The following is a 65232-nucleotide window of genomic DNA, read 5'->3' on the forward strand; positions in this document are numbered from 1 at the left end:
GTTGCCTGCCAGGAGTGCTTTGCCTTTGTTAGGCACATAACCTTTGATGTAGGCGAGAAGCTGCGAAGCAGCTATCTCTGCAGTCGTTGTCGAAGCTATGCACTGATCTACTAGCCCGGATGCTGTGTGCGTATTGATACACCACTCGTTCATACTCGCCAGAACACTTGCGGAAGGATGGATGACAGCTTCGAATCCGCCCTCGTCAAGTGGGTCCAAAGAAGCATTGGTGATGAAGCACGCTATTGATAGTATGGTATCTTTTGTGGGATCAAGGCCCGTCATCTGTGGTGGTACAGCAAGTTAGTATTTGGCGGTAGCGTCCACAAACAAGCCCAGGTCCAGATTTGGAGAGACTTCACCCACCTCGCAGTCGATCCACACCAAGGGATCCTCGGACCTTGTAAGTGACATCGTGCCTGGGTGATTCCAGCTTGTGGAGCGTATAAGTTGAGTTTCTGGGTGGCTGTAGACTCATGGCATCGAGCCGCACACCATAGGTACATGGCAATCACAACGGCTTATAACCGCGATCTCATATGGGCGGCGTCCTGGTGAGACAGGTCGTGACGGTTGACCGTCGGGTCTTTTGTGACCAAGAGACGTTATGACGCGCCGCGCAAACTATGTCCGGCCAATCAGATAGGCGCGATGATGTTGTCAGGTGTACACCAGATCATCCTCGGGGGACTTCTAAATTGGCTGTGGATCTCGGCGAGAAATACCCATCGGAACCTGGAGCGACCTACAGGGGCTGCAGAGGACGGGCTGGACGGAAAAGAGAGGCGGCTCAGGAATGCCAAGGAGAAAAGGGCAAAAGGCGTCAGCAGGCAACCGAACGCCCTTTTGGGTCACGACGGCGATTCTTATTTGAAACTAGCAGCTGGGCTGGAACATAGCATGAATACTGGAGGCTATATCGTGGTTTTGGAGCTCTCTGAACCATCGTTTCAAAAGCCACTCGTTCTTTCGAGCTCGAGCACTTCTGAAAATATTCGTTGATAGCTAGTCGACCAATCTCAAGCATATCTTCTCCGATCAGTCCGTGTTACAAAAGAAGTCAAGTGCTGGTAATGGCGACCTCATCCAGCCCCTGCTATTCCAGAGCTCGCATCTAATGTCGACGGTCGATAATCCCATAATCTTGTGGTGTTCACCATGTCCATGCCCGACCCTCATCAAGATTTTGTCCTTCGAATCGTATGGTATCGTCCAACACCGGAAGTACTCCTGTCATGCCAACTCTTGAGGCTGACGGTCATGCACAGTTGTCGTCATAGAAGAGAAATAAAACGTCGTTACAGCTCCTCGTCGTTATCGTCAGCGGGTTTCTTGCCCAATGCTCCACCAAACTGTAGGCCCGTCTTGGAGGCAGGACTATCGGCTGCGGCACCAGATCCAAGTACATCGCCGATGGCTTGAGCCGCCAGACCTCGCTGTAGCCGCCTCTTGAAGTCGTCGTCAAAGTCGGCCATAGACGAGCGCTGCTTTTTTAACGGGCTGCCAACCATAAAGTCGTCTTCCTTCTTGACTTCACCGAGCTGGCCCTGAGCAGGCGAAGTACCAAACTCATCCCCAAGCAGCTTGGGCGTTGATGAAGCTGAGGGAGACCCAGAGCCAGACTTGGAGCTTTTTCGTGCGTCCGCTACGCCATTGCTGTTGAGGGGCTCCGCAGAATGTTGTCGCTTCAACTGATAATACCTTAGCCCATGTCGAATTTTTAAAGGCGATGGATCACGTACCTTGATTTTGCGGATGCCTTCAGCCACAGCTCCAGTCCGCTCGGCGTCTTCGGGCGATAGCATATTCGAATTTTTGATGTCATCTTCGTTGATATCGTCCATCTTGCCAATAATGTCGCCTCCCTCGTTGTCGCTGTCACTGTCCATATCATCGCCATCCCGCTTGCCCTTCCGGCCTGAACGGTCTCGAAATTGAGAAAAGCCAGCGGTACCCTCCTTCTTGAGCGGACCGAGCTTGGGGATCTCACCAATCAGGCTTCTGCGCTTAGCAGCAGGGACTGCCTTGTCACCCTTGGGACCACCCAGTATGCCCATCTTCTGAAGTTGGCGTTCGCCGCGGTAGAAGAACGTAAAGACAGCATAGGGCTTGTCGGTGGGATCGATCCCAGTGACTGTCTGTGTTGAAATAGTTTTAGGATCAAGAGTCTTGGGTTTTGCAAAGCTGGTAGTATGATCGACATCCGCCTTGTTGTGCCCGTTGGTCTTGTTGCCATCCGAGTCCTCATCGTCGTCGTGAGCGTCAAACTGCGGCGAGTACTCTCCGCGCTTGACTTCGCCGCTGGCAAGAACACGAAACAGAGCGATCTTGATTTGACCTGCAGCTTCCGGGATTGGATCATCGTCATCTTCGTCGGATGTGTTGGAGTCGTCCATAGAATCATCGTCGGACACGTTCTCAAGCTGTCCATCTGCACCGTATCGAAGAGTGCTCTTTCTCGGCTCCGACTTGGTCAGGCCGTTCGACTCGTCGTCTGATCCCACGGCTTCCTTTCTCTTCCTTCGTCGCTTTTCTAGCTTCTGTCTTCGCTTCTCGATGGTAGCGGCGGCATCCTTGCCCTCCAAGTCCAGACCGTTGAGCCACCGCTCTAGACCGACTTCTCGGAACAAGAATTCGCGCTCGGCAAGACCACCACCTTCGCTGTCGGGAACGCTAACCCATCTACTGTTGACCCAGGTCTCCTCACCTTTTCTCAGCAGTGTCGCTACCTCTTCCTTCGCGCGACCATCAAAATAGATGTAGGCTGCGATCGTCTCGTTTGGAGAGGTAGTGAGTGGCACATAGGGCCCGATTCCGCCAATGTATTTGCCCCGCTCATCGCCATGACCCGGGAGACCTCCTACAACGCGCGGCTTGGGATTCGGAGTCTGTCCAGAGGGTTTCGGAGTCGAGTACGGCACATCTTGGCCAGGAGTGAGGAGAGTGATGGAGATAGCGAATGAGGATGGTTCGGGCTTGTTGGATGAGCCGTCGGTGGGAATCTTGGGAGGAGGGACGGGAATATATGTACTGATTCTGGACAGGCGCGATTGCTTCTGAACAGAGTATTCCGAGAGAGGACCGTTAGGAGTGTGGATGCTGACCGCAAGACCCTTGAAGCAAGGCATTTTGCGCTTGCGTCGGGATCGAGCTGGTCAGTCTGATGAAATGGTTCTGATCCGCCGATGCGGTGGAAACTCAGCAGTGCGACCTCGAGCCTCTGTGGGTTCGGCGCTTGTGAGTGTTCGACGCTGCTTTGCGGGAGTGTGCAGGAGAAGGAAATGGGGGTTTCGTCGAAGACTTGACGTCCTGTCAAAAAGGTCGAGGAGCGAAGTGGGGATTGAACTCTGCTCGGTCGGTGAGCGGAACGGCCACGGCACACGCGCGGGCGTGGAGACAACTCGGTGGGAGCTGGAGAAGTCAAGGCTGCGCCTAAGAATCACCTCGCGGGTGCTGATTGGCTTGGAATCAAGCCAGGTCTGCCAACGGACCACACTGCCGCTGTGCAAGGCTTCAGAACAAGTGATTATCTGACAGCAGAGGAATTCAAATCAAGGTAAGGACGAGTGGTAGAGAGAGAGCGATGGTGAAGATGCATTCACATTCACGGTTATCCGCAAGCCCAAAGAGAAGCAGAGCGCCCACGCCTTGCCAAGCCCGGGGCGAGGCTGGTAGGCAACTGGCAAACCGCCCAAACCGCCCAAAGTCTTGGAATGAGGGATCACACGGTTTGACCGCTGCTACATTGCACTTACGGTGCAGCTTGGGACTATATAAGTACTGATAAGCTTGTCAAACCCCTTTGTTATGCCTGTGCCATCAAAACTTGTTGGCTAGATTGGCAAGGCTCATCTTTCGGGGCGGTGCCATCCCGCTTGCCCGGCTCTCACGTCGAATTTGTTCGACAAACTCAGCATCAGTGTCGACATGACCTTCGAAAGTGTACAACGGCGGGCAAACTGCACCCTTTTTGCGCAGAACATAGCGCTTGAACCACCAAGGAAGGACAGTGGAAACTTGATATCGCATGTGAGTACGAGTTGGCACCGCAAAAATGTAGTCCAACTCTTCCAATGTTCGCTGCTTGGTCTCTGGCACCCAGAGGAAGATCATCACGAATGCCGTAACGTTCAAAGCAGCATAGAAGCCAAAGGCACCTACACAAGTCAGTTTCATCTCTTGGTCATGTAGCGATGAACTCACCTTGAGGCGTCATAGCCGCCAGCATTCGAGGGAAGGTGATCGAGAGTACTGCAGCCCAGAAAAGGCAAGTTGCCACCGCCCACGCCATGCCAACCTCTGTCTCCATGTTAGCTCAACTCGATAAAAACCGACGACAGGTTTACCTCTGTGCGACAATGGGAACACCTCAGCCGAATAGGTAAACGGCACGGGTCCTTCGCCGGGAGAATAGAACGCAGCGAACAGGAAAATGAACAACGCGATCAATCCCAAGTGAGCTGTATTCGACTCGGGAATGAAGAAACACATGCCCGCGGCCAACAACGTCCAGGCCATCTGTGGGAACGTGAACAGCAACAGCGAACGCCGGCCAAAGGTATCGATCGTCCAGATAGCCGGCCAGGCGAACAAGAAGTTGACGAGCCCAAAGCCCCAACTCGCGAGCAATGCTCCTGTCGTGGACGCACCCGCTTGGGCAAAGACGGTCGATGAATAGAAGGCGATGATGTTGATACCACACATTTGTTGAGCGATCATCACTGTGAACGACGCTAGAGTTGCTCGTCGAACTCGTGGAATCGTGAAGAGTTGAATGAATCGAGTGACATAGTTCGACTTGTGGACCAAGAGGTTCTCCATCTGGATCTGGGCAAAGATGTAGTAAAGATCGCGGGCAGCTTGCAGCTCCGTGTTCCGCAAACGTCTCAAAGACTGGAAGGCTTTCTGGTATTTGCCCTTCTTGATGTACCAACGAGGACTCTCGGGGCAGAAGTACACGCCGACCCACAGAGGCACAGCCGGGATGAATGCGGATCCCAGCTGAAGTCTCCAGGATATATCACCAGTATCTTTGACCGCCAGATTGGCACAGAAACCTAGGAAGATACCAAAAGCCCTAAAGAGGGTCAGCTTGGATAGGGCAAGGGATGGAAGCACTCACGTCCACATTTGCCAGCACATCACCAGACCACCACGAACAGCTGCCGGGGCGTTCTCTGCGCAGAAGATGGGCACGGTTGACGCTTTACTGCCCATGCCGATTCCGAGCAAGATCCGAGTGATGAATAGTTCCCACCAGTTCTGGGTCACAGCAGATCCTATCACGCTCAGACAGCAGAATGCAGCCGAAAAGAAAATGGTCCCACGACGGCCAAAGTAATTGTTGAGAGGATCCGACATCCAGCATCCCAAGAACGCCGAGGCAATGTATGGTGCAGCGTTGATCAAGCCCACAAGCCACAGATTCTTCTCGTAGTGGGGGTTCGGTGTGACGCCGTCTTCCAGTGTCTTGGAGTCAGAGATACCGAATGCGACCGGGAAAGAAAGGTTGGCGCCATTGGATCCCGTCTGGTCCCAGCCTCTGCGCCTTGTTAGCCGATGAACTTGGGATGGAAAAGCTAGCTTACTGCACGGCAGCGCCAACGGAGCAGAGAATAATGGTGAAATATAAAGCCTTGGGCTGGCGCCATTTGTGCAGCACTTCATTGCGAATGGCCTCCTTCTCACCATCGGTGAGACCCTCGACAGATTCGAAAGCGGGAGGGTCTTTTGCAACCAACGCGCCCTTGATCAAGCTGGGGGTCAGATCGACCATGTCATGGTCCTTGGCGAATTTCTCGACGTCGCGAACCACCTGCTCGGCCGAAAGACTTGCGAGGGGATTCTTGATCCTGATCGGTTGTCAGTGACTGCGCTGAGTCCAATCCAATTCAACGCTACGTACTTTGCAGACAAGTTGTGCTGAAGGTTGACGGCCTCACCATCAAAGCCATCTTCGGCGTGGGCGTGCTTCTCATAGATTTTCTCCTCACCAGAGTGAGGTGGTGAGCTGAGACCGGTCAGTCGTGTGCTCCACATCTCCGGTCAAGAACATACTCGTCGCGCTCGTGGAGAGCCGGGTTGGTGTTAACGCCTTCAGAAGCCATCGTGGATGTGGTCTCAATCTTGCTTGACCGATGTGCAGGAATCGACACACGCGGGACACTCCAAGTCTTTTATCCTGCGAAAGTCATGCTGGCATGTGGGAAATTTGGAGCGACTACTGAGATGCAGATTTCCAATCCGGCTACGCGATCGCTGTCCAGAGGTCGTGGCAGACAACGCGAACCGACAGCTCGCACCCATGATATCGGCAGGTCCGTCATCTATGCTCGTTGTGGAATCTGCGAGGCACGATTACTGGCCGCTCTGGCAAACTATCAACCAAAAGAGCGATATCTGAGACCCAGTTGGTGGGGTCAAAGCACGACAGCTCTCGCAACGACGCAGCCTCCCTGGCTCCAAGGGCGGCTTGCATTGGCGCTCCGCACTCGACTAGACCGGGGTCACTAAGCCGGAAACCCAACAGCAGATCTGCGCGACACCATTATGCTCCCTTCTGGAAACTGCAGGTCACAGATATCTTGATCCTCCATAGCTAGCATCAGCAGCATCACCGGTCTGTATGCGCTCCTCTGTTGAGCGCAGGAGACCTAGAGCGTCGTCAGCAGGAAGCTCACCAGACAAGCACAGACAAGAACACCAAGCCGTAGAGCTAGCAGTGCTTTTCAAGGGCAAGCCTTGGAGTATCCCTGTCGGCATCCAGCCCCCTGGCCACACCAGTCTTCATTCAGTATAGATCCGCAAAACTTTGTCGTCGTCAATCCTCCGCAGCTACACTTTGCTGGACGGACTTCTCTAGGCTACCCCTCACGTGTATCGCCTCGCCTCGCGCATGTGTGGGGACGACAAGGAGAAGCTCAACTTTCTCAATCCACGATGTTACTGTGGCGGATTATTGTTGATGCAGCGCCGATTCTCCGTCCTGGCCCACGAGTGGTGACCCGGTAGCAGTGGCCTGTTTCAGTACCCTTCTGGAACCCACAGTTGGGCAAGAACGAAATGTACGAGCTGAAGTGGCGGGGATAAGTCGAGCGACTCCCCGAGCGTGGCGTTCGAGACCGATCTTCCTTCGTCTTCGGTGGCAACATTCTGCGCTGGTCAGCATGGCCATTCTCATCTGCAATGGAGCAATCGCAGATCCAATTCCTCGCTGTATTAAAAATGTGCAAAACGATCACCATCTATTGCCATCCTCTCTCCCCGCAAAGTTGGGGTTGTCGATATGACGATCCTCCGCAAAACAATGGTTGCCAGCTCCTAAGTGGTCGGTTGTACGTCTCTACTTGGGTATCGTCACCCGACAAACCTACTGTCCCACGGCAGCACGGATCTCGGAGTTGAGCAGCCGATTAACCCCTGCTTGGAACACGGGGCTAAATACCACAGTCGTCACTCTGCAGGCGGGAACCTCAGTCATCTTGACATCCTCACTGCATTCATCCAATCACGCTACGCGGAATGCTCGCTTGCTTTGCCTTTCTGCAACGCACACTTAGGTGGCCTGACATTTCTAACGTTCGAGAGAGGTAATGACCAGTCCTTGTGCCGACTTACCTCCTCCCAGGACTAGCCCGCCTACTCGTTTAAATCGTACGCAGGCTGTCCGGGTACAGCCAGCTGACCCCATCACTTTGCGCATGATAGAGCCAAAGCTAATGATGCAAACTCTACCCCGCGGGGGTGTGGCAGAACCCATCAGTGCTTCGGTAACGCATGTCTTGACTACAACTCAAGTCGACAATCCCCAACTAGTGACCACGCGCATCTGGAGCATCGGCGGTTCCGAAAGAGCGAGAACCATGAATCGCGATCTGTGACGAGAGGGCAAAGCGACAATTCATCAATTCCTAATCGCTTCTGTATCCTCGTCTTCGAGGCCGGCGCAAGGAGCATTGTCGTGGACGGACGAAGGTATGGATCCCGAGCTTTGACCGGGATACCACTCCGTCTGGTTCAAGGAGGTCTTGAAGTCATTCTCACCCATTCGGCTGGAAAGGTGCTTCTCGCTTCTGCAGGACACTCTACATAGCTTACTCCATCTCTAAAATTTCCAGAAGCATCTTACCTCGATGTTCGGGTCGTGACAAGATCCCAGCATTCACGCACGTCAAAGTACCGAGTCGGCAAAGCTAACAGCGTCCCATATCGTGCATGGCTGCTGACGGCGCTGGCTCTCACCACCCGAAAAATGGTCCTTGCCACATTCGAGACCCGACTCACGTGCGTCTATTCTGACCATGAGACGACTAGCCAGATCTGCTTGGCCGACTAGTCCTGGGTCTCGATCATTTATTGTCCCAGCAGTCCAAGTGGTAGGGTAAGGCAAACTCCCAGCACCACGCTGGGGGCTATCATAGAAGCTTGGCGCAAGGCTGCCTTCCCCTGTGCCTGTTTGCTCCAAACCACCACCCTTGCCTTGTCGCGACGTGTACTTATCAGCCACTGCAACGAATGATGAGGCCACTAAGCCACCTAAAGAAGCGAGAGTCCACGTAAACACAGGCCGCAACGTAGCAATTCGTTTCATTCGCTTGGCTACTTGCAAGGGCCAACGACTCCTTCTATTCAACGCTAGTCGGACCTTTCCTAACCTGACCAACACAAAATCCAACGAGGTTGCGGTTCAGGCCAGTGCTCTAACCGAACATTGCACCGAGTGCCGTAGTAAACCCCGTTGCACGCTCTTGGACAAGTGCAACCCAACCCGTGGATAGCGCCTGCTGCTCGACTCGAGCCCGCAAGGCGCCATTGCTGTTCTTTTGTCCGTCCGTCATCTCTCTTCGTAGCGTCCTGAATCGGCTGTCGAAAGACCCGCAAAGCAGGGAGGGCACTCAACGTCGCGGTGAAGCATTACTACCGCGGAAGACTCTGCTCTCTCCCGCTGCTTCCTCTTGCCTTTCTCTCCCCCTCTCAGACAATCTCGCCATTACCTCCGTGACCACAACCCCCCCGGTGCAGCAGAGGGCTTCTCTCTCCACATGCTTTTCCACAAGGATAGACCAACTTCAGTGACCGCCAAACATGCCCTTCACGCCCGCCAATCTCTCCCTCAAAACATCCCTAACAACCTCGTCATTGCCCGCCCCCTCCTGACGGCCGCCAGCCACGACCTCGCGCCGACCACGAAAGACCTTCCAGCGCCGTCCGGACGTCTTGGCGCCGGGAGACGAGACGCGCGTCGCTTCATTGCGCTTCTGTTCCGCGTCGTCAGCCATGGTGGTGGTGGTGGCGGCGGCGGCGGCGGCAGAGCGGGAAGTAGTAGTCATCGTACTAGTAGTCGTGTTGTTGACACCAGTGGTGGCGGAGCGTGTCTGGCTGTGAGGCTGCTGCTGAGTCTCTGACGAAGCAAGTGCAAGAGCGGTCGATAAGGTGTCGGAGCTGCTTGCATGGCCACCTGATACAGGCTTAGGATTGAGCTTGTCGTCGCTCCTCAAGCTTGCGCTGCCGGAGCCAACCTGTGTGCTCTCCTGACTGCCGCTCGTAATAGCGGTGAGATAAGTTTCCTTTACGTCGTCATCCTCATCGTCAGGTCCCTGCAGCGGCATTCTCGGCAGTGGCAGCGGCGAGCGCGAGCGGCGGGCTCGTCTCGCCAGCCAGAGCGCCTCGTAGCCATCGCCCGTCAACAAGCCGCCGGTGGTGCCGTAGCCGGCTGTCGAGTAGGGCCGCGAGACTGACAGCGAGCGTGGCAGCGGAATAGCGAGCCCGATCTGCGACTCGCGCCTGGAGCCGCGGGGGTCGAAGAAGGGAGGTGGGAGGCGATGCGGTTTCTGAGACTGAGATTGAGCTTCAGACTGGGGCGGGATGTTGTTGTCGGTCGTGGCGAGGGAGGGGTCGATGGAGAACCATTCGCCTTCCGACAGCGTTATGCTGCTGCCCATGTTCTTGCGGTTCAAGGCCACTGGACTGCCGTTCTCGGTGGTGCGCGTACGGAGTCCCCTGCTGCTGACACGGACGTTGCGACTGGTGAGGCGGAAGCTGCCTCGAGATCTCCATGCCATGTCTCCTACCATGCCGAGCTCGTTGAAGTCTTGCCCTTTTGTGCCGTCCGCGGCCGAGGACGGGTAAGATGTCTTGTCAGGATCGAGACCCAGCAGCTCCCTCCTCACCAGCTCGATGTATTCTGGGTCGAGCCATTCAGCGCGCTTCTCGAGCTCGCGGGCTTTGCGCTGGTTGATGGAGCGGCGATGTAGCCAGTAACCAAGGAAGGAGAAGATCATGAGCAGGAGAAGGAGGGGAACGACAATGGCGGCGATGATGCCAGGAGATATCTTGTGAGCGTCCTTGTCTGCATCGTCCGAGGGGAGCGGTAGAGCAGGAGCGGGTGTGATGGAGGCTGGGGTGGGTTCGTGGGTAGGCTTCGCCGATTCAGTAGTCATCTCAAAGGAGATGCTTGTCGGAGGGGTGGTGAAGGTGAAGGTCGAGCTTATACTGGCCGATAGATGTCCGGAGATAGTAAGACTTTCATCTTGACCTTGAATCGCCGACTTGGCTTCAGACACTATGCTGGTAGGAACCGCACTAGACGGGATTGGGAAGCCGGGTTCCATATCAGTCGCAGACAGTTGGCCTTCGCTCTTGATCAGACTCGAGGTCGAGATCATGGTCGAGGATGCAGAAGTAGGAATTTGTTGAGCGGCTGAGCCACCAATATCACTGGCGGAGACATCTTCACCGTTTGCTACCTGTGCGGGGCCTTTGCCATGCTCGTTGAAGCTGTCGTCACCCGAGCTCGCGGGGTCAGCCATGGAGGGCATCATTGTGGCGAATAGATTATGTAGGGACAGGTCTAGCTAGGTCGAGGTCGTTCGTTGTGAGGTTAGGCAGGTCCTGCGAAGAGGTCAGCCTGGGCGAGTCTATCTTGACGCATCAAGGCAGGACGAGTCCTACTGTTGTTATTTCAACGATACTAGACTAAGCCAGGGCTGTGTCTCAAGTGCGGTCCAAATTGGTAGCCAAAACACTTGTGATCGTGTGAAAGAACACCCAAAACGAGGCGTAGAAGTCGACAAGTTGATCGACAATGATCTGGACTTGATCGAGGATGCAAAGACGCGGTGAAAATGGTGTTGCACTCTTAGAGCCGCGAGTGACTTTTGCAGTGACTTTTTGGTGAAGTGAATATGAGGTGGCGCGGTTAGATCTTCTTTGGATCTAGACGCGGTTGTTCCAATGCCACAATGAGTGACGGTGTGAGCGCAGCTTTTTGGAGAGGATGTTCTTGGGTGTGAAGAAGCCTGAGAGCGGTCTAGTCCATGAGCTCAGTCCAGAGGCAGATGCCAAAGTGGCGCAGCCTCTGTTGATGCCAGTGAGATGGTCGAGGAGTGGTTGTCGGATAGCTGTTCCACAATCGATGGAGGCTGGTAAAAGTCACCCGTGATGGGCACAGTTGTTCTGCTTATTGCGAGGGCAGGGGGGTGCGAAGCACAGGCGACGCCAGTCAAACGCGAGTTGACAAGTGTCGAGATAGTCTGCAGAGGAGTGGCGAGGTTGGCCGAGGTGTTGCACTACTTTGAGCCTCACGCTCAACAACCTGACGCGAAATCGAGCGGCAACTCGCGCTGACTGTTAAGACGAAGCAGGATTAGCAAGAGTGATCGAGAAGAATAGGGATGAGAGCAGTTGGTTGACGACAAGCCGAAATTACGAGGCGAGGTACAAGTGAAGCGGACGGCGAGGCTACCATGTCAACCCAGTACCAGGTCGCGGTGCCGCGTGCGGACAAGTTTCAAGCTCAGACAGTGAAGACGCGACAGTATGTTCGATGATGAATTTAGACATTATACCCTTATGTGTGCGAGGTTTTCAAGGCCATCGCAGGGGACTTGATTGTAGAATTTGGTCTCACCTGCGAGACCCCTTAATAACTCAGACAATGCTGCTTCGAAAATCTGTCCCTCGTATTACGCGGTTGCCGACAAAGTCGTTAAAACACGTACTAGACATGTCAGCGTAGGACAGAGGTAGTGTCATGGCCAGACTTACGGGAATGAAGAGGTAAGGTACCTCGCGCTCATACTGCTCCCAAGCTTTGCCGTACTTCCTGCGACAACGCTGTATATCTCTTAGAGCACGATGGATGATCATACCCGAGAAGAAAATGGGATAGAACCAAGGGAAAGGGGAGCTGAAGCCAGTGACCGCACCCCAAGTGAGTGCAAAGAAAAGGTCACAGGAGTAGTGGACCTTGCGGGCCAGACCATCTGAAAGGGTCAGTAAGGACTTGAATCAAGATGTCTTGATACTTACACCAGCCGTCCGCGAGAATCGTATGACCATCCTCGGTCCGAATAACCTTCGGGTTCTCGATATCTTGCCATGGCAGGGCGGGAAAGGCTGCACGTAGAGCCGCACCGCCATTCTCCTTTGCTCGGAAACGATTCTTTTGACCATTGCAGGTGTCCCAGACCCAGTAGACGAACAGGTATGCCACAAACCAGGCGGCTAGGACGAACCTGTTCATAGGATAGGTTGCTGGATCATGGTTGGCAAGCCAGATGGTGGAATGGCAGTATGTCAGGGGTACACCAGCCAAATTCCAGAAAATGAGCATGAAACCCCATTTCTCGTAGTACATGTCCCATGTCGGCACGATCAACTCCTCAGCCTTGCTGCAGGCGTTGGCATAGAGGAAATGAGCCAGTAGCATTAGGCAGACTTCACCGGAAACATAGCCGTAGCGTTCGTGCTGACGAGCAGCAGTTCCGAGAGTGGTAAGGAAGAGGATGAACCAAGGCAGACGAACTTCGAAAAACATCTTGAAATCCAGGATGCCGAACATGCGCGGGTTGAGCTCAGCACCCATGAAGAAGTCGTAGAAGAAATGACCGGTCATACGGTGCTGCTTCCCACGATAGATGGCGGAAAAGTAGGCGACAATGGAGACCAAAAAGCCGGAGATGATGGCCACAGACATGATGGGACCGAAGTCATCGATGATGGTGTAGAGCTTGAAAGCACCAGACAGGTGCAGGGCGCAAGCAAGAAAGATTGTGGTCCACCACGACTGCAGAGCGGAGCAGTAGTAATCCAGGCGCATCCCTCCTGCGTGTGCCAACGACTTGCCCTTTGTCCAGATACCGCCAGGCATAAGGACGTAGCAGCCACCTTGGAAAATAAGGAAAGTCCAATACATTATCCATGCCTTCAGGTGGGGGAAGGCGCCGGTGTAGGCCAGATGTCCCAAATGCTGTATGAATTCCACGAAGCTTTGTCCCTCCATCGGTACTGGTGGCTTGCCACCGTAATATGTTGCTCCTATCCACATGTAGTACATCAACAATGGGAAGCCGATCATCATAGCGCACACGCCAGGAGAGCCACCGAATTCAAAATGGCCCGAATAGTCGACTTTCGGGTCTGAACCTTCACGCCAGCCATCGATGACCTTGCCCGTCTCTCCTGTTGCACCATGGGCGTGGCCGTTGGCATGGATGTGGCCGTTCGTATGTTCGACCGTCTTCTTACGAGACCCCTCTTCGGGGGCGAATCGAGCGGATCGGCGACTCGTCTTGCGGTTGGGCTGTAACATGGGTGTCACCTCATCTTCGACGCCGGTGGAGGAATCTGCTGCGTCAGACTCGTCGCTTCTCAGTGAAGCCACGCCTGACTTGCGAGAGCTTTTCCGGCGTGGTGCAGGTGTCTCGACAAATCCTGGATGCTCGGTCTTCCTGTCGTGGTGTCAACAGTCTGTCAACGCGTAAAAGGAACCTCAAGCATACTTTGGCGTTTTGCCAGACTGGGTCCGCGTAAGAGTCATTGTGTCGAACGAGGGCAGTAAGAATGGAAATGAACGAGGGACAAGGGCTAATAATGAATGTAAAGCATAGCAGCTATGCCACTGTGGCGCGTCCGATGAGTAGGCGTAAGTTGCAAGGATGCGCCGTCGAGTCGCCGTTTTGCTTGTTGTTGGTGCATTAATTTTACCAGATCGACCCACCGGAGAATCAGAGCTCCGGCTTGATCTCGGAGAGAGACTCGAGCAACCCCCCTGTCTTCCCACTTCCGCTCTTCCTCCAACTTTGTCATCTCTCTGATGTGTACCCCCTCACGGGGTCGTTGTACTGTCCGAGATAACTCATGATACCTCGGACGATACTTTTAAAGGTAAGTTGATCGTTCTGTTGTGTTTCCTCTTCTTCCACTTGTGCTACGCATCTGCAACTATGTCTGGCCCTCCAGTTCCGTTCTCATCACTCCCCTTGTCCAAGACTTCTGAGGCTACGCGTTTGAATGCGTGGGGAGCATATGGTGCCGAGGATGAAGCTGGATTCTTGAACCGACAGACACCTGAGACCGTTGCGGCGGCTGCTGCGGAGATCAAAACTGGTGTTCGCGTTCCGCTCGATGCGCCGCTCGATTTTCAGGCCAAGAATCCCCTATTCCATCGTCAAGCTTTCGTGAAAGATGTCTACCAGAAGAAGCCGCGCATTGTACATGATGACACCTGGACCTTCAACACGCAGTCATCTACCCAGTGGGATGGCCTACGACATTTTGGCTACCAGAAGGCTCAGCGCTTCTACAACGACACAACCCTAGAGGACATTGCGGGCACTTCTGAGAAAGGCAAGTCCAATCCAAACATCCTCGGCATTCACAACACAACCGAAAGAGGCGGTGTCACCGGTCGCGGCATTCTGGTCGACTTTGCTCGTTGGGCTGCTACCCCCGAAGGCCAGAAGGCAGTGGGCGGGCAATTTCAGAACTTTGAAACGTCAGCCATCAAACTCGAATGGCTCAGAGCAACGCTCGCTGCGCAGAAGACAGAAGTCAAATGGGGTGACATTTTGATCGTACGCTCCGGCTTCTTCCCAGCCTTCCATGCCATCGATCAGACGACCCTGAAAGGCCTTCAAGAGAAGTCCCCGCCTGGCCTAGGTGGTGTTGAGCAGAGCGACCAGGTGCTGGAATGGATTTGGAACAACTTCTCAGCAGTTGCTAGCGATCATCCCAGTTTCGAACGCTGGCCAACTCCCTACGAATGGAGCATGCATGAAGTACTTCTGGCTGGTTGGGGCTGCCATATTGGAGAAATTTTTGATCTGGAGCCGCTTAGCAAGGAGTGCGAGCGACAGGGACGCTGGAGTTTCTTCGTAAGCAGCGTGCCAACGTATGTACCAGGAGGTGTGGCCTCGCCAGTGAATGGTGTAGCTATCTTCTAGTCGAGAATTGATGAGCCAGAACTGCCTGGTTGGTCTCTTTGGGCCACCGGGCCTCATTCAGGGGTCGGGCTTGGGTGCTGCTAATCTTTGCTAAACACGTTCCCTCCTATTGGTTGCCGGCAGCGCGTTCTCCCCCTAACCGGAGTCCGTTTCGCGTGTCCGCAACCTTTCTACAGTACAGGGCCTCCCAATTGCGGTAGGAATATTATCTCTGTCTCCTGCAGCTGTTGTTCTTTTCCTCCCCTGCAGTCCACGCTCATTCGATTTCGACTTTCTGGCTATTCGCTTCGTAATCTACTCCCAGCGCTTCTATCTTCGTCATGGGCTACTCCACGCAGCTTCAGGCCAAATTCGGCACCAAGGTGCCCGAACCGCTACCTGAGTTCTACTCCGAGTAGGTTCATACCAGTTGTCGCAGAGACACATACTGACAACACTCAGTCATCCCGTACATCCAGCGATTGTCCACTTTCCCATCGTGTTCAACTTTCTCGCCTGGTCTCTTGACCTGATTTACTTCTTCACCACCACATATGTGAAGCCTGGCTTCCTAACAAGCCGCTTCGGCGCGCCTACCACCCTCCTGGACATCACTCGTTTGTCCTATTTTGCCCTCTGTGCCGCTCTGATCTCCACGGTCCCCGCCATTATGTCCGGCAACATCCAGCTGGTTGGCATGATCAAGAAGAACGGTGGTCCCTGGGAGAAGGATGAGGCGGGCAAGCAGAAGAGCACCATGGTCCCGCGCATCAAGGTCGCCATTACCCACGCCCTAGTCAACGACGTCATCTTCTTCATCAACCTTTATAGCTGGTATGTGCGTCGCGGCACTGAAGCCGACGGCTGGAACCCGGGCAAGACCCCTCAATTCCTTAACTTCGTCGTTGCCTGCGCCCTCACCCCTGCCTTGATCGCCACAAGCAAGGCTGGCTCAACTCTGGTCTTCAATCACGGCGTGGGTCTGCACCTGGGCCGCAAGAAGTTCGAGTAAGATGCTTGACTTCTACCTCACCTTGGACTCGCTTCAAAAGACAGCCTATAGGAAGCTAGAGTCAGTACGGCACATCACAGAACGTCATATGGAGGATATGCAAGGAAAGATTTTGTCTGAAGCCACAAGCAGCCATTGCGTCGCTACCCGACCAAGTCGGTTAGTTGCAGTAAGTGGTGAAGCGGCTTGGGTTCCGGAGATCAAGCATGAAATCCTAGACCCCTTCGAGATATGGTTTTGGAAAGCGACGTTGTGGAAATAGAACCTGTAATTGAATGAGTAGATGTTACCTACGAAGGGCTGGAATAGGTGAGAGTTAACATGCGGAGACATGTTTTGCGCGACTGGTCCGTATGCTGTACCTGACCAATCTTTTTCTGAATTCCATGCTGCGACCTACGCAAGCTCCTAACCTGCTGTGACAACCCTCCATCCTCACAGCTGATTCCTCATCGTCTTGCGGCGCCTTCTTGCGCCAGCAATGACTTCCGCTCGCTTGTCCCCAGCAGCGAACCTCCTTCGCAACTCTAAGCTTTTCGCGCTTCCCCCAGCTGTACCCTTACCACCCACGAGACCATCATCGGAACCGGTTCATGCTTCGGATACGGCGACTACCATTCATCCCACTAAAGCCGCCATCTACACTGATACGAAGTCTCTGCTTTCAGGCGACTGGGGCTTGAAGAGACCTCTGCCGACTAAGGCATTCGCCAAAACCACCACCCCCGTTATCCGGCTTCGAAGTGATGTCGATACTCAAGAACATATTGCCGACTTTGACTCGGCGGCCGACCATGTCATGACTCTGTATAAATGGGAGACTCATCCTTTGTTGATGAGCAATGGCGGTTCCTCGAAATCAAGCGCGGCAAAAAAGAGCGTCTTTCGTCCTGAGTACGATAACACGACACCGACCACCGTTCGAGCAGCACCGGCGGCCAGAGCGCCAGAGGGCGCTCTGGCCTTTCAGGGTTGGGACGACAGCGCGCGACAGCGGTTTCTCAACCCTGTCGCAGGTCCATACGACACGGTGGAAGCAACAACGCCTGAAGCAAAGGCAGATTCACGGCAGACGTCGATTGAAGAGATGCTGGAGCAGTACAGAAAGGACTTTGCCACAGAAGCCGAGGCGTCCGGTCGCATAACATCTCAACCGTCAGGTCTACCACGTTCGGTGGAAAAGCGAGAGAGATGGCGCTATCAAGGCCCATGGCTTGCGGCCATGACGAACGGGGATTTCGAGATCTTCTTGAATCAATTGGATGCCGGGAAGACAGCAGCTTTCCGTGAGCATCTTAAGCGAGGCATTGTCGCACGCCGAAAGAAGCAACATTCCGAAGCGGTTGAGGAAGCCCGCGCAAATGCAGTGGAGCCTCCCGCGATGCCCTCTGAGGAAGTATCTGAAGATGAAGTCACCGCTCTTCTACGAGAGCTACGGACGAAGACAGATCTATTCAGCTCCGAGATCTCCTCTTTTCTCGATCTACCCTCTCCGCCCCGCCTCACAACAGGAGACGCAAGTTGGAAACGGCCAGTGGATGAGGACACCAGCATCAGCCTCTACCAAAAGGAAGGGCCACCTCGTTTACACCCGTCGGCAGGATTTTCCTACCTTCGCTCGGATCGCTTCGCTAGGATGTCTCCTCATAACGGACCCCAGGACGCGAAATCCCGCGTTCCAGCTCGTCAACTCAAGGAAGTGACCGGCGAGGACAAGAGAAACATGGAGTCCGGCCAGACGCACTTCTGGGGCGTCGGTGGATTCTCGGTGAGTACGCGGTATAGCTCTACAAACGTCCAAGCTTGGCGAACCACGAACGGAGGGCCTAAAACCGTTGCCATCGTCGATGAAGCTCTTGTCTCGAGCAACGGCTCGATCGATATGCAAACCCGCATCCTGAACTACTCCAGATTGGACCAAAACAATGTACCAGCATTACAAAGAGACACCGAGGATCGTGATCCTCAACGAAATCACTCTGATGAGTTGCGCAGGAACAATGGCAGAGTCTACAAGCCCCCACCATCAGGCTATATGAGAACTCCTGATCTTTCGGTGGGCGGAGCTGCAGGTGCAGGTATTACATCGGATCTTGGCTATGCCCCAAGCGACAACAATGCACCGCTAGGACGGAGGCCATTGTCAAGAACCTGAAGACGTAGACTCTGATAGATGTATAATATTTACAATTCTCTGCACAGGCATCTTTCTTGCTACCGAACCATGTACTGAAGCCTCTGGGTTAGTATATAAAGTCACGTGACCGAAAGAAGCCAAGATTTTCTTCTCTTGGCGCGATCGCACACATCCTGCGACTTCCCCCGTCGACTTGCTGCAACCTCCAACACTTCGACCCTCTCTCTATCGCCTTTCACCAACGTCAATACCTCCAATATGGGTCGCGTTCGCACAAAGGTCAGCACTGCCACTACACATCCAAGTCCACTCCACTAATATGTTCAATAGACCGTCAAGAAGTCCGCCAAGGTCATCATTGAGCGGTACTATCCCAAGCTCACCCTCGACTTCGAGACCAACAAGCGCATCTGCGATGAAATTGCCATCATCGCGTCAAAGCGTCTTCGCAACAAGGTCAGCATAGAACCCACTCTCCCCTGGATCTCACTTCAAATCACTAACACCGCAAAAGATCGCCGGCTACACCACCCATCTGATGAAGCGCATTCAGCGCGGCCCTGTGCGCGGTATCTCCTTCAAGCTGCAGGAAGAAGAGCGCGAGCGCAAGGATCAATACGTGCCCGAGATCTCCGCCCTCGACTTCACCCAGAACTCCGAGAGCGGCCAGCTCGATGTCGATTCCGATACCAAGGATCTGCTCAAGAGCATGGGTTTCGACAGCATCCCCGTCAATGTTGTGGCCGTGGCGCAGCAGGGTGGCCAGGAACAGAGAGGTGGCCGCAGAGTGTTCGGCACTGACCGTCGGGGCGCGGCTTGAGCGGTGTTGAATGGTGCGGTAGACTCGAAAATATTTTCATGAGATCAAGAGAGATTCCCACCGGTTACGATCACGCTGCGACAAGAGTCTTATGACCTGCCAGCGGTGCCGGATGTGGGGTTCGGACCATACATGCTGATGCTGTCGGTGGCAGCAGCCACATGGGACCAGATCGGCCTCGATGTGCAATCTTTTTAGTGCACCAGGCCAACGATACCAGAATCAACCAATTCCATCACAAGGTGTCGCTTAGCCCCACGAGGGCGAAGCTTGATTGCCATACTTCTATCCTTCCTACTCATGCTATGGTGAAAGACATTCGACGTGCACGAGTAGTTGCTGAATCACTGACAAGAGGCTTGTTGATCATCAAGACCATGTCTCCTCGAGCTAACACTTTCTAGTTGAAGCATACTCATTGGAACCTATTGTTCTGGACTCATTCAGTCATCGTGGCGTGAGCCCGCCTGGGTTGTTGACTCCCCGGGCACGATATAATGAATGGTCACTCGTGCAGCGGTGGGTCATGCGAACGCCCAGATTCATTGATCCGTGTGCATGCGACAAGAATCGCCTGAATTCGGTGGTCGTGCAGCACCACACGGCTTGAAGCTCAAGGCAGAATATAAACGCGAATGAACAGCAGTCAATTGGTATCAACCTCTAGTCACACTGCAACAGCGCTGGCCCATAAGCTGGCTTGGGGTAGAGCTCTTATGAGACCTCTACCTCACAGCGGCTTAGCCTGACTGATAGATGGGCGATGAAGAAAGAACCTCGACCCCTTACTCCCGTTCTTGAGACCAAGACCATCACCATAGATGCCAAGGCTTTACCAGCACTTCGATATACGGCAGGCGTCTCTGACCAAACGCGCAGTTACGAACTTTTGAATTTCACCGCCGTCGTTCGCTATGCCCATCTATCGACCACCTTCGTTTTTGCCATCGTCCCACATATCAATTCGCCCGCGAAAAGGCGTCAAAGCAGGCTCATATCCGCCAGCATGATTATCCCCATTCGCTGCTTCTCCTGCGGCAAGGTATGCGCCTCTATGACATCTCCTGGTTCATGATCTAACTCATGCACAGGTCGTGGCCGATCTCTACGAGCAGTACATCAAATACCTCGAGGAGGGCGACAACGATGGACTGGCAATGGACAAGCTTGGATGTACGCGCTACTGCTGCCGTCGCATGCTGATGACGCATGTGGATTTGATCGACAAATTGCTGCAATACGATCCTACGAAAAAGAAGGCCGCCGAGGCGCAAATTAGACAGGCTCAGGATGCCTAGAAAGATTCAAGTCTGCTTCCACATATGCACAGATTCACGATCGCGGGCGAGGAAGCACAGCACTAAAATCAACATCTGGCCGATGTACCGATCAACCTACCATTAAGTGGAGGTGCGTTAGGCTTCGTGTGCCTGTCGAACGACGCAGATTTACAGGACCTCGAAATCCGAGAGCTCACACCTGTTTGAATCGAAGGTGAATGGTTATATGAAATGCATCCACCCCGTATCGGCCATGACTTGGTTGTCCCATCGAGTGGCATCGCGGCGCTGCATGCGGTATGCTGCTGCAGCTCCTCCAGATATCGCCCTGCTCCGGCAGCCAACAAGACCGTTTTCGCCAATGCGAAGATTCGTAAGCATCCATTGCTACAGTCGTTGTCGCCAAGTCTCTGCCCACGGACGTGTCGAGATTGCGACGCTTTTCAGGACGGCTCCAGCGTACTCAAGGATTCGCTACAAGGTGCTATGGAATTGGAAGTAATGAGGCCTGTGCGAAATGAAACCTTTTTTGTGGCTGCATGGCGAACATGGTCTGGGACTGCATACGTGGCATAGAACATCAAGGGAGTTGTAAAGTGGATCTGATGCTTTCAAAGTGCCTAGAGTACATCAATCGACGTCTTCACTGCTCACTCGCAGCACAGAACTGTACATTGCGATTCTCCTCGCACTATTTCTCATCCATTGATGTCGTCCGTCTGGATTTCCCTGCTCTGCGGCAGCCATCTTGAGTCCTCTCTGATTTCCTTCCAGGGCCACCTCTACAAGCCTCAACCGCGTCCAGCGAGCAAGTCCTCGGGTGTTTTGTGGTGTGTCACGCGCCTTGCGGTTCACATGGCCTACACCGTACTCGTACAACGTTCATCCATCGACCGATTAGCACCCTCCACCGCCTCCACCACCGCCACCGCAACCACCGCCGCCGCCACCGCCGCCACCACCTGCGAAACAAAGTTAGCTTCATGCCCTCAAGATACAAGAAGCATCAGCTAAAGACTTCTTGACTTACCGCCACAACCACCGCCTCCACCGCCTCCACCACCGCCATCACCACAACTACCGCCGACTGCACCACCACCGTAATACCCTCCACCGGCATACGTATACCCACCCCCACCAACCCCTCTCCGGCCTCGTCCATGCTTCCGACCCTTGTTCTTGCCCTTCCTCAGCGTGGCCTGCTCCTTCTCGCCGTAGAGGACGGCGGCGGGGAGCGGGTCCCGAGTGTGGATGCCAGGGTAGGAGGAGGAGGTGGTTGAGGTGGAGGTGGAGTATTTGGGCGCTGTGGTGAACTGCGTGTCGGTGTTATGACCGCGGACGGAGCGGGAGAAGCAGTTGCCCATTTTGGGCGGTGGGATGAGGTTGATCTGCCTTTGTTGAGGGAGTTTGTGGGAAGGGTGTTTGTCGTTGATGGGATCTTGATGTCGAGAGTGCTGTTTGTTGGCTGATCCGCAGTGTATGTCGGTGTTGGAGTGAAAGGCTTGTTTTGGAAGGATGAGGATGAGGATAGAGATTTGGTTATGGTGATATATACCGCCGAGAATGTGTATGGATGTGGGATGAAAGGACACTGCCTGATCCACTTATGCCTCGAAGTGTAGCGCGTGGCTGTTGAGAGGACCTGGAGCTAAAAGTAGGGAATATCCTTCTAGCACTGCCAAGGTTGAAAGAACAGTCAGGTACTCGGTAAACAAGCGACGTATCTCATTGCTTGATCCGCTTGGCTAGGCGTACTTTAGCACGTCAGACTACACTGTAGTCCGGATCGGGAGCAGTATGAGCGATGGGGTGGTGGGGTGGTGCATCCTACGCAGCACAGCAACAATCTGCATCACGAGTTCGCTGGCAGGGCAGTCAGATGATGCACTTTGCACAGCCCCAAGCTCGTTTGGTACGCTTCTGCCATCCGCATCAAGTTGGGAATTTGGGGGCTGAGAAAAGGAGCTGGCGATCGAGTTTGTTTGGTGCTTCGCCAATTAAGGCGGAGCCCGGAGTCTGCCTGATCGGCGGGGCGGCGAAGAACTTCTAGCGGCCTTCTAGGGTACCTGGAGTCGATGCTTGGTTTCCTAAAATTAGGCGTCGGAAGGCGGATCACGAGGTGTGATGTCATTGAGATGTGGTGAAGCTGGTACAACCACAGTACCTGGGTTGCAAGATCGGCCGTGCACATGATCCTTTGCAACAGGTCCTTTGACTCCTCAAGCGTGCTAGTTGTCAGGCGCGATGATCAATATCTGCGTCGCTATGCTGACGGTCTGGAGCTGGTACAAAGCCCGTTTCTGTAACGAAGTAGACCACAGTCGACCACCCCTATCATAAGCCACTAATTCTCAGCGATACCGAGATTGGGAAAGGATCCTAGTAAACCTCCAACAGGGTCATCTTCGCGCTTGCGATTCTCAGAACGCAAGAACAATGATTCCATCAGATCCTTCCACTCCTGCAGTTCTCGAAGCGTTGCCGGGACCACCGTCCGGTCGCGATACATGTAGGGAAAGGGAAAGTCGTCCATACCTATTAGCCTGTCTGCTAACATCCGGATGCTGTTCTGTTCGCGATGCCTCATCGCTAGACCCCATACTGACATCGGAAGAAACCATTTCCCACCAAAGTTGCTAGCTAGTGTCAGTGCCTGCCTAATATTACTGTCGGAGACGACCTCGGGCCTCGAATACCACTGTGCTCGGAAGGCACGCATGGCGTAAACGAGGTTGTTCCGATGTTGAGGTTCCTTGAGATCAGGCGCGATTCTGTACATACTGGCCTCAATGCTTGAGAAGGAAACATGACATGCCTGCTCGGGTGCGCTGGTGTACAGCTCATGCTCAGCCAGGTATTCCCCTTCGTGATATGTATGCAGCAGATTCCTGTGGTCGTACTCATCCAAGTTGTATTTGCGAAGCAGGTCAACGGTCCACTGGAATGTGTCATCTGGATAGCATTTGGTATCCAGTATAGTGATGAAACAGTTATCTTTTGTGGTATTATAGCATTTTTCGATTTTCCTGATACAATGCTGGACGGTAAAAAGGAACGAAGACGAGAAAGATATCAATATGTCGTCCTGTCGGACTTTCCAGCTGGCCCAAAGGACATGGTCTTTGAGCATGCGTCGCGCGTCCTGCCGCTCTAAATCTTTCAGGCTTGCGATAGTGTTGCACTCCTCGGAGATGGCTTGACAACTGAACCCCATGCTGTTGTTTATGCCATCGGACCCTGGGGAATAGGCTCGGAACAGATACCGAGGGATCATGGTGATAGTGTCGATGAGCTTATGTGGAATATCTGTCTTGTCTGGTACAAATCTAAGACAGTGCAGCTCAACATTCTGAGGGAATGTTAGAGAACCAGGCTGCCGTGCCCTTACGCGTTTCCTCACCAGGAGATGCATGTCAAGCCCTTAACGCAGCAACCTGCATAGCGCAGCGCGAATTAGAATAAGCCACGTTGTGCCAGCATTGAGCGCAATACTTCATGCTGAGAACGTAAGCTAGACGTGCATAGCTTGAAAAAAGCCGTAGCAGCTCATTCCAGTATGACTTGCATGCGCGCGGTTGGGCGAGACTGTGCTTCAATCCAATAAGACGACCCGGATAGTGTGATCAACAATAAATCAGACATCGTACAGTCCGAGGACCATGACAGTGGCGCGTCATCAACATCGAGCAAGCGTGGCGCTACTCAATTGGTAGCAACGCGGTTTCGTGCAGTGGAGGGTGCGTCTTCGATTGTTGGTAGAAAGTACCTCCTCAGTATGCTGGCCAGTGAATGGGCAGAGTCGCCCACCCACTGCCTATGATGCATGGGCCAGAGATAAGCGTAAGTCTCACTCAACCCGTGACCCATGCTTGCACAGGAACCGAACAGAGAACCCCCCGACTCCTGTGTTGCCATCATCTCTCGTCCACAGCGCCCCAGCTCCTCAGACTCCGATCCGCCAGATTCCCCCCACTGATATCGAGTACAGCCGCATCTGTGCGAGAATGACGAAGAAAAAGGCACCCAATCCAGCAAAGGAAACGAGGACGTGCCTCACGTTTCCATGGCACCACAAGAACGTTCTGAAGGCGGTCTCCCCAAAGATGACCTGTACATGGATTCGAAAGAGAGTCAGCGACACAAGCGCCGACCGAGAATACACCACCCACGTCATGGGCGACTTCAAGTGCATGAACACCACCTGCAGTACACCCGGTTGGGGCAGCAAGAAGGTGGCTATACAGATCAGGGGATATGCGGGGAACGGGTACAATGCTGTAGTATTCAACCAGCGTTGCAAGGACTGCGACGAGTTGGGCACGCTACATCTGGACAAGAAGTCCTATGTTGAGCGAATCGCATACAGAATCCAGAAGTGGGCGGGTGTCCAAGCGGAGCAGCCATTTTACGCCTCCAAGAATGGTTTGCCGCACAAAAGCGAGCTCTGCGAAGGTTGCAAGAGAGGTGTTTGTCGGCAGACGAACGACTGGGGTTGAGACTAGATTGACACGTGCTAGGCGGGTATTCATGACTTGTGACAACATCCTTAGAAGTCGTCCATCTCGTCATCGTCCTTGTTGGCCTTCTTGCGCCGAGCCTCTTCCTTGCGTCCTTGCTCGACCACCTTTCGTCTCTCGTCCCCTAGCTTGCGCTGCGCAACCACATATGCGCCAAGAGGGGTATCTTCCCACGAGGTGTCCTTCAAGAAGGCCTCGACCTCTGCTGTGTCCTTGGGTGCAAAGTTGATTTTGTTGCGTCGCTCTTCGATCCACCTGGCATTGGACTCCGACTTCTGCACCACCAGCAAAAGCGCCTGATTGATCTTAGGGTTCTTGTTTCCGTCCGGCTTGGAAGCGCTCTTCAGCCAGCGCTTCAGCATGACTGTGACTGGTAATTGCAGCTCAGGATAGGCAATACTCTTGCACCACAAGACGAAGAACTCGGACAAGAGTTCCACAACTTGCTCGCCAACCCCGTCCTGGTATACACGCGTCTTGAGGTATGAACTGGACGCTCTGATGTTTGAAGCGAAGTCAAGCGGCTTGACTGTTGCTGCCTTGGCTGGCTTCTTCATCTCGGGCGAATTCAGCACTTCCAACAGGGCAGCAGCTAGAGGGATGTAAGTGCCAGTCGACTGTGATATCCGCAGCAGGGCACGCATCAGCTGAAACCGAAGCGGGAAGTAGGTTGATGTCGGAATCAGACGCATAACGCCAACAGTGACTTGGACAACAGGGTAGATCAGTGGTCGTAATTGAGACTCTTTACCGTTCTGCGCTTCGAGGAGTGAATTGCAGTGCATCGAGAGTACACGAGACCAGAAGTCGAGCGAGTGCACAAATTGCCAGTTGTACACCATCTTGTATGAGTCTTTGGTAGGCTTTGCGACGTGGCCTCTGAGGTGGATTGCTAGTTGGCGAATAAATTTGAATGCTGTTGTATAGCTGACCTTCTGATCAATTCCGTACAACTCAGCAGCGGAATTCTTCATCAAGTTCACGCCGGGAAGGGTGAGTTCGGTGACGTTCCTTGCGCCCTTGACAACGCCCTCGTACGTACTCTTGAGGACTGACTCTCGGATTCCAGCATCTCCGATGACCATGAGTCTGCGAAGGATGATGAATGCCGAGATCCTGGTGGCTTCATCCGAGCCATTGTCTGACCACACCTCGGCGATTGTCTTGACCACAACTTTCAGGAACTTGCGAAACTGCAGCAAGTATGGTAACAGAGGCTCAAATGCTGCCAGAGCTCTTCGCAGAGTTGCCGAGTCAGATAGCTGGCCCACAAGTGTGTGTAAGGACGAAACGTGGGACTTGATCACAGGTGACAATGTCTTGAACTTGGGCGCGTCGGCAGGCACTCGGACTTTTCCTGCGGCAGATTCCTTGACCGGCAGATGATGCGCCAGGACTTTGGGGACAGATTCGAGCGCGGTGACCAGGATCTCATGGTACACATCCGAGTCTGGTACCTTGAATCGAGCGTCTTTGCCCTTCTCCTCGTCCTCGTCTGCGCTGACCGCCGCTCTGAAAGCCAATACGATCTGTCGCAGAGATCGGACCGAGTATTGCTCGGACATGGCATTTTTCCATTTCTCCACATCTGCTCTGGTCACCTGAGCAGTCATTGGCCCTTGCGTCTTCTGCTTCTTAGACGGTCGGTCCTCGTCCTCTTCACTCAGTTCGTCAACCTCAGCCATATCGGCGGTGTCATCAAAGTCAAGGAGCTCGGCGTCGTTCTCCTTGAGATATTTGTAGAATTCCGGATCCTTGTCGGCCAGCGCATCGAGTTGACCTTTGAAGTCTGCTTCGTCGCCGTCTGCGTCTTCGCTCCCAGACAATTGTCCGTCATCTGTGGGAGCTGATTGGTCTCTCTTCCGCTTCTTGTTCTTGGAATCTGTCACAGGCTCGGGGATCGGGAAAGTGTCTTGGAAGAAATCGTCGTCGTTCATATCTTCGTGGCCAGAATCATCGTCACCGACTCCATTGGGCACGCCGGGCTGATCTTGCTCTTTCTCTGCTCGTCTTGCGGCATCTTTCTGTCTCTTCTCTTTCTGCTTGTGTCGCTGCTTGATCTTTGCAAAGTCCTTTCTCCGCTCAAGTGTGTCCTTAAGCTTGCTTTTCTCGAATTTCTTGGTCGCTTTAGCCTGCTTCGCCATGTTTGCGGGTGATGCAGGCGATACTCAGGTTACAAAGAGAAGTGATCGCAAGTCAGTCGGAGATCCAAAAAATGTGAACTTTTGCGCCGGAGCTCCGGAGTTTAGCCGGTGGGCTCCAATTCTACTGCCTGCAGGTGCTTACAGTAGCAACATGAACGTTGGTTTCATCCTCTCGGTACGAATGTGACAGCTCTGAGCCGTTCTGCCGCAATCATGTACGACACAAGACAGTCGTCAAGACCGCTATCCTATGCACCAACGCCTTATGGATATACACCCAACATCTCCCTCTCTGCAAGGATCAACCTGGACGAAGAGGTCAAGCTTGCAGACTCGGCCGCAGAAAGAGATGTAGTCGATTCTCTCGCCGAAATCTACAGCATCATTCGGACTTTGGATGGATTGGAAAAAGCATACATCAGAGATGCGCTACCAGAAAATGAGTACTCAGAGATCTGCTCCAAACTGCTCAAGCAGTACAAGTCCATACTCAATGATGAAACGGTCTCACACGAGTTCGTGGACCTCGACACCTTTTGTCGGACATGGGATGTACGTACGGTAAGTCTCGTTGATTGCGCCAGACTAATGCCTACAGATCGAGTGCCCGCGGGCCAAGGAACGGCTGCGAGTAGGCTTGACTGCAGATGAGGTTCTGGTGACTCGGCCTGCAGCATCAGGGCCAACGCCTGCCCCTGCTGCATCCGGCAGCCTCATCCTGACTGCGACAGAGAACTTCATCACCTTCCTTGATGCGTTACGTTTGAGCATGGTGTCCAAATCTGCTCTTCATCCTCTTCTGTCCGATGTCATTCAGTCCGTGAACAAGGTCACCGACCAAGATTTCGAGCACCGTGGCAAGATCATACAATGGCTCATTACATTAAACCAGATGAAGACGAGCGAAGAGCTAAGTGAAGAACAAGCTCGAGATCTTGCCTTTGATATGGAGCAGGCCTACAATGGCTTTAAATCTACCATCCACTGATTCAGTAACGGGAGGCAGCATCGAGCGACTTGACCAGTCTACCATGTGCCGGTTGACTTCTGGGATTCTTCTCCCTGAGACGCTCTATCATCCTGCGGCTTCCAAATACTCCATTCGCATATGACCTCAGCCGGCTTGCCGTCTTCGTCCAGCCAGTCATCGAAGCCTTGCTCTGTGTCCTCGATCAGCAGCACTAGACCAATGCCGCCGAGGAGCGATCTCAATTGAGCCCTTTCCTGGACATAGTGCTGGCGAAGGGGCAGTTCTATGATAACGCGAGAGCTCGGAGCGAAGTCAAGCCAGCGGCTGATGGCCCGGACAAGCATTTCGGGGTGGTCCGGAGAATATATCGGGTCTGCTGCCACAATAGATGGGAATTTGTCGCTTGACCTGCACGGTGCATCGTCATCATCCGACCAGTCTAGAGCTCGCGCGCTAGCAGAACCGCCCCAGCCCGACAACACATCATCGTTCAACTCCAAGTTACGCTCGAGGTTTGGCACAATTTCAGGCAGATCGGTAAGCACAACGTCGGCCTGCCATAGACAAGCAACACTGATACCTACAAGGCCAGTTCCAGCCCCGAGCTCGAGAAGCCGTGGCCGGCCGCCCGATACGAATTTTCTCAGGGCAGGCAACTGTCTTGACAGGAGAAGTGAGGATGCCCACGTCTTCAGCCCGAGGTTGTCTCCTGTGAGCGACGGTTCGTGAAGATCAATGGTGAGGGCGTCTGTAACCTCAAATTTGCGCGTCATGGCTGGCCTTGCAGTCCGCCCAGATCGCTCACTCAGACGCATGCTCGCGCAGTCCCAGATCCTCTCGCGCCCAGCATCATCCTGGATCCATGCGAGAGAAGACGCAACGATGGATGTCAGGTAAGCAGGTACACCTGTTTCGTCGACCGGCGAGCGCCCTTCCCCATGAATCTCTCTTGTAAGCTCGAAAGATGGGGGTGCAATAGTCAGCACATCCAAAGCATGGAGGAGGTCTTCAGCCGAGGGCTTCTGCCACAGCTGTGGTAGATCATGTACATGCAACTTTGAAGCATTTTCGCCGAACCAACCATGGTTAGTCGTTTCCATCGCTGGTGTGGCTGGTTTTCAGCACTACAACCATGACCCTGTCGTCGCAGCTCAGTGGATGATTCCGATTCACAAAGCCTGTCAAGAGACTCGGGCTAGTCGTGCATGCGGGCGAACTCAATGCGCGATCGTGGTCATTATCGGCATGATGGAAAGAATTTGCAGGATATTTTCGGACCAGGTCAATGGCTGCCAAGAATTCCGGAGCCGCCGTGAGGTGTGTGCTCTTCAGTCTCGCAAGTTGCTATTCACTACAACATGTCACACCGGGACAGCTTCGAAGGTCCCAGAACATCTTTCCAGGGGCTTACCTGCATCGGCGACAGATGTCGCCGACTTGATCAGCGTGCATGTTCATCAGCCATGGACGGACCAGGTTGGCAGCGACACGAGCATCATGGTCCATCAGCAGCAAATTTGCAGGAGTCAGCACTTGGTCAGCACTTGCCTCGATGGCTACGATATCCCGCCCGTAATCAAGATTCGAGCCGATGATTTCTAGTCCTGGCTTGCCGCATTCCTCTGGTGCAGTCATTCTCCTCCCATTTGAGGGCCCATGCACGTGACTTAGCGCCCCAAATCTCCGCATTTTGTTGGAAACGGGCGGTGGGTAGGATTTACTCAGGACTGATTGACAGGAGCTAGGCCGACCAAGAGATCCAGATCGGAACTGCACGACCCAACTACCGATCGAACCACACAGTACATCATCTGTTGTACCGGCGGCGCACAGAACGTCACCATGACAAGATGATACCAGTACTCGTTATCCTAACAATCATACAACAGTTCGCTCCAGTTCAAGGTGGTCTCGATGCCAGAATCAGTTCGCTACAGGCGGCTCGCCTGGTGTCGCAGACTTTTGTGCTCTACAAATAGCCAAAAAGGTCGGGTCAGCCATCCGAACTCTTTCACCAGCGTAGGCAATTTCCGGAGTGTAAGCGTTGGAGAGCTGAAGCGAGGCCCCTGTCTCAATCGTGAGAGCGTGGTAGCACCGAATAAGAGCCTTCCCTTTCTTGACGAGCCACTACTTGGACCGTTGAACGAATCAGCGGTGAGACCCAGCTTCTACACGTATCATTTTCCCGTAAGCTTGCGAGCAGCGAATTTCGGCTGGTGCGGCTGCATGAACTGCGTATGCAAAACCAGCCATCTGCAAGGAGTGATGTAAGATTGCCCCCAGAGAGTTAACGACTGTCAGTAGTCATGCTCCCTATCCCCTACGAAACTCCTCACTCCAGTTGGGGTCCCGCGTGATTGACAGGAGGAGTCAGAAACCCGGAAACCAGAAAATACGAGGCGCAAATCTCTGTACGACGAAATTTGTGGGAGTCGAAGCGCTAATCTGGAACTGCGCCAAACTCAGAACGTGCAAGTGCAGAGCATAAAAGTCGGCGAATGATGCACGTTTGACAGGAACAGGCTTAGTCGCCGGCGCTAGCGTGCTATAGCCGAGGCTTTAACTTCATCCCTGAACTGTAACCTCAACACGCCCCCTACGAGTCTGCGACAAGTCGTTTGCATTTGCTCACGGAAACCGCTCCAGATCGCGTCTGAAAAAGCATCGATGGAGTGCAGGAGAAGAGCTCTGGTATGATTGAGCAGTGACTGCAGACCTCCGGGCACCTCGGGTTGCCGTTACCATTGACCAAGCACCCTTGACATAAGCAACATGTCTTTCAACAAGACTTACACTATTGCTTCCAAAGCTCCGCTCGGCTAGAAGGGTCTCGGCCGCCCAGAGTTACGGAGTAGTGAATACTGTTTGGCACACGGATAGTACTGGTCAGATTTAGGGGATGCGGACACCCCTGCTTTGAACAGAGCAAAAATGTGCCCGCGGGGCCACCTACTTTCTGAAGCTCAACCAGTTTTGCTCTTCCCAACACGGACCCACCGTCAGCCAGACCCCCTTTTGGTGATCGTCAGAGGCATCGAGAACGACTCGGAAGTCGGTCGTTACCAAATCCTTGAGATTGCTGTAACGCCAGAAAAAGATCAAGGCAACCGCCACGCAGCGCTTCGACTGGTTCCCTGAACGGCTGGCACCGTGCTAAACCGTTTAGAATCTTCTACCCCGTCCTAGCTGCCAAAATCCGCCATGTGGCTGAGAGGATCTTACTCCGGGGACTAGTGGGTAAGATGAGTGCACCAACGTTAGGAGTCCAGGCGTCTCCATCCTCCTCGCTTGTTGCCCTACGGCCATGGCCGCGACCCTCATAAAGTCATGGCTAGTCGCTTCCACCTTTCACTCCCTTCTCCTCCAACTGCACAGTTCGCACCTTTGATTGATCTTTCAATCGTCCACTCACTTTGTTGAGACAGCACAGCTTCTAACCTCAGTCTTTCGTTAAACACAACAAATAATACCCACCCTCTCCATAATGAAGTACCTCAGCCTCCTTCCTCTGGCCGGTCTCGCCGTTGCCGCCCCCGGCAGCTGGGTTGACGCTGACCCAGCCAAGAGCACCACAACGACCGCCAGCCCGGCTGCTTCAACCTCTACCTGGGCTGATGTCGAGATCCCGGTCACTGTCACCTCCACTGCCACTGGCACCTACTGCCCAGGAACTGGCAAGCTCACCAAGCCTGCTCCTGAGGGTGGCAAGTGCACCATTGACGTGACCACCGTCACTGTCTCCAAGGCCACCGCCACTGTCACCGTCACTGCTGGCGGCAACAACGGTGGCGCTGGCGGCAAGGTCACCGTCACCGAGACCACCACCAAGACCGTTGGTGGCAAGGACACCGTGACTGGTAGGCCATGAAGATGTTTCGCTCCCAGAGACCTACTAACAAGCTCTAGTCACCAAGACTGCTGACTGCACTTCCGGCCCCACGGGCACCCCTGGCCACAATGGCCCCGGCGGCAAGTGCCTGACTGATGACAAGGCCAAGTCGATCGTCGACAACTTCCGCAACCTGCTGGAGTACACCAACTACGACGGCAGCCGTGGTGGTCCCAAGGGCCGTGGCTACAACTTCAACGTCTCGGCCGCTACCCTCGCCACCGACTTCGTCGATATCTCCGACTCGATCAACTACATGGCCGGCATCCCTCTGGGCGCTGCTACCTTCCCCAACAAGACTGCCTTCGACTTCGGCCAGGGCAGCCAGCCTGAGGTCAAGACCGAGACCCTCAACATCTTCCACGACTGCGACACCATCACCTGGCGCTGGAAGATCACCCCTCTTACCCAGAACCCGTACCCTGTCGTCGGTCTCAACTACATGCAGATCAACAAGGATGGCCTCATCCAAAAGCAGTATGCCGAGTTCGACAACGCCGCCTGGATTGCTTCTTTCCCTGCTCCCGCCAGCTGCAACTCCCCCACCACCGGCAAGCCCCCCACAGTTCTGCCCGGCCCTAACGCCCTCAAGAACTAAGGCCTCGGCTTTGTACAATAACCCGCCCGTCTCACGCTTGGGCTCTGGCCTCCTGCGTCGGGCTTATACATTGCAAGCAGGCAGCATAGAGGGGCGGCTCGTGCCGCCTCCGGGTTTTGGGTGTTGACATGGGTATATAGGGACAAAAACTAATGCATTCTGGGAGGGGTTAGTATGGGTTCATTTCTGTACAGTCGATTTGGATGCTGCACATGACAGAGCTGGTCCAAACGCGGTCGGGGAGACCTAAATCCGACGGATAATGAATTCACATGGCTCTCGCATCTTTCAATTCTTCACTATATTATTCTCACCAACAGAGAGTAACTTGATTGGGGTGTATCATCCTTCTACATGGCCGATGCCCTTCTTTTACCGTCGCTGCTAATCTCTTCGTGTCCTATTGTCAGCTAGCTAGACGCCGTAGTCGCATAACAGGAGTCTACAGACTCGACGAGCGGGCTCCCCGGACTCTCACTCCCCACTGTGTGTCTGGGGATCCCGCCATGTCAGTCTTGTTGACCCTTGGGGCCACGTCAACTTGTCCTCGGCCGCAGCAGCAACTAAACTCCACTATCTCCGCTGGTGCCTCCGTCCATGACGACGAACTCGACTAGACCTCGACCTTCCTCTCCAGTATGATACTTGGGCTCCGCCAGCTGAGTCACTCCAGATACGATTCTCTACCATTGGCAGATGCTCATGAATCCACGAGCCTTACACAGAGCAAGTGCGATACTCAGATTCATTCATCCCATACTATCCCTCCAGCAGCGCACCATGACGACCTCAATTCCCAAGACTTTCGATATCAACACCAAATACAAGCTCAATTCCGGCCATGAGATCCCCGTGCTAGGCTATGGCGTCTACCAAACGTAAGTCCCCCTTCCCCACCCTCACCCCCTCCTATTCTCGCGTCGCAAACACACCACCCCTCGCCCACCGGCTGGACCACCCCCCCAAAGAAACACCTCTCTAACCCTGCTGCCCTCTTTGGCCTCTTCAAACAGCCCCGCCAGTGAAGCCGAATCCGTAACCCAGCATGCCTTCCGCACCGGCTACCGGCACGTCGACTCGGCGCGCGCCTATCGCAACGAATCCCCCGTGGCGGCCGCCATGCGCGCCTCCAACCTCCCCCGCTCCTCCATCTTCTTCACCAGCAAGATCCCGCCGCGCGACCAGACGTACGAGGCGGCACGCCAATCCATCGCCGCCACCTTCGCCGAGACCGGCTTGGAGTACGTGGATCTGTATCTGATCCACGCGCCGTACGGCGGCCGGGACGGGAGGCTGGGCGTGTGGAGGGCGCTGAGGGAGGCGCAGAAGGAGGGCAAGGTGCGGTCGATTGGCGTCAGTAACTATGGGGTGCATCATTTGACCGAGTTGGAGGAGTTCATCAGGGAGCAAGGGGATGAGGGCGCGAGGATCGATGTCGGGCAGTGGGAGGTGCATCCGTGGCTGCCGAGGGACGATATCGTCAAGTGGTGTCGCGAGCGGGGGGTGGTGGTGGAGGCGTATTCGCCGGTTGTGCGGGGCACGCGGAGCGAGGAGCCCGTGCTGCAGGAGATTGGGAAGAAGCACGGCAAGAGTTGGGCGCAGGTGTTGCTGAGGTGGAGTCTGCAGAAGGTGCGTGATGTCTTGCCCTGTTGATAAGTGGCGGACTGGACGGGGAAGTAAACTGAACTGACTGATTTGCCACAGGGATACGTGCCATTGCCGAAAAGCGTCACGCCCAAGCGCATCGAGGATAATGCTGACATCTACGACTTTGAACTCGATGAGAGCGACATGAACAACTTGGATATGCCTGACGCTTACGAGCCCTGCGCGTGGGACCCGACTACGAGCAAAGATTGAAATGGGCAGAGTTCATTTATGACAAAGCATTTCAAAACCCCCCTCCCATGCTGTTGATTCATGGCATTTGTGGTTGTGTGACATTCAGCATCTGGTGCCAAGATTACTGAGCAGGAGAAAGGTTGTGGTAGCTAACATATACGGGAAGCTTCCAAGTCACACCAGATATCTGACCTCGCTTCCCAAATCTCAGACTCGAGGTTTGCAAGAGGAGAGTCTAATCTTTCCAGCCCCACCGTCCAGCCAACCACTTGACGATATATACCAGAAACACCAGGACCGGCACCTCGATGAGCGGCCCTACCGTACTAGCAAGCGCCTCATCACTATCTGCACCAAACGTCGCCACGGCCACCGCAATAGCCAGCTCGAAATTGTTGCTGGCTGCGGTAAAGCTCTGCGTTGCCGCCAGTTGGTAGCCGAATCCCAAGCGCTTCGTGATGGCCAGCGTGGCGAAGAAGATGACGACGAAATAGCAGAAGAGCGGTGCCGCGACGCGCACGACCGACACGATCTGGTGCACGACCTGCCGGCCCTGGGACGCGAAGAGGACCAGGATCGTGTACAGGAGGCCGACCAGCGACCAAGGCGACAGCCAGCGGATGAAGGTCGTGTCGTACCAGGCGGCGTTGATGCGGCGCAGCGCCATGCGAGTCACGATGGCGGCGCCGAGGGGAATGCCGAGGAAGACGCCGACGCTGCGTGCGACAACGGCGTAGGAGACGGTGTTGTTGCGCGTGTCGCCGTGGCTGATGACGTTGACGAAAAGGAGTGCGAGGGGCGCGTACAGGACCATTTGGAGGAGGGAATTGACGGCGACGAGGATGGCGCAGTATTGCTCGTCGCCGCCGGCTAGGCCGGTCCAGATGAGGACCTGTGGAGACTGTTAATGACGGTTGTTTCTGTAGGAGATGCGGATGACCACGTACCATTGCGATGCAGCGGGCGAGACCGACGAATATCAGACCGTTCCGCAGGCCTGGTTCATCGGGGAGGAAGGCCCAGGCTAGGCCGAGCTACAGCATTGTTAGATGAGAGATAAAAAAGTTTGGCTTCTGTGACACGGCATGGAGGATTCTTCGGGAAAGGATACGAGGGTCTTGAGATTGACATACCATGAGTAGCGGGGCAACGATCCAATTGACGACGATGCTGAAGCCGAGCTGCACCCAGATCTGACGATGGGCGAAGATCTGGTGCAGGCTCTCGAACTTGACCTTGCAGAGAATGGGGTACATCATGACCAACAGTCCCACGGCTGATCAGATGTCAGTCCTCTGGCCCGTTGGATCTCGGGTTCAGTCAGCCAGCTTACCTATTGGAATTGATACATCAACAAACTTCCCCTTCTGCAGAGCAGGACCAATGCCGTCGACAAAGTTGCCCAGGAGTATGCCGATGATGATGGCTAGTAGGATCCAGACGACGAGCAAGCGGTCTAGCCAGCCCAGGCCGGCATATACTGAGGATTTTATCGTCGGGTTCTGTTCGTGGCCACCATCCTCGGGGTCGAGAAATGCGTGCCCCTGGTTGGCGGTAGCCTTGTCGTTGCAGGCATCGCTGGCAGTCTTTGTTGCTGCCATATGGTTGAGGCTCTAATGGAATAAACCTCTGTTATGCAAGCTGGATCGATGACAGCTCCCCACGAATATACCTGTAGTGTACACCCAGCAGGATGATGGGGGAGTAGTCAGTGATCTATCTGCAGAAGTGAATACTAGCTTCTCGACCAATCATATCGCAGCAGTGACAAAGCCAAGACCTTTCATTTTTCTTTTCTCTCTTCACCACGTGCTCGATCATCTTCCCTGCCCCCTGCCCTCCGTCATACAATGCATTGCGACTACCCGTGGCGCAGCTAGCCGCAAACTTGTGGACGATCACTAAGCAGTCACCGCCGATGGCGGCCGGAAATACTGAGCTCCCGTCAAAGCAGAGCCGCCCTGGAGAAACCCAAGACACACTGCCAACACCTCACCAATCCACAGCTAGGACAGAGCAGAACCACAAACAGCGAAACTTGGCCAACCAGCGGAACTTTCGCTCCAGACGCAAGGAGTACGTCCTCGAGCTCGAGCAGAAGGTGCGGGACTACGAGCGCGAGGGCGTCGTCGCGACGGAGAAAGTGCAGCATGCCGCGCGGTCGTTGCAGGCGGAGAATGCTGCGTTGCGGCAGCTGATCCAGCAGGGATTGGGCTGGGATGCTGGGGCTGTTGATCGCTATGTCGCACATGCGGTTATGGGTGGTCGTGTGGAACCACTGTTACAGCCGACGACCCAATTCCATGCCGGACCTCAATTACATATTGAGCCCAAATGTGAGGACTATGACTATGCGACATCTAGATGGCAGGGGAGCGACTATTACGGCAGTAGTGTACCTGCAACGAGTGAGTCGACTACGCCAGGGGATGCGATGTCGTGCGAAGATGCAGCTACGATTCTCGCCGAGTTCCGCGCGCAGGCGGTAGACCTGGAACTCATCAAGAGAGAGCTGGGCTGCGAACCTGTGAATGACTGCAGATGCAGCATATCCCATGGGGCGCTGTTCGCAAAGATGGCGGACTCTATGTGATCATGGGGCGGCCGCTCGGCTATGTGTGCAATCTACGGACGGAGCTGCTGAGGTACTGCACGCCGCTGACGTGAATTTTACTTGCGCCTACGTAAAGGCTACAAACTCCTCTCCCGCGACAAGTCGAAATGTGATCGAGCCTTCGCGAGCCTGGCGAGTTGGACCGCTCCGTATGAAGATAGGTATCGGTTCTAATGCGCACGAGCTCGAAGTGGGCGGTAAAAGGCGCCAGATCCCGTCAGACTGTCGCATATATCCAGTGTTTTCGGTCACCCAACTGGAACCGGCCGTCGACGACGACTTCGACGGACCACTCCCGCCCAGGAGCTGCGTCCGGGGACCAATGCGAGATCGAACGCATCAAGGCTAAAGGGATACGCACGGAACACCGGAGTACGAGCTTGTCTGGAAAGGTTACGGAGCATATGCTGCAGCTGATGTTGATGTGGCGCCCAGGAGGCCGCCCAATGATGTAAGACTAAGTGGCTTTGCCAGTTTGGAAGCTTTATGTAACTATATTCAACCATATTGACTGATCGCCGACGTAGGTATTTGAAGGCCTCTGGATGATATACAGTACATCCCCAGAACCGAACATCTCAAATAGCCCTATGGGAACACAGGGGTCCCACCAGACTTATATACCCAAAACGCAAGGTTGCTTGCGTATGATGACCAGGGGGAGTTTGTCGACAGCGGCGATGCCAGATACGGCCCATCCGTGGCGGTCATCTGTAAGTTTCTCGGCCCGTCACGGGGAGTACGTTGGCCACCTTGGTATGTTTGCCCAATTCGACGATGAGCCACTAGGGAGGGCGCCGTCAACTATAGCTACGGGGCTGAAATTCGACGTTGCACCATCCGGGAGGGCACCAGCAACCATCGCCGCAGTTGCCGCAGAAGTCGACTCAAACCACCAGTGAGGGCATTGTCAGTTATCAGGTCAGTGGCTAGAGCTCGACGGCGAACCACTTCCACTAAGATGCTTGCCTGCCATCGTTGGCGGCAACATGATCCCCTTCTTCATCCTCTACCATTTACGATGCCGGAACGGCAACGTCCAGAACGCCGTGACGCAGGGGTTTCACCACCTTCTTCGCCCTGCTCTGCTCAGCGTGCACGACGGCCAAGCGCCACGAGATCTTCGCGGCCACGGCGGCGTAAGTCGAGCAATTGATGGGATGGTATATTGTGACTGATATCGGAGCATAGGTATTGCGCTGTCCGCGTCGTTTTCATTGCTCAGCCGGACGATGGCGATTGCAGCTAGTAGATTGGTCGGGGAATGATGCGGTTTCTCGGGAAAATGCACATTATGACCAGGTTGCAAGGAGCGGAATTTGCCCCAGCTGAAGAGCCAAAAAAGGTACCATTGACCTACATAACGCCATCGCAATGCACCCTGCAGACATATCCTGTGCTTTTTGGTATACACGTAATCAATCGGCCTTGCCGTTGACAGCTCCGGTGCCCAAAATACCTTCCTTGCCATCTAACCTGATAAAGCCCCTCTCTCGGCCACCAAAGTTCTTGATTCTGCTGCCATTCCTCATGATGCTGAAGAGGCCGACGATCGCGCCGATCAGCACGATGACGCTCAGATAGGGGTGGTAGGTGCCGAAATTTCTGATTTGGAAAATAACATTCTCGAACGCGCCGATGGTCGACTTCGACGTCAGCCGTGGTGGGTTGCTCACGACACGAGGTAGGGTTTCCAGGATAGATGTTCGTGAAGGTACGATGAAGTTGCCGGTGTCTGTCTGATCCCAGTAGCGGCGGTTCTGTAGATGTCAGCTTCCGTCGGTTAGTGGGTAGGGGTACTCACGTCTTCGTCGTTGATAATGACCCTCTCACCCTTGGATACGTCAATGCCATAGGTGCTTCTCAGCCACCGCTCCCAGAACACGCCATCAACCCATGCGAAGTTCACTCCCTTCCGGAAGTCATCCTCGGTGATGCTAATGACCATGCTCTTAGCTTGACGCAGGGCTCGCTGGTCATCCCGATCTTCCGCCTCCTCAATTCGAAGCTGCTTCGAATCCCGCAATTCCTGGCGTTCCAGTTGGAAAAGCTGGGTCTGCTTGTCCATCCATTCCAAAGCCGCGTTCTTGAGCTCTCGTCGGGACTGCAGGAACTCATCTGGTCGAGACCGATCAAGGACGCCAAGAACAGCATATCGTCCGTTGAGGATTTCCTTAGCATTGGTAGCCGTTAGCTCAGGAACAAGCGGTTGCCACACAGATTGCATCCATTGTAGCACTTTGCGGAAGTCTCGCATGTCCTGTGGAGACAAAGCTGTGTAATAGCTGGGCCGACCATCTCTAGAAACAACCAGACGAGGCCATGTCGAGATCTTGAAGCGGTTGGCCAAGATCGGATCGTCCGTCTTCACGATCTTGCCATGACCAATCAGGCTGAGAGTCAGCCTGTCGAGCGCGGCGAAGTCCTCACTGGTAGTCGCATGGTCGAAGAAATAGGTGAAGATGACCTCCTCTGTTTCCTCCATCTCCTTGAAAGCTGCTGCGTTGACGTACTTGACGTCGCTGTCGAGAGCCTTGCCCGTAAAGGAAATCAGATCGCCCAGACCACGGAGGCCATTGTATTCGACACGCTCACCACCTCGGAAGAAGTAAATGGTCGGATAAGCACTAACACGGGCATCCTTGCACAGGCGCGGCGTAGCCTCACAATTCACCTCGCCAATGTTGAGCTTACCCTCCATTTCCTTGGCAAGCTGCATCCAGGTTGGAGCCAAATGTTGGCAATGAGGGCACCAAGGAACGAAGAACTTGATGAACCATGGGTCCTGTGAGGTTGTGACCAGTTTCTGGAAGGACTCCGCATCCAACGGTATGGATTGGCCGTTGAGGTTGGGTGTGACGACCTTCTTGGGAGGAGCCTTTCTGCCATTTTTGGCCGTTTCGGAAGAGGAAAGCGCGGTGGTAGATTGGGTTGCCTCCAGCAACTGAGCCTTCTCGTTGTGCTTCTCGCCGGCCGCTGCACCAGCCGCCGGATCCTTGTCCTTAGCCACAGGCGTTTCGGGGGCGGCGGCGCCCTCATCGGAGCTCTTTGCGCCAGGTTGAGGAACGCGGACGCCTCCTCTAGGCCGCGATCCTGGTTTGATTTGTTCTAGCTTCTCTTCAAGATAGTCGCTGAAGCCTTGCATGTTCTTGGTGCCCTCGAACTTTTCGACGAACTCTCCATTCTTGTAGAGATTGAAAGTCGGATACGCCTTGATTCCGAGCTTCTGGCAAAGATCGCCCTGGACGACGCAGTCGACCGCCGCGAAGTGGAAATTGTAATAGCCATGGAAGGAATTTGGTGAATCGAGATCGGGTTGTTCGGCTTTGGTCATGCCCTCGAGAGGATCTGATGTGTAGTAGAACTCGTATATCGTCTGCCAAAGGGGAGCTACTGCTTTGCAATGCCCGCAGTAGGGCGAGAAGTTCTTGATCCACCTGCGTATGTCAGTTTGTATACCCAGATCAGTCGAAGATCACTTACCAGTTACCATCTTTGATGGTGGACTCGAAATTATCCATAGTCAACAACTTAAAGGGCGGGACCTTGATGCCGTTGAAGATGGTATAATCAACGCCTTCTCCTCCTTCTGCTGACGACTCTCCCTGAACAGCGTCTGCTGCGATGACTGCATCTTTCCGATTGCCTGGCGGGGCAGCCTCTGAGAGGGCCGGGGCGGCAAGGGTCAACGCCCATGCCAGCCACGCTGGCCGCATGGTGGACTTGCAGAACGTATGTCGATCTTATCTTCGAGATATGTTCAGTCGCAGAGATGGGCTTCGAGATGCTGGGGGTGATGTCGCAGAACCTCCTCGTCGATATGGGCGCGTGGTTGTACAAAGCTGATTAGGATGTAAAAGAGGAAGCGAGCGACGAGGAAGAGAGAATTAGTGTACAGCAAAGCGGCGACAGGCACACGGTTTCAGATGGAGTGTCTGGGGTTGAGAGAGGCCAGGAGGTTCCGTTCGAGGGTGGCTGCGCTTAGCCATATCGAGACCGGTGTGTCTATTAGAGTATTTTGGTGCTAAAGTCGGCGGCCGCTTGCCAAGGCTCTCTATGGCCGTCCTTGCATCAGCGATTCAAGCTCCGTCTGCGGTGCACTTCCACAGCTTGCGCCTCCCATTACACTCCTCGCCAGAAGCCGCACAACGCACGAAGCGAGCTCTGCGCCACCATGAGAAGCTCCGCGAGGCTCTTCGCTAGTGTTGCGAAGTATCTCGAGCCCAACACACCAACCGGTCTCACGGGCATTAGCACCCATCCCTCTCCTCGAGCAGCCCTCGTATACACCTACAGAACGACTCTCGACAGGCTAAACCAGCTGCCTCCTACATCAGTCTATCGCCAATCCGTCGAGAACCTCACAAAGCACCGTCTGGCTATCGTAGAGGAACAGATCCCCGAAGGCTTCGAAGCATGGAAGGAGAGGGTTGCGAAGCAGGTTGCGGCATCACCAGAGGCATACAGCAAGTTCCAGAACCCCGACGGCTCTTTCTCATACTCGGCGCTCGCAGAGTCAAAACCTATTCCATGGGACGGCACTGTATCTAAAAAGACTGCCCACAATACGGTTTCCGCTGGGCTTGCAGATGCTGAGGCCAAAGCGAAATCTGCTCAGGCTGAAATTGACCAGTCTGACAAGGAGGATAGAGAGGGAGTGTTGCCGACCGTCGACGATCTGGAGACGGAACCTCCTTTGACAGCAGAACAGTGGGTTGAATGTCATGGGTGTTGCCCGAGCTAACAGAAGACAGAATTGAGTCCATCGAGAACAAGATTGGCGCTGGTCTGATCGAGGAGGTCATTGTTGTCGCCCAGAACGAGCTCGAGCTTGCGGGCGAGATGCTACAAGCCAGACCGTAAGTCTCTCAACATGATCGCTTGACATTCGTCTGACGCGCAGCAGATGGGACCCACTTGAGGAGCCGGCACCACCTGGGCAGTGGAAGTATTTCGAGCGCGGCGACGTCGTCTAGCCAATCAAGCCCCTGACAACAGAGCTCTGTACATATGTCACCATACGAATACAATGATGAGAAGCGTCTGGCCTATGTGCTGGACCAGCATAGCTTCTATTGCATCTCCTCAAAGCACTTATTGACCCCGGTGCAGGCCTGGCGTACTAATTATACAGATAAAGCATTCTCTCCCGGCCGACAGAAAATAATGTCAGCCAGTCGTATAGCCCAACTCTGCAGCGCCACCCTCCGATCCTGACCTAGGTGCAATCCCGCCACAACCCCCGGCGACGCTGCGCAGATCGAGCCGCATTACCTCCAACGAGCTCGGCAATGATTTAAAGAGGAGCTCGAAGCCGCAATCGTTGGCCACCTTTGGGCAGGTCTGTAGTCACCTTCCTCATCAGATTTCACGGGCGACTCCAGGCTCAGTATGGTGACTGACGCCGTGGCGAGCTCCCATACAAGGTGAGCTCATTCACCGAGGCCATATATCCCCCCCACCCCCCAGAACATGATAAAAAGTGTACTGATTGCTAGAATATTGTGCTCCTTTTACTTACCGCGACGACACAAAACATTCCGAAAGCCCCCATCTACTAATTCTGGTGCTACTACTACTTACTTACCCGCTCAATCCATCGCGACCAGCACCTGCTTCAGCTCCGTCCACTGATCAAAGACATGCTTACTATTCTCCCTCCCATCACCGCTCTGCTTGTAGCCTCCGAACGGCATATCCACCACGATCATGGGACTCGTGACATTGACGCCCACGGTCCCCGCATCGATCGCCCTCGCGAGACGCATCGCGCGCCCCACGTCCCGCGTATACACGCTGCCGTACAGACCATACTCGGTGTCGTTGGCGCGCTTCAACACCTCGTCCTCATCCGTAAAGGTATTGATGCAGACGACCGGCCCAAAGATCTCCTCCCGCATGACCCGCGCCTGCTCGGGCGCGTTGCGAATGATCGTCGGCTCGACAAAGTATCCTTCTCGGTTCTCGCGCTTCCCGCCCACCACGACGTCGAGCCCCTGCTCCCGCGCCTCGTCGAGGAACGCCATGACGCGCTCAAACTGGATCCGATCCGCCTGCGGGCCCCGCCCCGTCCCCTCGCCCAACGGATCGCCCGACTTCCCCATCGCGGCAATCGCGCCCTTCATACCCTCGACAAATGCATCCGCGATCTTCTCATGCACGTAGATCCGACTGCTCTGGATACAGGCCTGGCCGGCATTAGCCAGCACGCTGTACGCGGCGGCCGGCACGGCTTTGTCGAGATTCGCATCGTCGAAGATGATGAGCGGGCTCTTGCCGCCGAGCTCCAACGTGACTTTCTTGAGGTTGCTCTGCGCGGCGGCGACCTTGATGGCGCGCCCCGTCGCCGTGCTGCCCGTGAAGCTGATCTTGCGGATCTGCATGTGTTTGGCGATGGCTTCGCCAGTCGGGCGTCCGAGGCCGCTGACGATGTTGAGCACGCCTTTCGGGAAATCGATTTCCTGCAGACAGCGCGCGGCGACGAGACAGCTGAGCGGGGATTTCTCACTGCTCTTGAGCACCATGGTGTTCCCCGCGAGGAGGGCGGGCGTGATTTTCAAGAGCAGCATGAGGAAGGGCGCGTTCCAGGGGATGATGGCGCCGGTGACGCCGAAGGGCTGGCGCAGTGACATGGCGAGCATGCCCGGGGTGTTGAGCGAGGTCTCACCTTGGACGTCGTAACCTTTGCCGATCAGGTAGCGCATGATACTGATGCCTATGGGGGAAACCTCATTGTGCAGTGGCTTGCCCATGGACAGGGCCTCGAGGTGCACGATTTCGGGGAGGGCGGCTTCGAAGGCGCGGCTGAGCTTGGTGAGCCAGTCTTGTCGCTCTGAGGCGGCGAGGGCGGACCATGAGGGGAACGCGGCGGCCGCGGCCGAAACGGCTGTGTCGACGTCCTCGGCGGTGGCGGCGTGGACGGTCGCGACGGGTTTGAGGTTGAAGGGGTTGATGACTTCGAAGGTGTCGGGTTTGGAGGAGGGCACGAACTGGCCGTTGATGAAGTGGCGGGTCTCGATGGACGACGTGTAATCTTTGGTCGAATCCATGGTGGCGGTGTTGCTGAGTCGACGAGATGTTGTAGGAGGCTGCTATGACTCCTCAGGATGTGGGACGGTCGTGTGTGCTAGACCTTATGGGCAGTCCTTCTATATAACGTTGACGGGAGCATGACTCGCCACAATACACGCATGTTGACAGGAACCACGTTTCGCCTTGATGGACCACGCTCTCATGTGCAGAAAACGTCGCATCGCCTTCCCAGCCGCACCAACATGCAGTCTCGGAAAGTCCGCAAGCACAAATGACCTTCGGTACCGTAGCCCAGAAAGACACTCGTGGGGTCACTTTTGATGCAGATCCAGTGCTTACGTGCCTCGTTCGTGCATGTCGTATAAGATGACCGGCGATTTCACTGTGCTGCATTACCTGGGGCGCCGAGAGAGGCTGTATAGGCGGGATCGCCCACGCCTTGGACTCCGTATGCAGCATGACTTTACCTCCGCAGCCGATCAGGCAACCCGCCCTAGTTCGGTACTTGGCTTGGAGCACGGGGAAGGGTGTGTATACACTGATGATCCTCAAGTCATATCAATCCGCTTGTTGAGCTTCATGACTGGTCTCGGCCTTGGCCGGTCAGCCAGCAGAAGCCCGTCGGTCGATGCATTGAACGGCACTGCATCCTGAACCAGCAACTCCTCCAGCTCAAGGTCGAAGCAGTTGGACTTGATCTGCTCGTTGCAAATATCCCAGACCGACCGATCTTCTACATTGCAGAACTTGCCCTCGTGGACGTTCGCGTAGTGCGGACCCCGCAGACCGGACATCTTGCAGATTTCTGTTGCGCTGAATTTCGGGTTGATCTCGAGGGAGTGCACCCACTGGCCTTCGAAGCTATTTCTCCTTGCCCGCTTCCGACGTTGAGGGGTGCTGCATGTCCTGATGCGGCCAGGTCCGCCTCTGGTTTGCGGCCAGTCGCCAACTTCGCTGTCAAGGACGACCGTGGGGTCCAGATGGTTGGCTTCATCCTCGTTTCCAGCCTGGTTGCCGTAGTTCAGCGGAGGGTCGAAGATGGGTATGGATCTTTCCAGACATCGACGTGCCTGCATTCGGGCTGAGCTCTTGCAGATGAGGTCCTTGTTGTCGTTATACGCCTGCTTGGTCGCGTTCTGACCATTGAAGTCTGGTAGATGAAAGGACATGGCGAGTGGAAGATGATCACGGGGATTCCACGGTTTGGACTGATCACGATACGAGTCATCGAAATCGATCCAGAAGCAGAAAGGCCGGTACGCACTGCCTTTACCGTCGAAATCAATCTCGGTCAAGGATGGGTAGCCGCTCCATCCGCAGAAGCCATGTGGTACATCGCCGAGTATGGAAGCTTCGCCTCCGTCCGGGAACATGACGGCAATTGCTGACATGCATACTGCATCACTATTCCAGTCCTTGACAACTGCGAGCAATTAGCTGTGTTTTTCTCATCAAGGAGAGTTGACTTGCTGGAAGCAAGCTGGAGATACGCCGGCCGAACATTGTTGTTCTGTTCGATAGCGTAGTCGCGAAAACCACCTTCGGGCACCTGTCTATCGGGGTCAAGTGCCCACGCACCACCCAAGCTGTCCCCTCGCTCATCGTACAGGTTTGCCATGGGAAGTCTGCCCGCAAGACTGCTTTTCTCTCGATGTTCCCGGTTGGGGTCCATACCGACCCAGATACGCACCGTCGATGTCGTGGGTGTCTTGGGCCGCGTGTCTTGCCAGAGTCCCGCCATCGAGCTGAGGCCGCCACCGAGCCATCCGCCGAAGGTCACGCTCATGGGGATGAACCAGTTGAGGGGCATTAAACTCATGGTGGCGGTTAAAGTGACAGATATTGAACAATGTGGAGGTGAATGATCGCAGAGGTGAATGGTTGCAGAGGTGAATGGTCACAGAGGTGAATGGTTGCAGGTATGGATACTGCGCTCTGCTGTGCTTACTTGAGACAGGGAGGGTCGCAACAGCAACAAGAGGCCTACCTTAAGTAGTTGAGAACAGCAACCTTTCTGGGTGCGTAGCGGAGCATCTAACAGCTGCCTGGCAGAACTCTGGGTAGGCTGAAGATGAAGGTTGTGGTACGGGCTCTGTCTGCTGCGTAAAAGGTATTCACATCTCTGGAAACAACAATCGGCGCGGGCCGCCGATACTCGACGCCAGTTAAGACTCTGGACCACCTAAGTGAACATTGCCAGGCATCATCAGCTCAGGAAGAAATTTTCGTGTTGTGTCCCCTTTCAAGAACTCAAGTCGTTGGAGCCTCAGGCTCGGTCTGCCATATGCCATGGTCTAGCTCACAGTTTGATCAGAAGGCCGCAGTGCGTGAATCTTATCCGGAGTGCGTTTGGCTTGTGCCTGAAGAATACGTCAGCGGTGTGGTATCGACAGCCGCAACCAGAGATTCGAGGCTTCTGTCGGGCAACATGGCAGCCGCTGGAATTACGTCGAGGAAGACGCAGCGGGGGAGTCGCGTCGCAGGAACGGTGCCCTGAGCAGTCGCACCCGGAACAGCTGCACCGTAAGCAGCTATCCGTCGACGTGGGCGCGAGGAGACCTCATCCTCGGTCGCCCTCTGACCTGTATCTGGATCAGCTTCTCCGCGCACGTCTCAACAAGCTAGACACGACACCATCGTTTCGATCGAGAGGAAGTCACCGAAGGTGCCACTGGCATGTGTATAGCGTAGGTAAGTCGGGAACAATCTCTGGTGTCTGAATCGCGGCCAATACTTGAGGACTTTGTAGCACATAATCAGCGCCGCGCTGTCGCCCGAGAAGTATTCTGCGGCGCGCTCGTAGTTATTTGACTTCCTTTTCTACTCCTCTAGTGCAGCTTCATTCCTCGTCCAGCTCCGGATAGTGGCGATATATCCCCATACTGTACTTCAGCCTTCGATCACTCGCCAAGTACTCCTTGATCTTCGCCCGTCCCTTGACGCGCTCATACAGCGCCCACACCTTGCCATACTTCCCGCTCTCTCTCGCTGACTTGACGCACTTGGGGAACGCGAAGCTCACGCCATCTAGAGTCTGGAAGAGCACTAAATCGGCATAGCTCAGCTTCCCTCCATACAGATACTCGCCCCCCTGACTGGTCGGCGAGCCGAGGACGCGCTCAAAGTAGCCCAGAAATTTGGGGATGCGGTTTAGACGATAGTCGACTGCCCTGCGCAAAGCTTCGTCCTTCTGGTCTTCGTAGTACTCGCCAGATGCGATGGGGTGATGGGTGTCGTGCGCCTCGTTCGAGAAACCGTCCAGCGCGGTCAGCGTCAGTTGATTGATGTAGTAGATCCCCTCCGGATCTTCGCTTTGGTCTGGAACGAGACCCAGCCGCGGGCCCAGGTACAGCAGGATATTGGGCGTCTGACTGATGGTGAGGTCGCCGTGCCGAAGAATGGGCGGGGCGAGGTGAGGGGGACTGTGCGCGTTGCCCGTGTACTTGTCGGAAATTAGCGGGTAGGTCTCGCTGGCGCCGTTGTCATTGTGCGCCGCGTCCCAGTACTCGACGCCGGCTTCTTCGAAGGCGAGGCGGATGTGCTCGCCTCGGCCGGGAATGCCAGCATGGTATAAGAGCTCGTAGGGCTCGTTCTTTTGGCGCTTGGAAGATCGTGTGGTGGCCATTCCGGTGTTCCCTTCGCTGTACGACTGTACCAAGTGAACTGCTACAAGTCGACGACAAGAAAGATATAAGAACAGTGTCCGAGGATTGCAACAAACAAAATGTCGACTCGGGCGTCCCTGGTACCGCGTACCCGTACCACCTGTACCCTTGTTCCCCTCACATCAGCAACGACGGTCCAGGGGCCGAAATGGCGTAAGAATGGCGTAACCTGCGGGGACTCTGCCGCTAACGTGCCAAGCCTCGCAACAGCACCTCCGAAGCAGAACGAGAACGATGCCGACGCCAACCCGATCGGACAACGTAGTGTTCCTCCTGCCACATGCCATGACAAGACATGTTCCTCACGAGCAGCCACAGGCCACCCTCTGAGCCCTACGATGCCCTCCACCACCCCAGATACTAGTCCCCCTTCTCAGCCGCTCGCCGTCCTGACCGGCGGCGGCTCTCTTATCGTACGCAGATACAGCGACGCACAGAACGGGGGCTGGCGTCTGGAATGCGCGTGCGGACGAGGTGGTCCGGGGCGGGCGCATATGGTGAGGAGGACCGGGGTTTACCTTTTTTGTTTTTTTTAAAAACAACAAAAACAAGGGGGATCGTTTCGTTGGAGGTGGGGCTTGAAAATGTGGTTAGGTAGGCCACGGACGGAAGGAGGGAAGCAGAGAAGCAGAGAGGTGGCGGGACGAGGGTTCCGCTGGAGGAGCAGCTTTGGGACGTAGAACTGTCGTTGAGGGAGGTGTGCTGTCTTGCGCCTGTTCTGCTGTACGGCTATCGTAGGTTTGCATTGCATATAGGATGGGAGACAACGAAGGAATTTAAAACACCTCAAATGAAACGACAAATTATAGGAGAGAGACTTAAGACTCATACTCTATCCCAACGGCGGTCGACGGGTGTCCTTTGGAGTGATTGATCCTCGACTTTCTCCCGAATCCGGAAAATATGGCCGTCTTGCAGGAGGGAGAATCGCATCATTAGCACTTCAGGCAGCAAATGTGACCGTCCTGCCCACCTCAGCGACACAGGAAAAGCCGGAGTGCAAGGCTGTGATATCAAGGGGGAAAGGGGCACCTACAGATGCAGATGCAATTGAAAGGCCAGCGCCAAGCATGCTCGATCCTATCTCGCGAGTCGCTAGAGAGCCTTTCGAGTCAGCGAGAATGCCTCTCAGAGACCACAGTGCAGGACTACACACTCGCAGCCTAAAGGTGTCTCCCACGCTAGGCGTGGCCGATGGGGCTGTAGCTACAATGATGATGCGTTGATCACCTACAACACGAGAGGCGAGGACCCGCGAGATACACATCGATGTTGCCAGGCAAAAGGCAATCGCAGTTGTGGTTGCACTTGCAAATGCAGCCGAGCTCAGTCACTGAGTCAGTAGGACCGTGATTCTCACTGGACACCTTGCCCACCTCGTTCCCAACTTCACCGCCTCCTTCTCTAAGTGACGAAGTCCTGGCTCCCAAGAGATTCGGATCGCGTCACACACTTCCTGTCCGCCCCCAGCACTCAAACATTTTTCCATCTACCTTGGCTCTTGCAAGCCATCATTGTCGGGGTCAAAGGAAAATCTCACACCAAGCTTCCACGCAGAATCCATACCAGAAGTGAAAGCCTGTCCGAGAACGCTATCATCGTGGTCTCAGTATGGTCCAACGATGCCAAGGCCAACTACCGGCAAGACGGCGTGGCGCAGTATCGCCTTAAAACTTCACACAGGAGGACCTTGGAAGCCTATTTGGTAAGCTTTCATCTTCAGATTCTTGCCAGGTTTAACTTTGGCTCTCCCTTTTCCGCTCCCTGTTCAATGTGGCTCAAGGCTCCACAAAGGGGGCCCGCGCCGAATATGCAAGATCGTTGTGTCAGCATGAAAAACGTTGAAGAAATGGCCGGGGGGCCCATCGGAGACCCTTCGAGTGTCCAACTGCCGTCAACCCTCCACAAACAAAAGGCAGCCACTAACCAGAAGCAGCAATGGTCAGCGATCTTTTAGTTCATTCGTAAATGGTTCAGACTTCCGACAAAGTTTTGAAGGATGATGGTTTTTGGTCGTTCGTTGTTGATTTGATGCTATTGTTTTCTTTCTCAGGAACTCTTTATCGATCGTGCACATCGATCTCCACCAAGTCTGGGAAGGCTCGTTGATTCAATGCCGATCCACCTCATCTGGAATCCCGGATCTGGGTTTCTGGTTGGAAAGTTCTACGACTTCTTTCGAGATCCGAAAACGAGTCCGAGGCCGAGGTGGAGTGTCAAGATGCTGACACGCATGCGCTGCGTGTATGCACATCTCGGTATGGTAGCAGTATCTCTGAGTCATGGGCCATGACGCTTAATTTTACAAGCTTTGACGCCGCAATACCTGAGCAACTTAACCTTGTTCCGTCTCGCGGAGAAGAGCGGTTAAATAATGCGTGCGAGCAGCATATTGACTCAAGACGCTGGCGCACGCCGGGTGGGTAGACGAGACGCTGTTGTATGAGTATTGCTGTTGGTTGGGGGTTCTAGATGCTGCCGAGGAGCGTGTTCAGCATTAGACCTGCGGGAGGAAGTTCTATTTCCATTGACGTGTCTGTGGCGGCTGTCTGGAAGCAGAACCTTCGCTGAATCGATCTGGGTTTGACAAGGAGTAATGTTGAAAGTATCGCATAGATTGCTTCATGCTATGGCCAGCCTGTTGGCAGCGCTGAGATTGTGTAACCACACTGTAACTGTGGATCCCATCGCTGATAATGAGGCCAAAGGAAACATGGCTGTGCTGTGTCAAAGGTGTAAACGTTGCTCAGGAAGAACGACCTGGTCGCCAAGGCCGGACTATTGGAAGCGTAACCATAGTCTAGCACACCTGCCCCTTGGAGCATCAGCTACTTCGCAGTCAATGAACATGATTGCAACTGCAATTGCATCTCGCAGCCAATTTGTGTTCAGCAAGTGCGAACTGATCGATGTGAGGCGATATGCTTTGACATGAATGAAGCATCGGATCCGGTAAGCCGAATCTTTTGTCGCCGGACCAGGGAAAGGTTTGTCGGGTAAGGTGTTTAACGTGTACTGCAGCCGCCCATCACGTCGAACATAGCATCGGCCGAGTGTTAGAGAAGCACGATGACGCACTTGCCCCAGGTATCAACTTGGAAATGAGGCTGATGAAAGTTTGGACTGCACCAACGTAACAGCCCTGCAGTGGAGAGGCTGGGGATGTAGGGAAATTCAGAGGCCTATTGGCCTTTCAAGAGCCGGGCAGTGCAGCGTGAGACTCGCCAATAGAGTGAGCGCATAGGCCACGCCCCTTTTCCTTGTGCAAAGACTTCAAAATCAACAGGTAGGAAGTCCAACAGAACATTTAGCAAAGCCAATGTCACCGCCTGGAGCACGTCTGAGCGGATAAAGAGATATAATATGTCCCTCGAAAGTGCGCGATATGCCACATAGTCCCTGTAGCGCATGTAACGTAATGTGTCACCCCGACTCTGACCCTGGACAGCCGAGAAAGAGTTACAGGCACCTCAGCAGAGTCGCGCCGAAACATGCAGAGGGCAGCACCGTAGCCTATGCTCATTGACAAGCAATGAGGGCCTGCGCGAGCGGGACTTCATCTGTGGTTTTGGACATGCAAGGAAGGCCGATAGCCTTCTGGCTGTCCCAAATAGCTGGAAATATCCAAGACGCTGATGTGGTGGACTTTCGACCACCTGCCTCGACTTCGCTTGTCGCCGCATACCAGTCTTGGAATGCCAAAGAGCGTGCAATAAGAAGCATCGGATGCGTGATGCTAGGGAGCAGACTTCCATGGCTGCGACCAGGATCTCTAGACAAATTGCTCGTGACTGAAGGTTTCTCGCCACCCTGGTATTGATGCCTGTTGCTCGGTCCAGGTTGGGCGGCTAATCCGGATGCCTGCCGCTGCGTTCCATCGGAGGCCTTGCAATGCAGTAGTAACCCTCTGAGTGCGCCTAAGGCGAAGTTGAATTGTTTTCCACTCACGATAGGCTTTGGCAGGTGCGGCCAAAAAAATCACATGAACATCCTTCACCGTCATCGCATACCAGAAGCGATGTGATGTTGTCGAATGGAAGACCGCTCGGCTGATTGCTCTGTATGAATGCTATCGGTGGTTGCACCAGCAATGGTGGATTCGAAAGCGAACCTTCACATCCTGAGCACATGTTTCCACAATGCTAAGAAGTGGATGGCTGTCCATTAATGCCGAATGGAGATTTTCAATCTCGAAACAAGAGTCTCGATCGTTCTCCGACTGCTGTTCAGGGTGCCGCTTCAAAGGAGCGTGGACGCAGTCACAGGGTGGATGACAGTAGGGCTGCAATGCCTGCAGCGATGCTCTTTCGAAGAGAGCACTACTGACTTCTTCTGTTTGCTGAGTGTTCCGCAACGATGGGCAGGGCTGTCCTCAGCTTCGACTTGATGGAAAGCGAGTGAACAACATCATGGTGTCCTCGGGTGATCGGCGAGGTTGATGCTCGTCATGGTCGCTTGCGCTAGCCTAAGCGATCGACAGTGGTGGCTGCGACTGCCCATTTAGCCCGTTACAGCTGGACCATGGCACTTTGCTTCCAAGGTGCTGACCAGCACCAACTGTGTACGGAGCTACATTAGCTGAGTATCAAGTACTCTCATTCTGCGAGCCTGCAAGCCGTTGTCTCGATGGCGCTAAACCTAAGTAGGCAGTCGAAGACTTGACATAGCCCTAACTCGAAGGGTCGGGGGCTTGCGGACATGGCTGAGGATCTACAACTAAAAACGTTGCCCACGCGCACTATTTCTGAACAGAGTTTGTACTGCCGCCGTTGGGAACCCACAACCAAGGAAAACTGGATCCTGGTGCAATGGGCACATACGCTATGAAAGTCTTGAATTATAGATGGTTCGAATAATGCGACGTTGTTGCCGATTGGTAGCTACAAGTCCTGCAAGCGCTCGAGTCATACGAACCAGAGACTCCCAAACTCCTGACTCCAGGGCGGCTAAACGGCAGAACAGCAGAACAACAGTCAACTGTTGCTGATTGCTTTCTATGTGTATGACGGGCCTTGATCAACAAGGAATCATGCACACATGTACTTGAATGGATGAGTGGCCAGCGAGCCGTAGTTTCATGGGTTCGACGTTCAAGGTGCTGCGTTGAGTAGGCGACAGCGCCTCCACTATGCAACTCCCTCCACGCCAAGTTGCCACATAGGTAGCTGGAACATACCAGTCGTCACCAATGGAAAGACCGAACTTTGTCTGCGTGAGGTAGAACCTATGTCTTCCCGAGCAGACCTGTTGTACCGAGCTTTATAGGTAGTGACGCCGAACCGAACACGTGTTGGCCACGAACAGCCAAATGAATCTGTTTTCTGTCAACCCTTGTCGATCAACCCCGAGGAGCTCAACTCTTGTATCAGTTGTGTTGATCAAGGCTGGTGCTAGCTCGGTAAGAGCATGGTCAACCTGCCATGGCCTCAGTCATCGTCTGCCCATGGAGTATTGATGCGGGCTTGTCATGAAAAGGACGAACCCGGCCAAGCGATATCGCAATCGCAATCGCACTCGAACATGAGCGGCAGCGTCAATCGCCTTGGCAGCATCAAGATACGCCTCGGCTAAAGTGATGCCCGGGCAGCACGTAGCGACCGAGAGTGACTACTGACTGGCTCGCTATGCCAGAGTCTGTGCTGTACATCAGCAGCCACGACCGCTGCCAGGCTGGGCGGCAGATGCCTCGACTAGTGAGCGGGGCTTAATCGTGTGCCAGCCCTAGGAAAGCCGTGGAATACGGTGGAACACTGTCCAGTGTTGAATGTGGGGAAGCTTAAGTTGCCAGAACACGCCGTTGCAAATGAAGTTGCCTTAGACTTCTACCCAGAGTTTGGAGTTAGTCGACGCGGCCCTGCATCTCTAATCCCAGTCCCGGAAACACGCCTGGAATTCGGATACTCTAGCCCTTGTTAAAAGTCTAAGCCCCATGCTGTAAAACCTTACAGCGCCAGTTTCACCTCAAGAAGCCGAAGAAGTTGAAGCTCGAAAGAATGCCGATTTGCGGCCAAGACACAAGGCCCATGTCTCTTAGAGCTTGGTACGAATTATGTGCTGTTAATGGGCTTTTCGGGCACCATTAATCCTTGCAGATTGCACGTGTCAGGTGGCGAGGTGTGACGCAAAGTACGGAGTACCCAAACCGCGGCCTAACTCCTGTACACCACTTCGCTGCCTCAAGAGAGCCATGAAGCAACGTTGCTGCGCGACATCGTGATCGGTCGTATCCTGGCGCACTCTCGGAATGCAGACTGACTACGGAGTAAAGGAGTCGAGGCACTCCGACTGCATCAGGTGCGGGAGACCGGGCTACCCCGGACCCTACCGGCGGCGAAGGACAATGATTGCCAGCCTTGAAGTCAAAGCTGTCTGTGTCCGTAATGATGGCTTGAAGTGTCCGCTAGTCCATGTGTGAAGGCAGCGTGCCGTTGGGCGTGACCAACCCGTCGGCCGGTGCCAGTTCGGAGCGGACCAGACTCGGAGCCAGCTTGCATGTTGGCGAGGTGGAGAATTCGATTATTCTAAGCCCAAGCGCGTGCTTGACTCCGTACTTTCTGCAATGCTAAGAGAGAGCTGTTTGATTCGACTAGTAGCTCTGTTGCAGGCACGGTTGATGCAATCGCCTAACATCCGTGCGCTTCGAGAAATGTGAGGCAGCTGCTACGCGGTGGGGAACCACCATCACTCAAGCATCAACAGGTGGCCGATGTGAGATAGCGCTTGCCGATCATTCTGCAAACCGGTGCAAAAGTACTTTGCACCTACTACGAAGAGACGGTCATTCCGGGTAGCCTCGACTCAGTGGCTGTCCGGGAAACAGCTCCTTTGACCAATCCTTGCCACCCATTCACGACCCCGGACTAACATCAAAACCCTGCTGCCGATGTGCAGCGAGCAGCAATAGCCCAGGCCTGGACGGCTGCCCGCAGCCAAAACGGGAAGTTTGGTTAAGAGGCGGGAGCAGATCGTCCGTGTGCCTACTGAGCTTGGCAATCGCGTCCCCCTTGGAACAATACTGTATGGATGATGTTGGCCAGAAGCGCATTATGTTGCAAAACATCTCCCACAGGGCGGGACTGTGGTCCCGCTACCAAGCTGTCAGGGTGCATCCCCGTGCCATTTCTCAGCGAGTGAGAGCTCCAGGCTCACGGTCGGGTCACCGCCGGACACCTACTATGGTAGGTAATCGCGATCCCGCCCGCAGGGCTGCAGCCGGTGTCCGTCTGGGCGAACCTTCTTGTTGCGGCCAGGCGCATAGTAAGCTATGCCAATGATATGGTCCCGCAAGGGCCTAACAACTGCCTTTTCAGAAGTCGGACTGCTGGCTAAGCTATGTTTTGTGAGTGGGCGGACCGCAGATCATCACTGATGCCCAACCTATGACACACTGAGGGGACAGAATGAGGCATCGGTTTTCTGTCCGCACAATGTCCACACTGGATCATGACGCAGAGCTTGATGATAATTGGAGTGCCACTTGTTGTGTAAGTATTCTCGCTGTACCATCTTTAACCATGTTTGCGGCTGAGTTGTTGGGCCCGTCTAGCCCGAGACCCCCGAGGCCTTGCCAGGCCGACCATTGAACTCCCCCATGGCATTCAGGCTTGATGTGTAACTCCTCAGCATACGGTTTGTACGAGTTGACATCAACCTACAAAGACCAGAATTCTGGCTGAGTTTAATGGACTTGCGAGGGCTGGGTTGAGCTCTGGTTGCTCAGCAGGGTGGGAGGCAGGATCCGAGCGGGAGCATGAAGAAGGATGTCCTTGGCCTCTAGCATTGGTGCGGTCCGAGTGGCTGTCCGATCGCACCTGCTGGAGGAGTGTGGGCTCGTCTGCGTCTCGAGGGTCTCCCAATAACCGGTCAGTACCGTGAATAAAGTTCGCCCGAGCTTTACCCCCTGACAGCCTTTACTGACGTGGTGCTAGTAGTCAAGACAAATTATGCTAACGGCGGTGGTTGACCTACTGTAAGCTGGTCCCGGACCAATGCATACGTCCGTGTTCAGGTTCGGTGCCTACCGGCCTGCTGACAAGGAGCGGGCCTGGCTGGTGTCCCCGTCTCGAGAAAGGGCCACAATTTGGGGCATGGCTTCCGATTGCCGCACCCGAGAAGCAGCTTTAGCCCAGCTGTCTCGCTCGTTGCGACCCGGTGCCATCCAGAGGGAACCTCGGATGTCGGAGCAGATTGTTGAGTCAGTGATCGTTCCGAACAGGGGTTTGCTCTTTCCGTTGGACGCTCTTCATCGGCGCTGGGCCGGTCCTGAAGCAGTTCTGCGCATGCTCTTGCAATATCATCACTGCCACACATGCACTCCGAAGTGTGACTCTTGCCACCGGACGATGCGAAGCGGATACCTTCAGGGACAACACGAAGCTTATGCAAGTTTCGAGACCTTCCTCCAGAGACTCCGACGCACTGCTAGAGGTTCCGGCATTAGCCAACGGCTTAATGACTGATGTTTCCGCCACAGCATTCCGTGGCAGAGTGCCACATTCACCACGACTCACTGTGCCAGCAAGGCACTTCCGCTGAAGCTTTCCGCCATTGACAACTGTATACGCTATGGTCTGTCCAATAGGATCTTGTCATTGCCAAGCAATCAAGGCATCGGTCGCTACAAGTACCTGCAGTGTGATGAAGAGGAACGAGGACCAGTTGGCATGATGTCGAGACGCAGTGGTGCAATCGCTCACTCTCGAGTGTCGACCCTGAATGGGTGAACGAATGGAAAGATGAACCTGCTTTGACATTTGGCGCGCAGTGCATCACCTTCGAGTATCTTCGCTGAGGGAAAGACGATTGATCGTCCGTCGCGCGCAAGGAAGCGGTTCCAGGATTTGAAATGAATCCATGGCTGATGGGTGGCGGGCACTCTTCCTCGGAACCTGCCGCCCGATGAGTATTAGCAGGTCAAGCATGTCGATCCAAATTTGACGACATACCAATCACACCGGCACTCGGAGTTCCAGCAAAAAGTGGTCGGTTGGGCGGGCGGCGCCAGCGGCTGACACTCGAGGCTCTCACAGCACGCCGGCGCATGCGTGTTACAATTGTGACGAAAGAACCTGTCTTCGGCTGCCAATACATAAGCAAGCGCACGATCTGCAGGACAAGATCGTCGTAAGGTGAGTGGTGAGTACAGGGTCGTCCATCAGACAGCGCGCCCAGGCGGTTGAGGGAGATCGCGACACTGGGGAGGGAATCTTGGCCAAGACGGAGGAGCATCCCGAACCTCTGGCTGCATCCAGATACAAGAATGACTGGCGCGATGCGGTCGCGAACGTGGTGCCACTCACGACATAGGCTACCGGTTAGTCCCAGTGTCACCAGTGTCCATGACAGGTCCAGACTGGCTAGGCCGGCTACGGTTGGCGGGACTTTGTGCAGCTGAGATCTTATAGCACCGGCTGAAGGTGCCCAAGCAGATCCGAGCTAAGGGGTGTGTCATCCGGCACGTCGATGGGCGAATCGAAGCACTTGGTAGACGCTGGAGAATAAGGTAGGGCCCGGCCTATTCGCTCCCGTGAGCTAAAGCCTTTTCGCTGTGCGACCCGCGCGAAGGTTTAATATCCTGACCCTCACGGCGCATGTGCAGACCTCACTGCTTTCGTCGTTTCTCTTCCACCCAGAGACCATGTTAATCCATTTACTGATCGGAATCATTCCGAATGCCTCGGAGACGGACAATGGACAGCCGATGTGGAGCAGTGTCGTGTCTTTTCTCAGGCAGCACTCGTGCGGAGCCGAGACGCGGAACCCACCACGGTGCCTCGCCTGTCCTTTGATACATACGTTGCAATGCAGACACAATCATCGCCAGGCTGCAAGACACGCTGGGTCAAGATGTAAGTGTCTTGGACCGTGGGCTACCACCACTGCTGACAGCGATTTGTAGTTATCTCAGCCGGGGCGGCGCCGCAAATCCAGGCCAAGGGCCCCGAAAGACAGAGGCTTTGCGTAACACGGAGCTCGCCACTGCCACTAAGACAAGGTGCAGCTCCCAAGTGCAAACCGCAGGTTCAGGCCAAAGAGTTGGGACCGAAACCCAAGCCTCAGCCTGAGCCAACAAAACCCCGTCCACATCCGGGAGTGTCATAGGCACCTGGGTGCCCGAGACTCTAGAAGCTACTTGTCAAACGCGTTCAAAGCTGAGAATTATAGCTCTGGTAGGTGTGGAGCGTAGGCTGGGGCTATTTGCAGTACTAAGTATACCGGCGGTGGCTTGGAGGCTCGGCCGGGGAATGGGTTCTGTGCAGAGAAAATGGCGGATTGAAGTCTGGGCCTCAGCTAGGCCCTATGCTCCGCCATGCTGGACTCGTGAAGGCGCAAGGAGGAATTGTGGCTTTGAAGAGCAGACTACATGCGAGAGACGGACGCCGACTAACATCTTTCCGGTACTGTTAGTACTCATTCGAGTCCATTCATTCTGTCTAGGCTTCGTTTGGCATTGGCAAGTCTCACGACTGCAGTAGCATCAAATCTGGAGCTGCGGTGTAGAAGGGAATATCGCAATGTCTCCCGGCGACGATAACCGCCCGAAGACATTGATCATGTAGAGTCGCGACAAAGTCTGCTGATGGCACGTCCTTGAAAAGGTCGTAAGGTGACTCGAGACTACCAGCATCAGAGCGCAACGGCGCGGACTTTGTACCCCTTGGCTGAGATCTGGCGGGGCAAGCTAAGGGCCTGGCGGCTAATTCAGATTGCCGGTGGACCGTGAACCGTGAAAGATCGGAGGTCTGTGCCGGCGCTGTCGCGTGCTGCTATTGCTGCGGAAATAGTGCCCCCACTGTCCGCGCTCAGCCTTTCTTACCAGGTAATTATGATTATTGTCATACGACGGGCCGGAGTCAGTTCTGGTCGGCACCACCGGCTGACTTGAACACGGAAAGATGACGGTCTGTGGATTTGCGGCCCTGAATACATCTACGCCGTGAAGTACGCCCAAATACACAGTTAACGGGTCATGTAGTGCCATAGCCGTGCTCAATACCCTTGGCCTCAGCGCGAATAGTAGAGACTTGAATTCGACCACCCGTTTAACTTCACCATCACGTATATCTCGATTCGACTTAAGACTAATCTCTGCGGTTCTTACTCAAATCTTCCCAGATCTAGATGCTTCTTGTGCACTGCCCACAGATGCAGCTACATGCACACTCAGTCAGCTCCTACAACCGGATGCTTGCGCCCGTCCATCCTCCAAGTCGTCCCATCTACAATGTACCTACGACTCTACGGTCGAACCCTATCCAACCTATCCGGGGGGAATCGAATCCGCCTAATGTGCGAGCCTGATCTGTCATCGTGACAGCGGGAAGAAAGAGACAGCGCAGAGAAGAACGTGGCTCGGGAGTCCCGCTCGCGTGCCGCCTGCCACGTCTCTGAGGGCGCGCAGAACTCCAAGCGGTTAAACGGTGACCGGAACTGTATGCCTGACGCCTCCTTTCAAATGAATGTCATAGACGACGCAGGCGGTCAGGTGGTCCAGAAAACCAGTGGACCAGCAACCCGTGGTTACACTACGGAGTACTTTAGGCTGTTCGCCGTCAACAGCCACCGCCCAGACCAGAGCCCCTGTTTTTACCAGCTCTATCGGTCAGAACATGCAATTGTTCAAGAGTCGCATCGAGATCTGCACCAGCATACTCTAGTGTAGCCCCAGCTTATGAGTCGTGTAACGTGGCAATCGTCTTCACAACTACTCGATGCTCGGGGCCATCGAGTATGCAGGCTGAGTGCTCTGGCGTCATCAACCCTTTCTCTTCGACTTGGGGGGTTGTTCAGGTTCGAGGCCGAGCCTGAGCCCGGCAAGGGCTGACGGCCCGTCCATTGCTTCTCCCCGCCACTGGGCGCACCCTCCTCCTTCAGCAAGGAACACTACTCTTGGGGCTCACTTCCCACTTCCCTGGCCTTTAGGGCACATTGTTTAGAGTTTTGCGCTAATGTCAACTCGCTAATGCTCCTTGCGCTTCATCCTAGGCCGCCGTTCGAAGTGTCTGTCGGACCACATACGGAGTATGAAGACCGGAGCCGCCAAAAGGTTCTTCGTCAGCTGCCCCCTATGGGGCTCTGCCCCTCTGCACATCGAGGCCGGTTCAAATCGACGCGAGTAACGTTGCTTCCCCACCCCTGGATAGTGCCTGCTTGGCCGCCAAACCCTTCGGCTCCCTGGCCCCATCGTCACCGCCGCCACATTGCCCTCCTAGGCCAGGCCGATTTCAGGCACGTACAGACTCCGATACCGATACCGTCATGGATTGGTGTTTTGAGTTCGACCTGCGTATTCACATCATTCTCAATTGTCCCCAGCAGGGCCCCCCCTCCCCTCCCATATTTTGCTTTGATACCTCTTTGCATTAAACTTCAGTCCCTTGGGATCACCCTCCTGCTACTCCATATTCGCAGTGGGCAGCCAAGCTCGTGGTGACACATTTTCGCTGTTGTGCATCCGCAGTACTTGATGCATGAGACATCGCGTAGACTTTCCACCAACCCTGCCCAATCTCCCGCTTGGTGCGATGCAGGCTTTGTGGCGATAGTCGATACTGCTCCACGATCTATCTGTACTCCGTACCGACTATCCCTTTAGGATCGTGACCCAAAGCCAAAGACCATGCCCAAACGATAACCCCGGCCAGGAGTGTGGAGCGGTCTGTGCGCCTTTACGCATCCACTCGGCCTTGTACTTTGAACGCCAGTATAACTTTAGGCGCCCCCATTTAGGTTCACTGGAGGGAAACTCAAACAACTCTTTACCTAGTACTCATTCATCGTCTTTGGCCTCGACTATCTTTGTTCATCTCAACTACCTGGCTTACGGTAGAATGGTCCCGTCAGTCATCAGTAACGATGACTTCAATTCCAGCCGCCGTGAGGCGACCTTCCGATGCCGAGTGGGCAGCTCATCTCCCACGCATTTGTGAGCTCTATTACGGCCAGAGATACACTCTCGAAGACACACAGCGTGTCATACACCAGGAGTCTGGCTTTTATGCCACTCTGCGTATGTACAAGGACCGAATTCGCAACATGGCCGTCCATCCCAAAAAAATCTGCATGCAGAAGTACCAGGCTATGAGCATCGTCGCCGAGGACTTCCAGCGCCGTGGCACCAGCGTGCATTTCATCGGCCCCTCAGGTTTTCAGATCTTTAAGCGAACCCCAGCTCAAATCACCAGGCAGCTCCGCAGACCACATTGTCTACAGCCTATCACCCTCGAACAGGCCAAAGACGTACTGCAGCAATCCAGCATTCAGGCTATCGTTGAGCACGCCGTCGTTGGTCCAGCTAGTGACGATCATGTCCCCGCGGTGCCGTTCCCTGAGTCAACTTCAAGTGCCCCAGGACCTCCACATCAATTTGCGGAACACCACCTGTCTCAGATTCCTTCCACCTCGAATGGTCTGGCCGGGGATGCACCGCAAGGCTTGTCCGGTCCAAATGGACCGCGAAACGCACCACCGTCGGTGGCCTGGAATTACCCGCAGGTTACTACTGCATTGCCTCGCCCTGGGCCCCCTTCTCGACAGGCATCTCGTGAAGATGCTCCAAGGCTTCCAGCATATGCCCCTGCCCCAGCATCAAGACCAGATAGTCTGAGCTTGGCCGGCGTGAAGTTGGTACCTGAGCGATTACAGCAGCCGATGGTAGTTGGCGATGACAAAGACTCCTACGACTTCAATGCCGACTTTGATGCACTTTCATTGGACAATTCGAGCACGCCAACTCAAGGGCCTTTGATGACACCTACGGCTAGCCGCATGCTACCGCCGCCATCGGAGCGCCAGCGACGCCGCATGGCCACTGAGTGTGCCGCACCCTTTTTCCTCGCCTGCTTCCCTCCAGCCAATGTTCCAGAGTCCTTTGCCTTCTCCAGGACGGCGGCGATGGAACGCTTCAGATACATTCTAACGGCGAATCCGGAAAACCAATATGTCTTGCCATTGTTAAATTGGATGACTACAGTGCTTGCATCCAACGACAAGGCTAATCTTCTCAAGGACTTCGTATTCGAGTGCTGCCAGGTTCTTGACACATGTCGAGACTACGGCTTTCCTCTGTCCACGCCATTTCGATACATGCTGGCGTTTTGCAACGATGACAAGACTGGTATGGAATTCCACGGATCGCACTTTGCACATGGCACAGACCGTTTGATTCAGCTTTATGGACCAGATCATCCGAATATCCTCGTCAACGAATACTATCGGGCATGGCATGCACTTATGCGGCCAAATGAATGGTCGAATGCACGAACAATACTCGAGAAATGCCTGACACTGTCGGAAAAGGCGATGGGGCCGCGCAATCTGATGACCATAAACTGCTTGGTCGTTCTAGGTCGAGGCTTTGCAGAAAATGGTTATCACGAGCAAGCACACTCGATCTTTGAAGACGTCTTGGTTCGGTTCGACGACCCTGCACGGCCTTTGCAGGCCTATAGACTCTTGATCGTGGACCGTCTTGCTACGGAAGAAGAGCGGCTGGGCTATCTGGTGCCAGCAGAACGTCATCGGCGAGAGGTTTACGAGGGCCGCCTGCGGCTGCTATCTGCCTTTAGCCCCGAGACAAAGGCTGCAATGTGCTCCCTCAACGATGTGCTACGTCACATGGGGCATGAGGACGAAGCCCAACGAGTGCAGCGTCACTACGACCTTGAATTCGAGACGCTTTGGAGGCGGGAAGCCATGCTCAATAATCAACCCCAATCGTTGTCGTCCGCTTCGTCGGCACAAGACTCGCCACAACTCTCACCGCCAGCATCGAGCCGGCTGTGAACACTTGATCGACATGATGCCATGAGCAGCGTCATTATTATCACCGTTGACTACGGTGAAGCCGACTATTAGGTCTCATTTCGGGAGTACTTTTCAGGGACCAGCGTGAACGACGGGCACCAAGTAAGAGAAGCGGGCGGATGGCGTTCGTATTGGCCTCCTGAAATCATGATACGTCATACTCAGTGCATTCGAAAACCGGTCTTCTACGTAGTACTTTAAGATAAACAAGACATGCGAAGCGAGGCTCCTGGCGCGGAGGCGAATCTGCATCGCATTGTTCGTCAGCAGGACCTTGCCACGAATCAGAGCTTTGGTGTTGACATGCTGGCCATTACGACCTCAAATGCTGTCTTCCGGATGTTTGGACTATTTCCTTCCGTTAAACTTTGGCAGGAGATCCCTTGTTCTCTTACGAAAATCCACCCTGGGAGCGATGTACCCCTAGCATCATCGCAGCCCTTTTCTCTGAAATATCGAGAAAGCCGAAAAAGCCAAAAAAGCCAAAAAAAAAAATCCGCCCTCCGCAGAGCCTCTCCGGCTGGGCGTGATGCAGGCCCGTCGAGAGGATGGAAGCTGAATATGCAGCCTTGGTACCTTGGTGCCAGTCATAGAACCCGGCTAGCCCACCTTGACCTCATCGAGATACCTGAGTCAGGTGCGACAGATGTACTCGTAAGCTGCTATTGGATGCCCCATGGAACATCAACATACTGTAAGGTGCGTGCCGGCAAACCCCTTTGAAGTCCCAAAGGATGAAAGTCTAATCCCAAAGATCCTTGACGTACGCATCGGTTAGCCGCTCATCTGAACCATAGCGGGCCTGCCACATTCCAAAGCCTCCCTCCAACACGCACACCGCCGGTCGTTGTGCGGTCGTCTGCTGGGCCTGTCCCTTGTTTGCAGCTGCTTCCAATGCTCGCGCAAACTTTATGGCGCTCGCCGGCCCACGCTGCTGGCTCAGCATGCAGTGGAAAACAATGGTATCCTTGTCTTGGTGCATGCGCATCAGCTCGGGGATGCGGGCATCGAGCTCCGCGGTGGGGACCCAGATCGAGCCTTTGATGTGACCGCCTAGATGGTCGGAGTCGCGGACGTCGACGACGACAACTTTGGCTGCACAGGCTGGGTCAAGTAGGAGTGCTGCAAGATCAGTTGGAGTGATGCGGGCCAGATTGCCGATGTTGATTGCACTGGCGGCGGCCATTCTGTACGTGACCGGATTTGTCTGCTCGCTTGCAGGAAAAGCGGTCCAAATGGTGTGAGGGCGGAAACGGATTTATGTAAGGCTACCAGTTGGGCCCGACTTTGACAGGACGGGACATATTAGGCTACCGTCGGGAATACAAACCCTGTTACGAGGCTGCCAGGCTGCCACGCTTCCAGGCTTTCAGGCCACGAGGCTGCGATGGTCGCAAGTACGGCACACCTGATTGGTCAGATAGTTCATAGCTGGAAATTCCAACCTCGCTTCCAACGCAGTTTGCATCTGCCATCGTCGAACCGACGCGCCCATCAGCACCCCCAGTTCTTCAGTGCTGCAACGAACTGCGGCCATGGAAGTCTCGCACGTGTTGCAGCGTAGATTTGTCATTGCACTCACACGGGCTGCACGGTGCGACTGCACGGTCTCTACATCCAGGCTGACAGCGGCATCGCGAGCTCTACAACACATCCCTCATTCGGTGCCACGCGCAGCCCGGTCATTCTCATCCTCGTCTCTACGACGGCTCGATCAAACGACAGACCCCGCGAGAAGCATCATTGGTAATCGACCTGCTGCGGCCTCGCCCCCGCGAGACACACCCAGGCAGGCATTGCAGAGCTACATCGATACCCTGCAGAAAATCATCGATGGCTATCGACTGGCGGACCCCAAGATCATGCACTCGAGGTCATACAATTACATCTTCACGGCGGTGACTCGGGCGGACACTGCGATGCTGGCTCCTGGAGCTCACGCGGAGTCGTTCGATCCTCTGCTCAAGTCGTTGCAGAAGGAGGTACAGCCAATACTCAGCATGCACTTTGGGACTACAGACCTCGCGCAGATTGTTGGCGACATGGACAAGCAAGCGCCAACACCAACGCCGGCAGCTGCTCAGCAACAACGTCCAAGTATTGCCGAACTGGCAGACCGAGCGCTCGATGGCATCATGGGCCCCCCTGCTGGCAGGCCTCACAGTACTGTCACAGATGCGGAGACCAACAGCAAAAGGTTCAGCGGGATGGACCAGATGAATGCAAGACGGGAACAACGACAGAAGTCGGCCCACTGGCTGAACACAATTCTTCCCGACCCCGATCCTAAGCTAACGACGAGTTTTCAGCGTGCCGACTATGGATACACGCAGTATCAGCGGCAGAAAGAACATGGGCCAGTGTTGCGGCTCAGTCCATCCATTGGCAAGACCGAAGTGGTAGGTGGAAGTGTCGATGTGACCAGGGCTTTCCAGAGGATGGAGTCCAATGTTCGACAGAACCGAGTCAAGATTGACACGCAACGCCAGCGGTTCCATGTGCGCAGAGGCCAGCTCAAAAAGAATCTACGGATCGAGCGATGGCGCAAGCTGTTCAAAGAGGGCTTCATTGCGGAGTGCGCTCGAGTCAGGAAGATGAGAAAACAGGGCTGGTAAGAGGTGGACATGTTCCGCCCGAGCAAATACCACTACTTTGTGCAGCGCGGTGTGTAAAATCATTAGTGCGACCGAGCCTGCTGCGAGCC

General features: G+C 54.6%; 28 protein-coding genes across 28 annotated transcripts in view; 13 read left to right on the plus strand and 15 right to left on the minus strand.

Moving 5' to 3' along the window:
• HMPREF1541_01358 (uncharacterized protein) overlaps positions 1-414 on the minus strand; it is a gene marked incomplete at both ends in the record, with an annotated part of 891 nt that extends 477 nt beyond the window's left edge. The window contains 2 exons of the mRNA XM_008713657.1: positions 1-285; positions 367-414. The exon at positions 1-285 is cut by the window's left edge and continues 477 nt beyond it. Coding sequence (XP_008711879.1) covers positions 1-285; positions 367-414 — 333 coding nt within the window. The remainder of the gene's footprint in view (positions 286-366) is intronic.
• An 884-nt stretch (positions 415-1298) lies between these two features.
• HMPREF1541_01359 (uncharacterized protein) lies at positions 1299-3128 on the minus strand (the record flags this gene model as incomplete). Its single annotated transcript, XM_008713658.1, has 2 exons — positions 1299-1691; positions 1743-3128. The coding sequence occupies 2 exons, from the start codon at positions 3126-3128 to the stop codon at positions 1299-1301; spliced, it is 1779 nt and encodes a 592-aa protein (XP_008711880.1).
• Positions 3129-3819: 691 nt separating this feature from the next.
• HMPREF1541_01360 (uncharacterized protein) lies at positions 3820-6107 on the minus strand (the record flags this gene model as incomplete). The annotated part of the gene is made up of 7 exons (XM_008713659.1): positions 3820-4157; positions 4204-4299; positions 4347-5077; positions 5123-5542; positions 5589-5852; positions 5906-6010; positions 6058-6107. The coding sequence occupies 7 exons, from the start codon at positions 6105-6107 to the stop codon at positions 3820-3822; spliced, it is 2004 nt and encodes a 667-aa protein (XP_008711881.1).
• Positions 6108-9068: 2961 nt separating this feature from the next.
• HMPREF1541_01361 (uncharacterized protein) lies at positions 9069-10808 on the minus strand (the record flags this gene model as incomplete). Its single annotated transcript, XM_008713660.1, has 1 exon — positions 9069-10808. The coding sequence occupies one exon, from the start codon at positions 10806-10808 to the stop codon at positions 9069-9071; it is 1740 nt and encodes a 579-aa protein (XP_008711882.1).
• Positions 10809-11986: 1178 nt separating this feature from the next.
• Positions 11987-13819, minus strand: HMPREF1541_01362 (uncharacterized protein; the record flags this gene model as incomplete). Its single annotated transcript, XM_008713661.1, has 4 exons — positions 11987-11998; positions 12046-12263; positions 12310-13730; positions 13782-13819. The coding sequence occupies 4 exons, from the start codon at positions 13817-13819 to the stop codon at positions 11987-11989; spliced, it is 1689 nt and encodes a 562-aa protein (XP_008711883.1).
• A 406-nt stretch (positions 13820-14225) lies between these two features.
• HMPREF1541_01363 (uncharacterized protein) lies at positions 14226-15224 on the plus strand (the record flags this gene model as incomplete). The annotated part of the gene is made up of 1 exon (XM_008713662.1): positions 14226-15224. One exon carries the CDS (start codon positions 14226-14228, stop codon positions 15222-15224), a length of 999 nt encoding a protein of 332 aa, XP_008711884.1.
• Positions 15225-15544: 320 nt separating this feature from the next.
• HMPREF1541_01364 (uncharacterized protein) lies at positions 15545-16215 on the plus strand (the record flags this gene model as incomplete). The annotated part of the gene is made up of 2 exons (XM_008713663.1): positions 15545-15618; positions 15666-16215. The coding sequence occupies 2 exons, from the start codon at positions 15545-15547 to the stop codon at positions 16213-16215; spliced, it is 624 nt and encodes a 207-aa protein (XP_008711885.1).
• Positions 16216-16696: 481 nt separating this feature from the next.
• Positions 16697-18370, plus strand: HMPREF1541_01365 (uncharacterized protein; the record flags this gene model as incomplete). Its single annotated transcript, XM_008713664.1, has 1 exon — positions 16697-18370. One exon carries the CDS (start codon positions 16697-16699, stop codon positions 18368-18370), a length of 1674 nt encoding a protein of 557 aa, XP_008711886.1.
• Positions 18371-18610: 240 nt separating this feature from the next.
• Positions 18611-19172, plus strand: HMPREF1541_01366 (40S ribosomal protein S17; the record flags this gene model as incomplete). The annotated part of the gene is made up of 3 exons (XM_008713665.1): positions 18611-18631; positions 18683-18808; positions 18867-19172. The coding sequence occupies 3 exons, from the start codon at positions 18611-18613 to the stop codon at positions 19170-19172; spliced, it is 453 nt and encodes a 150-aa protein (XP_008711887.1).
• Positions 19173-20178: 1006 nt separating this feature from the next.
• Positions 20179-20470, plus strand: HMPREF1541_01367 (uncharacterized protein; the record flags this gene model as incomplete). Its single annotated transcript, XM_008713666.1, has 2 exons — positions 20179-20214; positions 20264-20470. 2 exons carry the CDS (start codon positions 20179-20181, stop codon positions 20468-20470), a joined length of 243 nt encoding a protein of 80 aa, XP_008711888.1.
• Positions 20471-21349: 879 nt separating this feature from the next.
• HMPREF1541_01368 (uncharacterized protein) lies at positions 21350-21816 on the minus strand (the record flags this gene model as incomplete). Its single annotated transcript, XM_008713667.1, has 2 exons — positions 21350-21414; positions 21483-21816. 2 exons carry the CDS (start codon positions 21814-21816, stop codon positions 21350-21352), a joined length of 399 nt encoding a protein of 132 aa, XP_008711889.1.
• A 980-nt stretch (positions 21817-22796) lies between these two features.
• Positions 22797-23726, minus strand: HMPREF1541_01369 (uncharacterized protein; the record flags this gene model as incomplete). The annotated part of the gene is made up of 1 exon (XM_008713668.1): positions 22797-23726. The coding sequence occupies one exon, from the start codon at positions 23724-23726 to the stop codon at positions 22797-22799; it is 930 nt and encodes a 309-aa protein (XP_008711890.1).
• Positions 23727-24456: 730 nt separating this feature from the next.
• Positions 24457-24948, plus strand: HMPREF1541_01370 (uncharacterized protein; the record flags this gene model as incomplete). Its single annotated transcript, XM_008713669.1, has 1 exon — positions 24457-24948. The coding sequence occupies one exon, from the start codon at positions 24457-24459 to the stop codon at positions 24946-24948; it is 492 nt and encodes a 163-aa protein (XP_008711891.1).
• Positions 24949-24998: 50 nt separating this feature from the next.
• On the minus strand, positions 24999-27113 carry HMPREF1541_01371 (uncharacterized protein; the record flags this gene model as incomplete). Its single annotated transcript, XM_008713670.1, has 1 exon — positions 24999-27113. The coding sequence occupies one exon, from the start codon at positions 27111-27113 to the stop codon at positions 24999-25001; it is 2115 nt and encodes a 704-aa protein (XP_008711892.1).
• A 213-nt stretch (positions 27114-27326) lies between these two features.
• Positions 27327-28101, plus strand: HMPREF1541_01372 (uncharacterized protein; the record flags this gene model as incomplete). The annotated part of the gene is made up of 2 exons (XM_008713671.1): positions 27327-27665; positions 27712-28101. 2 exons carry the CDS (start codon positions 27327-27329, stop codon positions 28099-28101), a joined length of 729 nt encoding a protein of 242 aa, XP_008711893.1.
• A 38-nt stretch (positions 28102-28139) lies between these two features.
• On the minus strand, positions 28140-29183 carry HMPREF1541_01373 (uncharacterized protein; the record flags this gene model as incomplete). The annotated part of the gene is made up of 1 exon (XM_008713672.1): positions 28140-29183. One exon carries the CDS (start codon positions 29181-29183, stop codon positions 28140-28142), a length of 1044 nt encoding a protein of 347 aa, XP_008711894.1.
• Positions 29184-31567: 2384 nt separating this feature from the next.
• Positions 31568-32570, plus strand: HMPREF1541_01374 (uncharacterized protein; the record flags this gene model as incomplete). Its single annotated transcript, XM_008713673.1, has 2 exons — positions 31568-31940; positions 31990-32570. The coding sequence occupies 2 exons, from the start codon at positions 31568-31570 to the stop codon at positions 32568-32570; spliced, it is 954 nt and encodes a 317-aa protein (XP_008711895.1).
• Positions 32571-33350: 780 nt separating this feature from the next.
• On the plus strand, positions 33351-34430 carry HMPREF1541_01375 (uncharacterized protein; the record flags this gene model as incomplete). Its single annotated transcript, XM_008713674.1, has 3 exons — positions 33351-33448; positions 33584-34199; positions 34275-34430. 3 exons carry the CDS (start codon positions 33351-33353, stop codon positions 34428-34430), a joined length of 870 nt encoding a protein of 289 aa, XP_008711896.1.
• Positions 34431-34647: 217 nt separating this feature from the next.
• On the minus strand, positions 34648-36013 carry HMPREF1541_01376 (arsenical-resistance protein; the record flags this gene model as incomplete). Its single annotated transcript, XM_008713675.1, has 4 exons — positions 34648-35304; positions 35360-35446; positions 35546-35688; positions 35746-36013. The coding sequence occupies 4 exons, from the start codon at positions 36011-36013 to the stop codon at positions 34648-34650; spliced, it is 1155 nt and encodes a 384-aa protein (XP_008711897.1).
• A 317-nt stretch (positions 36014-36330) lies between these two features.
• Positions 36331-37005, plus strand: HMPREF1541_01377 (uncharacterized protein; the record flags this gene model as incomplete). Its single annotated transcript, XM_008713676.1, has 1 exon — positions 36331-37005. One exon carries the CDS (start codon positions 36331-36333, stop codon positions 37003-37005), a length of 675 nt encoding a protein of 224 aa, XP_008711898.1.
• A 1439-nt stretch (positions 37006-38444) lies between these two features.
• Positions 38445-40742, minus strand: HMPREF1541_01378 (protein disulfide-isomerase domain; the record flags this gene model as incomplete). The annotated part of the gene is made up of 3 exons (XM_008713677.1): positions 38445-38786; positions 38831-40463; positions 40510-40742. 3 exons carry the CDS (start codon positions 40740-40742, stop codon positions 38445-38447), a joined length of 2208 nt encoding a protein of 735 aa, XP_008711899.1.
• A 458-nt stretch (positions 40743-41200) lies between these two features.
• On the plus strand, positions 41201-42002 carry HMPREF1541_01379 (uncharacterized protein; the record flags this gene model as incomplete). The annotated part of the gene is made up of 3 exons (XM_008713678.1): positions 41201-41736; positions 41781-41885; positions 41933-42002. 3 exons carry the CDS (start codon positions 41201-41203, stop codon positions 42000-42002), a joined length of 711 nt encoding a protein of 236 aa, XP_008711900.1.
• Positions 42003-42617: 615 nt separating this feature from the next.
• On the minus strand, positions 42618-44075 carry HMPREF1541_01380 (uncharacterized protein; the record flags this gene model as incomplete). Its single annotated transcript, XM_008713679.1, has 1 exon — positions 42618-44075. One exon carries the CDS (start codon positions 44073-44075, stop codon positions 42618-42620), a length of 1458 nt encoding a protein of 485 aa, XP_008711901.1.
• Positions 44076-44606: 531 nt separating this feature from the next.
• Positions 44607-45877, minus strand: HMPREF1541_01381 (uncharacterized protein; the record flags this gene model as incomplete). Its single annotated transcript, XM_008713680.1, has 2 exons — positions 44607-45481; positions 45598-45877. The coding sequence occupies 2 exons, from the start codon at positions 45875-45877 to the stop codon at positions 44607-44609; spliced, it is 1155 nt and encodes a 384-aa protein (XP_008711902.1).
• Positions 45878-46897: 1020 nt separating this feature from the next.
• HMPREF1541_01382 (uncharacterized protein) lies at positions 46898-47683 on the minus strand (the record flags this gene model as incomplete). The annotated part of the gene is made up of 1 exon (XM_008713681.1): positions 46898-47683. The coding sequence occupies one exon, from the start codon at positions 47681-47683 to the stop codon at positions 46898-46900; it is 786 nt and encodes a 261-aa protein (XP_008711903.1).
• A 12895-nt stretch (positions 47684-60578) lies between these two features.
• On the plus strand, positions 60579-62507 carry HMPREF1541_01383 (uncharacterized protein; the record flags this gene model as incomplete). Its single annotated transcript, XM_008713682.1, has 1 exon — positions 60579-62507. The coding sequence occupies one exon, from the start codon at positions 60579-60581 to the stop codon at positions 62505-62507; it is 1929 nt and encodes a 642-aa protein (XP_008711904.1).
• A 763-nt stretch (positions 62508-63270) lies between these two features.
• Positions 63271-63714, minus strand: HMPREF1541_01384 (uncharacterized protein; the record flags this gene model as incomplete). Its single annotated transcript, XM_008713683.1, has 1 exon — positions 63271-63714. The coding sequence occupies one exon, from the start codon at positions 63712-63714 to the stop codon at positions 63271-63273; it is 444 nt and encodes a 147-aa protein (XP_008711905.1).
• Positions 63715-64390: 676 nt separating this feature from the next.
• HMPREF1541_01385 (uncharacterized protein) lies at positions 64391-65143 on the plus strand (the record flags this gene model as incomplete). The annotated part of the gene is made up of 1 exon (XM_008713684.1): positions 64391-65143. The coding sequence occupies one exon, from the start codon at positions 64391-64393 to the stop codon at positions 65141-65143; it is 753 nt and encodes a 250-aa protein (XP_008711906.1).
• Positions 65144-65232: the final 89 nt, after the last annotated feature.

Source organism: Cyphellophora europaea, assembly GCF_000365145.1.
Source record: "Cyphellophora europaea CBS 101466 unplaced genomic scaffold supercont1.1, whole genome shotgun sequence".
NCBI lineage: Eukaryota > Fungi > Ascomycota > Eurotiomycetes > Chaetothyriales > Cyphellophoraceae > Cyphellophora > Cyphellophora europaea.